Source organism: Buteo buteo, chromosome 8 (assembly GCF_964188355.1).
Source record: "Buteo buteo chromosome 8, bButBut1.hap1.1, whole genome shotgun sequence".
NCBI classification, from domain to species: Eukaryota; Metazoa; Chordata; class Aves; order Accipitriformes; family Accipitridae; genus Buteo; species Buteo buteo.
Window position 1 is genome coordinate 36,147,025 of NC_134178.1, and position 60,948 is coordinate 36,207,972.

At 38.2% G+C, this 60,948-nt stretch overlaps 2 protein-coding genes across 3 annotated transcripts; one reads left to right on the plus strand and one right to left on the minus strand.

Moving 5' to 3' along the window:
* The first annotated feature begins 5,896 nt into the window (after positions 1-5,896).
* On the plus strand, positions 5,897-29,613 carry HJURP (Holliday junction recognition protein). The gene is made up of 13 exons (XM_075034749.1): positions 5,897-6,055; positions 7,351-7,417; positions 8,765-8,829; positions 10,013-10,040; positions 14,570-14,625; positions 16,440-16,479; positions 19,850-19,911; positions 21,607-21,723; positions 22,369-22,429; positions 23,380-24,974; positions 25,531-25,594; positions 26,783-26,870; positions 28,940-29,613. Exons 1-13 carry the CDS (start codon positions 5,966-5,968, stop codon positions 29,064-29,066), a joined length of 2,460 nt encoding a protein of 819 aa, XP_074890850.1. The 5' UTR covers positions 5,897-5,965; the 3' UTR covers positions 29,067-29,613.
* A 3,840-nt stretch (positions 29,614-33,453) lies between these two features.
* On the minus strand, positions 33,454-44,640 carry TRAT1 (T cell receptor associated transmembrane adaptor 1). 2 transcript variants are annotated; one of them, XM_075034751.1, is made up of 7 exons: positions 44,477-44,604; positions 41,028-41,132; positions 39,546-39,656; positions 37,859-37,895; positions 36,477-36,538; positions 35,125-35,183; positions 33,454-33,896 (listed from the first exon to the last, which is right to left on the minus strand). In XM_075034751.1, the coding sequence occupies exons 3-7, from the start codon at positions 39,646-39,648 to the stop codon at positions 33,630-33,632; spliced, it is 528 nt and encodes a 175-aa protein (XP_074890852.1). In that variant the 5' UTR covers positions 39,649-39,656; positions 41,028-41,132; positions 44,477-44,604; the 3' UTR covers positions 33,454-33,629. The 2 variants fall into 2 exon arrangements, with proteins under 2 accessions (XP_074890852.1, XP_074890851.1); XM_075034750.1 differs by lacking the exon at positions 41,028-41,132 and having other exon boundaries at positions 44,477-44,640.
* Between the last annotated feature and the right edge of the window lie 16,308 nt (positions 44,641-60,948).

Here is a 60,948-nt window from a genome sequence, read left to right on the forward strand (position 1 = left end):
CACAGCCCCAACCTACTCATACTCACTGGGCAGTGGGGGGGAGCATACTGGGAAAAAGAGAAAGCCTCATGCTTGCAAGCACTGTTCAGCAATAGCCACATAATTAATGTGTTACCAACACTGGTTTAGCCACAAACCTAAAATATAGCACCACAGGGCTGCTATGAAGGAAGGTAGCTCTAGCCTGGGCAGACCCAGTACACCAGGAAAGAAATGAAAATAGCAAAGTTCCATTCTGGCAGAGGACTGGTTAGACTGGAACTGATTAAATCACTCCCCCACAAAATTAAATATGCTCTTGAACAACTTAGGGCAGTAAACAACCTTCAGAGAACGAGCGACCCAGCAAGGACAGCCTTAGAGCCTGCTCCAATTCCCTTCCAGCAGGCCTGCACACAATGTTCAGAAGTAGGGAGCTAAATAGTGTTACTCAGCCCAGTACTGTGCTTGGGAGCTCAGCAAATAATTTGGCTTGACGGGCAAGATTTTTGATAGCTTCCTGATGGCCAACTGTGGGGTTTTTTTTGGTTTTGTTTTCTTTTAAGTTTTATACAAGCAGAGTTATGGAGTGGTTGTATGTGTTCAATTATGGTAAGGTTTGGAAAAAGCTGTCTGTTTTAATAGAGACACTCATGCAGGGACTGCCTTATGTGAAGGAACTAATTTGTGACTTTGGATAGAGTCATGAGTAAGGAGGAGTAAAATACAGTTTTTCTGTTCTACCTCTAGGAGAGCAGGGAAGGCAGGGCTCCTCGCAGAGGCGATGGTACACAGTGCCTGCTGCAGCACCTGGCCTGTGCTAACTAATTTACTGTGGTGTTTTTCCGGGATGCTCGATGCTCCCTTTTCCACAAGCAGACAGCTCTTCTGCATGCTTACAGCTACTTCCCCCTCCACACTTCTCAGTGGTTTTTCACAGCCTCTGAATCTCCAATTATATTCACTGACTTGACACAAGCTGAGTTGTGCAAGGGTTTCTGGAAAAGAGCAGTTATTTTATGCTTTCATACTCCCTTGTACAAAGAATGAGAGCAGCATGCAATCCGGAAGAAATATACTGAAGAGAGATGAGTTTGTCATTTCAATAGTCAATGTGCTGTTTTGGCTGTGTCTGAAGATCAACATTTACAGAGAATAGATGTGTAAATCACTTTTTATATGGTTCTTCAGAGGTTGCTTTCAGAAAATAATTTACTATTCCAGATGCCTACATACTCAAAGATATTGACTGACTGGAGAGAGTTCAGAGCCAAATAGTAAAAAATGATCACTTAGTGCAGATGTTTTGATTTATAAAAAAGTGATAAAAACATTAAAGGGATAAAATACAGCTTGAGGCTAGGCTAACTGATGAGCTAGAGAGGACACAGTACTCTGCAAATATAAATAAACACCATGAATAAAACAATTACATATGGCAGCGTACCTCGGGGTAAGCAACGGCACATACAACTCAGTTCCACAAATTATTCTTCTATAAGCCAAACTAATCAAGGAGAAGTTGAAGTTAAATCTTCTGTCAAACATTTCTGCTTAGACCTACTCAATAGAATTGCAGAAGACGTGGAGCTTGGACAGAACAGAGGACAAGCTTCAAGCATATAGAGGCACTAAAGAAGTTTTCTTGAAATGTCTGTGTTTCTGCAGTATATTAATTAACAATATTCTCTTTTATAGCAAAAAAAAATGGCATAATGTTCATTGTTAACAACGCCATGCAACACTACAGGCTTGGGGAAGAGTGGCTGGAAAGCTGCCTGGTGGAAAAGGACCAGGGAGATGTTGGTCGACAGTTGGTTGAACATGAGCCAGCAGTGTGCCCAGGTGGCCAAGAAGGTCAACAGCATCCTGGCCTGTATCAGAAATAGTGTGGCCAGCAGGACTAGGGAGGTGATTGTCCCCCTGTACTCGGCACTGGTGAGGCTGCACTTCGAGTCCTGTGTTCAGTTTTGGGCCCCTCACTGCAGGAAAGACATGGAGGTGCTGGAGCGTGTCCAAAGAGCAGCAACGAAGCTGGTGAAGAGTCTAGAGAACAAGTTTTACAAGGAGCGGCTGAGGGAACTGGGGTTGTTTAGGCTGGAGAAAAGGAGGCTGAGGGGAGACCTTATCACTCTCTACAACTACCTGAAAGGAGGCTGTAGCAAGGTGGGTGTTGGTCTCTTCTCCCAAGTAACAAGCAACAGGACAAGAGAAAATGGCCTCAAGTTACACCTGGGGAGGTTTAGATTGGATATTAGGAAAAATTTCACCAAAAGGGTTATCAGGCATCAGAACAAGCTGCCCAGGGAAGTGGTTGAGTCACCATCCCTGGAGATCTTTAAAAAACATGTAGATGTGGTGCCTGGGACATGGTTTAGTGGTGGACTTGGCAGCATTAGGTTAATGGTTGGACTCGATGATCTTAAAGTTCCTTTCCAACCTAAATGATTCTATGATTCTATGTTTACTTAATCATAAGATTAAAAAAATGCTGGCTGTCTTCCTACTACAGGAAATTTCCTGCTGACATCAGTATGCCCTTTCGCAGCGGCAGAGCAAGAGTGAGAACCTAAGGGCAAAGCCTCAGAAGTCTGGCTGTGTACTGACCGTGGGACCAGGACATTTTCATCTCTCCACTGATGCTGTCCAAGACCCTCGCCTTCTCAGGGCACATAGCACAATTACACTTTCACAATACAGCCACCCCCACTCAAATGAGGACTGCAAACCACTCCTCCCAGTACTCAGCTTATTCGTGACTTTGGAAATAGTTTTAATGATTTATTAAGTACCTTTATTGGAGTAGAACCTAAGACAAGGATTTTGTTACACTAGGTACTGCAGAAACACAAGACAAATGGGTAGTCCCTGTTAATTTACAATCTCAATAATAAAGCAAGGAACGGCAAGCAGCAGACACAAAAAGAAGTACAGAGGAGCACTAAGAAAAGACAGGCCATTCCCTGGTCACACAAGACAGATGACAGCTGCTGTTTCCTATAGGGACCTTAACATCCAGGTTTTAACATTATGGCTTTTCCTGGTTTCCTTTCTTTTGCTTGTTTACAGTTTGATGCACTACCTTGTTTTGCAGTCTGCATAAATGCATCCTCTGGGCAAAAGCATTAGCTAACATTTGTTGACTTTGTGATTCCTGAGGTCATGGAGTTTGAAATTTTTGGTTATACCTTCTCAAATATACCAGTTACTACTGATATAGGATAGTTTTCATGCACAACTGCTGAATGCCACTCTCATTTTCTCACAGGGCTGGTAGAAGAAATCCTTTGCGACTGAATGCTCCTGCCACTCTAGTGAAGTGTAGCATGAATTCAAAACAGCCAAAAGTAACTACTGAACAGAGTGGCTGAAAGACTGATCTTCTATCAACAAGGCTGAAATAACAGGAACATACACTTATTTTCCTAGGTTAGTGATCACCTCAAATATAAAATAAGTCTCGGGCTATTTCTATTATTTCTAGTATAAAATTACATATCAAGAAATTAGAAGACATTAAGGTTGCAAAGTGAGTGACTCCTAAACCAGGGAATGTCAGAGGAAAGTAATCAATCTCATCCTAAATGTGCACTGTATTTCAATCTTTAATTATCAAAGCACTGCAAGGGGACCACAAAACCCCCCAATGAAGGCCATGATGACCAAACCAGACTTTATGATGCTTTTTCTTCCACCAGCAACATTATGATGCATTTTTTTTTTTCCCATGGGAAAAGCACTCTGTTGAAAGAACTGAATAGTTAGTTATCTAGTACTTCCTTTTACCCTTCTTTAAGTGTGGAGCTTCAGGTCTTTTTTACTACACTTCATCTAAAGCTTGCCCTGAACAAATATAGACTTGCCTACTAATAAACTTCCTACTAATATACTGACCTATTCCAATATTTGACCACATTGGAAATATCACAGAATTTACTTTTCCAGTATTGAGGGGAGTAAAAGTAGTAGTAGTATTCCTCTTTTGGCCATGGGAAAGGAAAGATTACGGAGACTTGGTTCAAACTAGTGAGTGCCCACCAATTTTGTCAACTCAGTCTGCGATACATAGAATCTGATTTATTCAGGGTATTTACACTTTTTTTTTTAATCTCAGGAACTTTATATACACTTTTATATATTCAAAGCATAGCTTCCATCAAAGTGAATAGCAAGAGAAAGTGCTGAGAGCTTCTGCAAATACACTCCCAAGTGGGTATCAAGAAAATAAAGAATATGCAGTTAGGTGATCATCAGTGAGATTCTGGGTTTTTAGATGGTTTGTCCTGCGTTCATCCCAGTGGGAGGAGAGAGACAAATGTAGGAGTGGGATCTAGTTTGTCAGCTTTGAATTACCACACTCATCCTTTCTCTTCCTGCTAACCGAAATTAGCACTTTGCTACTCTTGTAAATGGCTTGGTCACCACACGTATGTGATTTAACCGCAGAGCACAGGGTTTCATGCAGTGGTGGCAGAAAAATCATACCTTGAAGAAGGCTAAAGCGTTAATGCAGAACCAGAAAAAGGGTAAGGCGTGCCAGAAACAGGGTAAGGCCTTAATGCAGAACTTGTCGGTTGTGGAAACTTCACAACCACATAATAGTGAGAATGCTTAAAAATGGATGAAAAGATGTTATTTTTCTTTAGTTCTGCCATTTAAAACCTAAGATTTCTTACAACTGAAATAATAAACAGTAAGTAGGTAAATACAAATCAGCTTTAGACAAGAAGCCATTATGAAAAATGCATCTGTCTTTACATTGGCAAAATGGCAGATGTTTCTGTAATGGCAGATTCATCGAAACTTGATGTGCTGATAGCATTTTGGTTTGTGGGTTTTTTTTTACTCTTTATTTATAGAAAAGGAAAGGTTTCTTGAAGAATGTTGGGAGAGGAATGGGATGATATCCAAAGTATCAGTGCCGGTGGGCAGGTAACTCTTCCTGTGGTGCCAGTTCCAGCCCTCCTCCTCAGTGGCCTCAGGGCTGCAACCCTACAGGACCAGCTGGAGAATGACTGGAAGGGGCAGGACTCATGGCAGCCATTTAGCATCAAATTCTCCAGTCCTTACTCCTCTGGCCGTCTCTGCCGAGTCCAACACACAATGGTTACATTCTGCAAAGCTTTCCTTAGAGCTGCCCGGCCTGCACCGCTCCCTGGCGCGGGGTGGCAAGGCCTGTGGCCCCCAAGGAGCCCTGGGCCCTGGGAGCCCTGGCAAAGGCTACCATCTATTTTACACGAAGTGGCACATACTCTTTTTTTAAACACTGGGTTTTTTTGCCGAGGCCAGGGCAGCACCTTGCAGGCCAAGCGGATCCTCCCCGGCCTCAGAACCCGCGGCTGCCTTCGCAGCGGCTAACCGCGGGGTCCCCGGGCCGCCACGTTCCCTCCGGCAGCCCTCCCGCGCAGGGGGCTCCCCTCAGAGCGCCCGACCCCCACACCACCCACGGCCGGAAAGCGGCCGCGGCCGCCCCAAGGCGCGACGCCGTTGACAGCCGCAGCCGGCGGGAGGAGCCTGAGGCCACCACCGGCCCCCGCACGCACATTGCTCAGCCAACTGGGTCGGTGGCTGACCCCGCGGCCAATGGGAGCTCACGGTGGGCCGCTGTTGCTAGGTAGAACAGCGACTTTGCGCCGCGTCCAACCCCCGACCCGCTGCGAGCCCCCTACCCAATGGGAGGACTTTGAGGCGGGTTGACTGTGAGGAATGGGTGGGCGCTCGGCAGCTCTGGCAGCCACTCGGAATGACAAAGGCTCCCCTCCCGCCCCCGCTTACTCTCATAGGCTGCGGCGCCTGAACTGACGTGAGCGGGGCCCAATCAAGCGGGGCGGAGGCGGCGAGGGGGGGCGGGTGGCGCGCAGTTTGAATTGACGTGGGGCGGGGCTGACCTCTCTGGCGGCGGTGGCGGCGACCGGGGCCCGGGTCGGGGCCGGGGCCGGGCCGTGCGCCGTGCCCCGGCTTCGCGGAGGAGAGCGGCCCGCGCGCCATGGCCGCGGCCGCGGGCTCGGACCTGGAGGAACGGCTGCGGCTGAGCAACATCCGCTTCGTGGCCTCCATCAACCGCATCTTGGAGCGGGTGAGGGCCGCGCTCGCGCGCCGCCCCGGCCAACGGCCGGGGCTCTCGTCGCCGTCCTGAGGCGGGCGAGGGGGCGGCGGGGACGGGGAAGTTCTGTCACCCGCGCGGCCGTGCCCCGCCGGGTCTCCAGGCTGCCGCCGCCCTGCCTCCCGCCTGCCTGTCCGCCTGCCTGTCCGCCTGAGGAGCGCGGTCCGCTGACGGCTCCTCTCGCCGAAATGGCGTGTGGGGCGGCTTGCCCGGGCCCGGCCGCCCTTGTGCGCCCCTCTGACCGCCTCTGGAGGGCTGGCGGGCAGCACGGCCCTCTGCCCACCCCGCCTCAGGCAGCGGCAGGGCTCGCCGCTCCCCTCCGGCCTGGCCACCTCTAAGTCCTGGCGTGTCGGTACTGACAGGTTCAGTTTTCTTTCTGTGCGCTAATTTGCAGTAACTGACATCCAGCTCTCTTCGGCAATTAACTACTTGTGGTGTCGCAAGCTCCTGTTTTTCCTGGCTGCCAAGAGCAGCAGTCACCCAGCGCCTCACGCAGCTTTGCACACTTTGTGCCGAGCCATGTGCTCCCGTGCCTTGGCGTGAGTAAGACAGGGAAGAGCCGCCTCCTTGAATACATCTATCAGACTTAGGTGCGGGATTGCCGGTATTGAATAAGTGACTTAATCATAAGTCCGAGTCATCTTTATAGTGCCTGTAACCCAAATTAGCTAGCATTAGATGAGGTATTTTCAATGAAACTACAGAAAGAAGTGGGAGACTCCCTTCACGAATCCTCCTTGCTTTAGTGCTGGTTTGTGTTAAAGATGTGGCAACCATACACCTCCATCCAGAGATGCATGCGTTTATTCAGGGATGTCAGCTTTGCTGCTCAGGGAAATGTTTTGTGCTGATGTCTAGGTGCTGGCATAAGGCTAACTTTGATTCTAGAATATTTTTCTCATCTAACTTTGAATTGGATATTATCATATGTCATGAACTGTAGGTCTATGCAAAGTGGCTACTTCTGGTTACTACAGAGGAAGTTTAGAAGAAACTCTTTAACAAAGTACCTTAACCACTTTTGAAAACTCTCTGAAACCCCATTTTGTCAGTGACTGGCTTATGCCTGGAAATTGAATGACTTGTGTACATGCTTAAAATATATGTGTTTCCTCTAGGAATTCATATTTCCAGATTGCTGACTTATAACTTCAGCCAATAAAAACATATGGATAATTTCACTTTTTGGTAAAAACAATACTTAAAATGCATGTTAAAAACATTGCTTTAATCATTTATTCTAATCTTTAATGGTCCTTTTTATTTAGTATAATCATCCTTTCGAAGATGATTTACTTATTTCCATGGAAACTCTCACTTACGATACGCCTGATGGTAAGAACTTCTTAAAGCTTCAATATTTACACGCTCTATACTTAGACTTAGTAAAGCAAGCAACTGTTGGCAGTTATATAACATTTAATTGCAACAGATATTGAATTTTGTCCACTTAGGTATGGCATTTCATATATAAACTTTGATATATGCATATAATGCCTGGAGAATTTGTTTATATGCGCCACTAGTCCATTGCATGCTCTGTTTTAGACAACGGAAAAGAGTCATTAGCAAAGTTCAGGATAACAATGGTTAATATTTGGATGACTTGTAAGAAGAAGAATCAAAATAGAGAAGACTGAGGGGAAACAAAGCAATGGAGGTATTAGCAGGAAGTTGATATGCATGAATGGATTGTGTCGTTTCATCTCTGCTTAGTATTCTGAAGGCTGCTCTGATAAATTTCTGTGATGTCAAATGTCAGGGTGGACTGGGCAGATAGTCTCTAACTTTTCATTGAATGTTCACGTGGTTAGTGTAAATCTATACTACGTTGTGCCATGTCATATTTTTCCAATGTTTCATTATAGCTGTCGATCCATTACAAAGTTGTTAATGCTTATGGAGACCTTACTGTGAGAAAAACCCCATTGTTCTAAAATGCATTGCTCAGGGGTTTAGTGGGACTTGTGACTTAGTATCTTGGTGGCTTTACTGGCAAATGAAATGTTCTGCCTGTTTTTATTTTCAGTGAAGTGAGGATTATGATATGTAAATTGCCATATCAACTCCTGTAAAGTAGAACTTACTGGGCATACACATGGACATACACACTACCACACTGTCAAGCCCAATGTAAACATTGCACCAAGTATTACTTTTTAAAGGCTTTTACAGACTGGGAAGCTTGCATTTTATATATATATTGTCCATCAAGAGAGAGGAAACATGCGTACAGCACTGTAATACACAGTCTTGGATTTGTAAAAGCTTGGTTATGCTTTTGGTTTAGTAACCTCTGTTCAATATGGAATGAATATGGATCTCAGTCCTGTAAAGCCTTAATTATGGCTTTAACCTCAGATACCATGTAGTCTGCATGCATTAAATTAAATTTAAAAAGTAAAATAATTTGCTCCCCCCCCTTTGTAGCATTTGGGGCTGTAATGCTCTTTGAATTTTAGCTCAGTGTTGTTAGACTCAGCATGCATTTGGGTTTGGTTTTTTTTTTTTGCCTGACTTCTCAATTGACTTGAAATTACAATATTCTCTTGGTTTGTTTTCCTGTACTTGTTACTATGTAATATGTTCTTTCTAAATGTTTATGTTTGTTAGAGTGATACTTGGTATAGATAATGTTATAAGAAAAGCTATGTTTATATTGATATCTTTTGTTATTTGTAGGACCAAAACAATGGGAGGAAGTATCAACCAAGAAGCTTAAAATATGGAAGAAGGAAGTACTTGAGGTATCTAATAATATAGTCCTACTATGCAGTCAAAATATAGCAATATGTTATATATATAAAAAAATAAAATATAGGAATACATTCTAATCTTGCTGTGCCATATAATATTTTCAAGAGGTATTAATCAATGAAGTCAACATCTGCTTTAAAATAGGGTTTTAGCATAGATTGGCTAAGACTGTCGGACTAAAATAGATGGCCATCTACCAGTGGTTAGTACCACTGGTAAACCTGGAAAAAAATTTTTTTAAATGTTGTCTGATGGGGACACACACTTCTGGATCTCATCAGAATATTGTCATTGAAGTTAACATGCATTGAATCAATTAATCTTGGTTCAGGTAATCAGCTTTTCAATTTCAAAGGGCTTACTGGTTTCATCTTTAGATTTTTGTTCTGTAAAATAATGCTAGAGTAATTAAAGTATCTTTGCAGTCTCGTCACTTGCTGCCTTATGTTGGGCTAAAGCTGTTACTGTTGTGGGCATATGACCTGTTTGTTTGGGTTTTTTATTCGGAGTATTTACATTAAACAAGCAGTCATTTCTTTTTTTCTATTTCCTAAACTCCTCCATAAGAACTCAACAGTGAATTTCATCAAAATCTCAGTGTTTCTCACATAATTAAAAGTCACCTTGCTGCTACATTCTTAATACCTGTCTAAAAAGCGAAGTTGTGTAATGTGCCTTGGTAGTTAACACAGAAGCTGTTCTGAACCACACAGAGTGAGGGGATGAGGAGTGAAATTCAGTCTTGGAGAACAGGAGTGGATTTAATGGAGGCAGAAAAGGGGCTGTATTTCCCTTTCCTTTTCCATTCCTGGTAATACCTTGTGCATCATCTACTACGCATTGCTGCACAACTTTACAGACTAAACCCATTAAGGACTATAAGAGGAATTCTCTGTCTTAGCCTCTTATGTGGGCCAAGGTAGCTATGGTTTATGTTCTTGTAGTAATTTTAACAGCAACAGTATGGCAAGAAGTGAACGATCAGGTAAGTTTTACCGTGTATTTGTGGCTTTTCTGGTCAGGCCATGGGAAACTTGAAGGAAATTGAATGGTTATTTAGGAAGTACCTAGTTGTGAGAGATACCAAAGTAAATAAAGGCATTGGTTAAAATAGCTTTACTATTCTAAGATTCTAATGGTGTTTTGTGGTTTTTTTCCTATTTCTAATTGCAGTGTAATAGAGGAAGTCAAAGGAATGCAGGTAAAGTGCTTTTAAAAAGTGCTGTAAATTATCTTATCCAAAGAGTCTTAACAGAAGATGTCCTGGTTTTATGTCAAACTCTCTAGGCTACTCACTGTTTTTTGGAGGGGGAACCACCCAAAACCCAACAATACTTATGTTCATAAGGATTCTGAAATGTAGTTTAAAATGTTTAAGATGAGTAAATACTTTATAATTGATGTTGCTATCATCACAAGTTGATTAAAATAATCTCCCCTTATCAATTAAACAGGCAGCTTTTTATTGTATTTGTTGGTTTTGTCAGATGTCCACTGAATCTAAAAATTCCAACCCTGACTTACATGGTTATACAAGTAGAGAAACTTGGAAGTTGCTAGCTTTTTGGAAACGGCTAGATAAGTAGGCATATTAAAAATGTGTGTTAAAAGAATCTCATGAAGTCGCATGATGAGCTATCAAAAATTTAGCAGATTATTCTGTATACTGAATGAATCAGGCTGCCTGCAGGAAAAAGTAGTGTATAGTTATTTCATTAGAGATCAAGTATCATGATGGAAGTCAAATCAAGACTGCACACTGAAGTGTAATTCTGATACTACTTAGGGAGATGTATGACATCTGAAGATTTTCCCATTGTTTTGAAAAAGATTGTATGTTCCAATAAAATACTTTTTTTTTTACTGGGATAAATGTTTGGGGGAAATTATGATGTGTAGCCCAGAGAAGGTAGGCTTTATTTTTTTAAGGTTTTGAAGTGGGTTTTTTGGTGTTGCTTATTTTATGACAGTCATCTGAGAAACTTTTATGCTGAACATGTGAGGACAAAACAGAACCTAGTGTCTCTCTTCCTCTACAATCCTATCAAAAAATTTGTCCCTACAGGGTTCAGGTATAGACTTTGAATCAGGCTATGAAATTAAGATGTGGGGCTTGGGAAATAAGGGTCTGATACAAAAAGATTTAGATGGTCCAGACCTTTGCCTCTGATTTTTAGAAAATATATGCTGATGGGTCTGAATAGTACAAAAAATGACTGGCTACAATCTGCAGTAAAACTTGGAAAGACAGAGCATCTAGCAGTTAGTTTTTTAAAAGATACAGTATTTGATGGCTTTTAGAAGTAATTATTTTTTACTTTGTGTTTTGACCTAAGATCTGAATGCCTTAGAAGTTCTTATTGAAAGAATTTACTTGGAGTTTCTTTAATGCTACAAAGGCTTGATCTAATTAATTTTAAATTTAGTGTACTGCATTACAGATAAGGTAGAAAAGCAGAAAAATTTATATCTTACCTATTTTTTCCAATCTTTAATATAATTTGAGCAAAGTCTTTATTATTTACTTATGTTTTAAGTTATCCTGGGGAAGAAATATTTAACTAAACATTGAAGGTGGGGGAACAGCACTAGTGTTAACAGCTTTTGTTATAAGGAAAAACCTGCTTTTACAGATTTGTATTTATATGTGTTTATTTATATATGCTATAGAAGATAGAATCTTGTGGATTTTGTTCACATTAAGAAAATCATATCTTGCACTGACTTTTTTATTTGAAATGCAGAAGTACATGGAGTAAGCATTTGAACTGGTTGGTTGTGGTTGGTGTTACCCTTAAAAAAAGGGGGGGAGGGCAACCAAAAAAAAAACCCACCCCAAAAAACCCAAACCCAAGAACAACAAAATAAACCCTTCTTCTGGCTATGGATTATTAAAGCTAATGTGTAAATTTTACCTATTCTTGCTCTATACTCTTAGGTGGGTCTGATATGTGTTTTCAATTAGGATACATAAAGTTCTGTGCTAGTAAATGTGAACATTTAAAATATCTTTGTAAGACCCAAATACTTATTAATGAACCCCTTCCCTTGGAATATAACTTGTGTTATTTTTTCCAACTTGCAATTCTGAATTTTGCTAGAATATATTTTTACTGTTTGGATAGAATGTCCAGTAGTCCCATGAAGTTTTACTAGGTAAAATGACAATCCTTTGAGTGTTTTGGGTTTTTTCTACATATGGCAGTTCTGAGTATGGGAAGACAAAGTGTGTTAAATACTGCTCTTGTTGGAGTTTGAAATTTATGTCATATACTAGATGCTTAGAATTTTTTTCTTTCCTTGAGAATTTTTTTTTGAAACAAAACACCCTCTGTGTTGTTTCGTAGATCTTGTTCAGTAAGGGATTTCAATGGGACATTACTGTGTTATTCTGATTTCCTGTCTTCCCAATCTAGAAATGTTTGGGAAATGCTTTTTTTCAGCTTCTAAAAAAATGCATTGTTAATTTATTCTAAAGGAAGCATTACTGTAGAGTTTTGCAAAATAGTGAAGATAAATTTCCCAAGAAGGTTACAAGCTGAAGCCTGAGCCTTCTAGTTATATAATAAACCTCATTAACTTTGTATGAGAAGAGTGATTTTTATAGCCGAGTTTCCTACTGGTTGGGAAACTGTGCTTAGAACAGTTATCAATGGTCTGTGTCCAAACTGAAGGGAAACATGAGGGATTTTTTCCAGGAATTGTCCTGAGCAAATTACTAGTTTATACTTTCTTTAAGTAAATAGTAGAAGAGGGGTTACCCTTAATTAATTTGCAGATGATACCAAGATGATACCACTGTGAAAGATGGTCTGACAAATTGGGGCTAAAACTTAAAGTGAGCCTTGTGTAATTTCATGCAGAGGCGTTCAAAGTAATAGACTTATGTAAGAATAATCAAATGCAGGAAGAGGCAATTTTGAAGGCTGGTTGAGCCAACTGAGAATATAACTCTGTTGTGAAAGTAGCGCACACTGTGCTAAAAGATATGCACAAGTGCCTAGTATGTAAAGCACAAAAAACCATGGTTTTGCCACTGTTCAACAGTGATAAAACTTGTGGTGGAGTACTTTGTTTTGTATTTGATAGTAGCTTGTCTAGCTGGAGTGAGTCAGAAAAAGAAAAAAGATTACTATATCAACTGGTGGTAGGACTTAAATGGAGGCGGAGGGACCACCAAACAAAAGAGAACCTCTAGGTTAAATACTAGAAAAGCTTTCCAAATGTAAACATAAGGAAGTCCTGAAATACGTTTCTTAGAGACTATGGAGTTGCTCTTAAGAATGGGTTAGACTTCTAGAGGTAAGTTAGGTATTGTTGTTCCTGCTTTAAAATGGAAGAGGGAATAGATGACATCTTTAGGTTCCTTTCCGTATGCTTTAAGCCTTTAGAAAACTGGAAATCTTTAGATTGTATGCTTGGCACTATTAAATAAGATGAAGTGTTTATAGAAGTATATAATACTTATGTACCTGAGTTGTGTATAAGTTTTCTTACCACTTAGCCTAAAAAAGTAAATTGCTTCTGATATTTGATGTCAATTTATATGGAAACAGAAATGCAGAAAAAAGCAAGGGCAACGAATTCTGCATTAAACAAACTTGTTTAATGACAGTCTTGAATAGGGTAAACATATTTGCTAAAGCACATGCATTGTTTTTATTATATAGGTCTAAGTCTATCACATACGTTCAATCTTGAGAAGTCCCACTACAGCTTTAGTACCAGCAGAGTCATGTGTTTGGAGATATAGATCTTCGCTTTGGGGAAAGATTAAATTTCTGTAATTTATGCAGTAGTAACAATAGATTTAGGGAATAATTTTTATATGATCATCATAATCATGTGTACTGTATACAGACTTGAGAGGTTGTAGCTTGTTATAGGTACCTTTTTTAAATCTATCAAGGCAATGGTTAGAAATGTAATTTTTTTTCAGCAATATCAAAATAGTTTTCACTGAGTAATTTTAATAGCAACAATATCTGGTTTAGAGGTTGCTTGCGAAATAAGCTTATGTGGAAGTCACAGTGATTTGAAGATAGCCACTTTTCTGTGGGTCTAATATGTTTTGGGGTTTATTTAAATCCATTTGAGTTGCAATAGCTAATGAAGAATATTTTCAATGAAAATATACATTGAAATGTAAAATTAGATGGTTCTTACACTCTTTTTCTTCTGCATCTTATGAAATAAATGGGGGGGGGGACACAACCCACAAAGATTGTGGGTGGGTCTGTGCAAGCAGACAGGCATAGCAGTTTTGGAAGGCCCCCTTGTCAAAAATCATTAAAAAAATGCAGTAGAGGTTTGGGGCTCTACCCTCAGGCTTCTGGAGTAGTTAGTATTTTTCTTATCGTTTTCGACATATACCAAGAAAAATGCACACAAAATTTGCAGTTGTCTTCTTTTCTACAAGTGATACCACCTAATAAAGGGGCAAATTTTATTTTCTGTGGTACTTCACGGGTTAAGAAGAAAACATGTAATATGGTAGATGTACAGTCTGATCAGAATTAGTCTGCTGTATTTGACTAGAATGTTGTGTCACTTATCTATTCTTTCATTCAGTCCTATGTATGTTCTCTGTTTGTTAAATGTTTGTGTTAAATGTTTTCCAAAATAAGTAAGAGTATATACAAATGAAGAATTAATGAGTTCGGGTACAACATTGATCTGTGACCTATCAAATTGAAATAGAATTATTTTTTTCCTACCATGCATGCTAAGAAATGTCAAAGCAAGAGACTAGTGATTTTGAAGATGGACATTCAACAGTACATCAGGTATGGGCACCACATTGCATCTACTTTTATAAAGCCTCTTTGGGAAAACGTATTTATGAGTCAAAAGCTAAGAAATTAATCATGAGCAGGTGGTCCTGTACGATAGCTATAAATTTAGATTTTAAAGACCTACTAATTGCTGAATCAAATCACTTTATTCTCCTTAAATAAGTACTTCTGAAAAAGATTGAGGCCTTAAACTATTTTGCTGCATTCTTTCCCTGCAGTTCTTCAAACTTTAGTTATCTTATTATTTTCCCTCATGTAGTTCACCACATGTAGTTGCATTATTTTAGGAAAAATGTGCATTTACTTACCAGGTGCATGTTCGTGTAAAACTAAAATCTTCATGTTCTGGTTAATGTTGATCATCTAGTATACTTCCCCTGATTGTTTCCTCCCCCAATAGGTTCTGTGCTTTGAGATGGTGATGAATTCAAGTTCTGGACTTCTATATGTAGTGGTCTGATACATTTTGTGATGGTGGATTGATTCACGCAATTTTAAAAAAATTTTTACTATGTCCCTATTCATGTTGTTTATGACATGGGATTTACACATGTTTCATATAGTTACATATCCTCCCTCCCATTGTGATATTTGGGGTATTGAATAACAACCACAACATCAGCCATGGATTTCAGCTGAATACTCCTCTTTTTAAGTTTATTTAAAGGTATAGAGAGCAGTTGGATATAGGCTCTAAAACCTCAAGTGTCTTTTTTAGTTAGGCAATATGTGTGTCTAACATTTTTTCATTATTATTTGTAAAATCTGTTCTTGTCTAGAATAACTTCTTTTGACTCCTTATCTTTTTAAGGAGAAAATATTCTGTACTTAGAGTGATATAGGCCATCTCACTGGTCATTCCTAATTATTTGTTCTACATAGATGGTAGTTTAGTTAGAATTGTCTCATTTTATTCATGTCATTTTAACCCACTAATTTTATGATTGAACTGGACAGAATAGATTTAGACCTTTTTAAAAAGAAATTCTGAAGAACGTATGTCAGATGCAGATTGTGAACATATAGAAAAGGCTCCTTATCCATATAAATGAGCTTTTTATGCAACTATCAAGACCTCTACAAAATAGAGCAAAAAGCCTATTTGAAATATTATATATAGATTGTTTGAAGTAGGCAGTTAAGAATGGTTAAAAGTGGGCAGTTAAGAAACTTTCCTTCTACCTTGGAACACAGAGAAAATCCCCAGTACATACTGATGAAGATATGGTGATTAGAATTCATAGAATCATTTAGGTTGGAAAAGACCTTCAAGATCGAGTCCAACCATCATCCATGCCCACTAAACCATGTTCTGGAGTACCTTGTCTACGTGCTTTTTTAATACCTCCAGGGATGGTGACTCAACCACTTCCCTGGGCAGCCTATTCCAATGTCTGGCAACCCTCTCAGTGAAGAAATTTTTCCTAATATCCAACCTAAATCTCCATTGCTGCAACTTGAGGCCAATTCATCTGTCAACTGTTTTTTGTTCTTGTTGTATAATAGCTTCTCCATGCATTATGTGTCTGAATATAGAAAGGCTGGGAAGAAAATAGTTTTCCCCATTGAGTAATGAGATGTGAATCAAGACAAACTTGTGCACAGATTTGTTAATAAAGATGATGCCATTTGGACATAGTTTATGGAATATGACTGGGTTTGTTTCACCACTGCCTACTCTCCCACCTGACTCACGCCCCCCGCCCCCCCAAAAAAATTGAGCAAGTAGTGAGAGCAGAAAATTCTAGACTAATTAATAAAGCTTATGCTACCAGGTCTTAAAATTCCTTTCATCTGTTTTTAAGGAATCTCCTGAGAACTCTCGCGTGGATACATCTGACATAGGTGGGTTTTTTAATTTACTTTTTAGCTACCTTTTTTTAACTTCTTAAAAAAGATTGCAAGTAACTTTTTCATATTTTTCTACTATAGTAAAAATAATTTTAATATGTCTTCTATACCCTTACAGAAAGTAGAGAATAGCAATAACAAGAGACTGAGGTATTGGTAGCAGTATGAAATCAATCCACATTCCTCTTTAAAATAACAGTCCTGAGTCCCTGATACATTGGAAAGTCAATGTGAAATATGTTCAATTGCCTTTACTTAATGAAGAAAGGAACAGCGAAACCAAAACTTTGGCAGAAGTGGCAATAGAAGTTTTATTAATAATTGCAAGATATACATTAATTTCTAGTGGTCTGGTAAACACAGATGTTGCATTCAGCTGCAACAATGTCTTCAGTAGTGTTTGTTGACAGTTTCAGCATTGGCCTGTCTGCAAAGTTTTGGGTGGTTTTGACCCTGTATTCCCAAATAATTATTTGATTGTATTAATTAGTGGTAACAATCTTTGAATTACTGTCTTTTAAATATTTAAAACTTGTATTATTCAATATCTTTAGGTTCTTGTGCATATAAAACCTCACTGTTTTGTATAAACATAAACTATGGCTAGGTGGTAACCTGCATTTAATGATTAAAAGAGCAGTTGCAGCAAAATATGGTTAGCTGGTGTTTAAATACTCTGGTATAAATTAGGTGTTTCATATGCATAGCTCTCTCCAAGGCAGATGATTACTTCTCTGTTGAGAGAAAATAGTAATCTGCAATTTGTCCTCCTATCATTTGAGAGGATAATTTCAAATATCTATTTGAATGATAAAATAATTCTGCAAATTTAGAAAACGTGACTGTTTTTCCTCAACATGTGCAATGAAATATAGGAAAAAAAAATTCTGAGGCATTTGTAGTTTAGCTTCTGTAAGTGTCCTTTATGTCTTCGCACTCATGGGATAAATGAGTGATGTAGTTCAGACTCTGGTATCTTCACAGCAGCGTAGAATAATATGATTATCCAGTCCTCCTCCTTCTCTTGTGAATTTTCTAAGAGGGGACTGGAGAGGATTTATTGCAGCCTCGGTGAATACAGTAAGATGTAGAAATTAGCTTCTTAGAGCTGTGGGTTTGGATTCCTCACTTAAAATGGAATTCACCTAGGTGTTTTGGTTTTTTGTTTCTTGGGTTTCTTTTTAAATATATAAAAGGTTAGCAATAGGGCATGCTAACTATTAAGAAAAAAGTGTATCTTTAGCTGCTTTAGCTCAAACTTTAGCTTTGGCAGGTTTTTTCTATCTGTAGTATTCATACAGAATGCTTCACACTTCTCAGTGAAGACAGTGTTTCTTCCAGGTATTATACAGTATTTTTGTTCTAATAGTATGCAAAGCAAATCAACAGCAGGTACAAATAAAGTGAAATAGCTCTCACCTGTACCTGCAAGTATTGGTCTGCCCTTAATAGGGAAAATTATTAGGCCAACTCTGTGGTTTCACAGGAAGTAGCATGGCAAAGTATAGTGATATATGAACAATTTCTTATATCTATTAGGAGAGTATCACAGAAAAATGTATGCATTTGTAAAGGGGAAAGTTCAATCCAAATTGTGTATTTATCTAAGTGTATTTAAGTTTAGAAGATCACATCAAAGTCAAAACTTAAAATTTACAGTAACCCTCTTACTAACGCATTCATCTTTTAAATAAGGTATACCTGTTAGGTAATGATAGTGTATTGAGTGCATCTCCTATGAAATAACCTCCTGTATTATAGGTGAAATTTTCCAGAGAGAAAGGTCAGAGTTTTCATTTTTCCTCTCTCTTCTGCACTTGAGGAACAAAGGTGTTCCCAAATTTCCCTTTTGGCCCTTAAAAACACTTCAAGGTTCCCTGGAGAAGATCCTTCATTTTGTTCTGTTCTGTGCTGTGCCATGATCCTCTGCTAATAATTAGTGTTCCAGTGATTTGAAGTATGACTGACAATACATTGAAGACATCCTGAAATCACACTTTTGTGAGGTTTCACACCTGGAAGAGTATTCAATTTGTATACAGATCAATTCATTCTATGGTACAAGCTATATTCTAATAATTTGTAATGGATGTGGTGGAGTTGTTACCTTTATCTCAAGAACCTCCCATTTTTGTAGCAGTCTAGTCTGGTCGTCTCAGTGACCACATAGGGAGCAGTCTGACAGTTATGGGCCTGCTTCTGCTAGAGGAAGAAGACTGTACGGCAGAAAGAGAGTATCAGCTGTTACAACAGAAACTGGAGGCCAAAACTTTTGCAGATTAAAACAACATTCTTATTGCTTCCTCTGCTATTGATGCTTAGTATCTGATTTCCTGTAGATAAAGTGACCACAACTTTGTCTTGCTTTAGTCATCTGGGAAGGAACTTTGATAATCTGACAGGTATGGGTTTCAGTTCTAATAAAATAATTCTAGTGGGGTCTTTCATATGTATCTTTATCTTCGTTCTATGGCAGCAGCTGTCCACAGAGCTTTAGGTGATGATTGCACTGACAGGGAAAAAAGGAAGAGGGGACTAGCTGGAAAAGATTTTCATTCTGGTTTTAGTAATTTAATAATAGTAGGAAGAGGCAGTGATGTGGTAGGTATCATAACCATGATTTTTTCACTCATTCTTTTCCTTTTCAGGGTTATTCTCTTTCCCTCCCTGTGCTGAACACAATTGTGGGACAAATGTAGAACAGCCAGGGGAATTCAGAATTCAGGGCTTGCAATGCAGTCACATGTTTTATGACGGTGAAAGACTGAGGCTTTAGCTAACGATGAATTGGAAGGTCTGGCTACAACTAGAAAAAAATGTTTTGTTGCATTTTATTCCCAAAAATACCCATAGAATATCTAAAAATTGAGTTGAAAGATTTTGGATTTTCTTTTTAATATTCTCAGGTCTGTGTTATTTCTCACCTTGGCAGTTCTAAGGCAGTCTTGACAGTAAGAAACTAAGAAAAGAAAGCATGGTAGAAGGTCCTTACTATCTTTGTTGGGATATTTAGGAATGTAGTGGGAAATAAGTGGGAATGATACATTAATGAGTAATGAATCTTGCAGAGCAGTGCTTTGAAAATATTTTACTCTCTGAAGTGGTTAGCATAAATCTTGAACTGGTTACAAACAAGTTATTTTCACTCTTCTTTGTTCCACTCAAGTCATGTATGAACCTATAAACCATGCTTTTCAATTGGACTTGACATGGAAATGTAATACAGAGAAAAGTTTTAGTGTAGAAAGCTGTTTTCTAAAATGAAACCAGTTTAGTCAATAAGTTATACTGTGTGTTTAAAAACATTTCCATTTTGGTTTTGAGTTCAACTAGATTTTATTTAGTGTTTATCTTCAAATTGTAGATGAAGAAAGTGATGCTGATATAGTTTCAGTAAGAAGAAAATTTGAAGACATTCACTTCCAGGTAAAAATTTCTAGTGTCAAATGTAATGGAATAATTTTGTGTTCAATAGAAATTATTTAACTATTTGAATAGTTTACACATGCCTGATGAGTTGATGCAGTCAGCAGAAGACTCTAGTCTGCATCTTAATGCACTTTTTTAGTAAGTGTAGCAAATGACAGGTTCAATAAATAATGTCATGAAGACCAATGTGAAGTAATATTATGTCTTGGCATTATTAGTATACAGAGAAAGCAATACAACATATTGCACAGAACAGGCAACCCTGAGAAAAGCTACTATAGGTATGGAAAAAGAATAACCAGATGAATCACAAAGTGAAAATACTTTATAAAAATGTGATTGTTCACCTGAGAGTCTAGCATAAAACAGGTAACATGATTTTTAAAAAAATAAAGTAAATCTGAAATAATGGCTACCATAACAAAAGCAGTCTGGAATCTTCTGCTGCTGTTTCCCAAATTAGACTATAGTCTATCAGGACTACCCAGAAGAAAAGTACAACACACTCTTTGTGTATGCAGCCATTCTAATCCTGTGTTCTGCTTGCCTAAATACAGTTACCAAAAATTTATTTTGCTTTCCTTACTTGTTTAGCTGTTGTGGTTCAACCCCAGCCAGCAACTAAGCACCACTCAGCTGCTCAGTCGCTGCCCCCTCTTTCAGTGGGATGGGGGAGAGAATCAGGGGGAAAAAAAAGTAAAACTTGTGGGTTGAGATAAGAACAGTTTAATAGAACAAAGGAATAAACTAATAATGATAATGATAACACTAATAAAATGACAACAGTAATAATAAAAGGATTGGAATATACAAATAATGCACAATGCAATTGCTCACCACTCGCTGACCGATGCCCAATTAGGGCCTGAGCAGTGATCCAGCCCCCAGGCCAACTCCCCCCAGTTTATATACTGGGCATGATGTCACATGGTCTGGAATACCCCATTGGCCACTTTGGGTCAGCTGCCCTGGCTGTGTCCCCTCCAAACTGCTTGTGCCCCTCCAGCCTTCTTGCTGACTGGGCATGAGAAGCTGAAAAATCCTTGATTTGGTCTAAACACTACTTAGCAACAACTGGAAACATCAGTGTGTTACCAACATTCTTCTCATACTGAACCCAAAACATAACACTATACCAGCTACTAGAAAGACAATTAACTCTATCCCAGCCAAAACCAGGACATTAGCGTAGTGCTAGGCATTGTCATGTCTCTGACAACAGCTAATACAAACTGCTTCAGAAAGCAAGAGTTTCACTAATGAAAACTGTTTGCCATTTATCATCAAATGCTTTTAGATTTTACATAGAAGTGCATTACAGAGTAGACCTTAATTTGTGTATGAAATCACAAGATGTTAATAATACATGTAAAGATTTGCAACTGTAATTACCAGTGCTTTGTAACCTAATGTTAGGATTTTTTTCTGTTTTTATCAGTGGGTCTTCTGAGGTAATGTGTGTTTTTTCCCTGCATCAGTAAACTAGCTAGTTATCTCTTTTTATATGTCTTCACATACAGTTCCTTCTCAGGATATTTTTCTTTTGGACATAAAAGGTATACATTAAAAATAAGTTTATGCTGGTTGGATATCCTTGTCTGAATAATACTAATTTGAAACAAATATAAGTAATATGTTTGGGTTTGTCAGTGTCAATAACTTCTATGTGTTTTAATTCATTCCTTCCCCCAGTGCCCCACCCCTGGCAAGAATCCATACGTAGATGATGGGAAAATTCAAGAGAAAGAAAAAGTTCAAGTGGATGTGATAGTACAAGATTATGCTAGAAAAATTCCCAAGTGGATTAAGGTAACATTTCTCCTGTTCTCTCATAAGTTATTAGCTAATTAGAATAAACTAATAATTCCCTAACTGTGCAGCACAATGAATTCTAATACAACTTCTCAGTTGTTCCATCATTATTCCTCTCCTACTTGCTGTCTATGTAAATATCACAGTATCTCAGGTCTGACAGCAATGATTTGTAAGAAACAGAGCAGACAATATCCAAATATTATTTTTTTTTCCACTTTTATACTTTGTCTTTGAACAGTGATGTGCAAACTGATCTTCACTTCAGTAAGTTTTTTGAAAAGCCTAAGTTTGAAGTTTGTAGAGGGGGAAAAAAGAGGAATTTTAGCTTTATTTTGGGTTTGGGGGTGAGGGAATTGGGGGTGCTGGATACATGGTACAGCTTGTTTCCTACTGGAGTTGCCAGAGATATATAGATTACCCAGATGTGTATATATACATGTATAAATTCTCAATTTGGGAAAGGGATTAAAATATGATACATAATGTAGAAGAGGACCATAACTCTGTATAGGACCTAGTATAGTAAGGAGAGAGTAGGAGGAGTCACAAATAAGGTTTTGATGTTACCCTTAACATGCAAAAAATTCAGGATGTTATATTGCCTTAGTGTCATCTTTTTTTTCTTTCTTTGTTTTTCAGATAGCACCTCAAGGTTTATTGGAAGGTCTTCATTTAGCTTCGCCACTGCGAGAACTGATTGGTACAACTAAATCTTTTGGGTGTTGGTCAAATATGTTAGTTACAAAGTGTGTTCTTATTAAAACTTATTAGAAATAAATATTTAATTTATTGAAAACAGAGGCACTATTTATCCAATAGGAAAGTTCAACAGGCTGGATTCTTGAAGAGAAGTTAGACGTGATTTTGCTTATGGCAAAATGTATTTAAAAAATAGAAAATAACTTGTATACATAAAACCAGCTTTTCTCAAATAGCCGCTGGAAAAAAATGCACAGTTAAAAAATTCAGCAGCATTAAGCTCAATTAAATGAAAGCATAATTTTTTGGTTCTGCTTATGTTAAATTCAAGGAATTTAACGAATGGCTTTGTGCCTGCTGGTAACTGGTACTCAAAGTGGTACTTCGCTCCTAAACTTTCTTCAGAAGCTCTCCAGACTTGATGCAAACTGAAGATAGAATTTGGATGTAAATATTTCAAGCCTAACAACTACAAAAAGCATTATCTTCATCATGCGTTACGGCAAGCAAAACTGCACTGGTACTAGCCAAGTCCAAAGCTTGCAAGTAATATGGAAATAGAGTAACAAAAGTTGTAGAATAAGGCTGTTCCTCCTGGTCAGAAATCACAAAGAGCAAAGCAGTCTGCCTCTACAATGAAAATAATTTGTATCTATATATTAAGCTATTTTAAAATAGTGGAGTTTTTCCAACACATTTAATTTCTGTCTTCTATGGTCTGTTAATTCAATATGGTTAGGAAAAGCCTTTTAATTTTTTCCTAATGGATTGTATGTTAATCATCCATTTAGCCTTGCAAAAAAGCTTAATGAAATATGCTATTATGGTAAGACTATCTGTACTGCATGTAATTATTTCTAAGTCATGTAATACATTACTGGAAGTGCCCTAATAGGTTTGGGGTTTTTTTTCTTCTGCTTTTGTTTTGTGATTCATTTTTTTTTTGAACAGGCAACAAAGCAGCTGTTTGCAGAAAGAAAGTAGAGTTGTCAAATGAATGTTCTTCACCCAGACCTCTACAGTTACAATTTTCTGGTGTTCCCATTTCAACAAATACAGTAACCATACCCAGGCATCAACCTTCTCTAGAAATGAATAAAACTTACTGTAGTAGTATCTTGGAAGAATACCAGTCTGCAGATGAGGAATGTTCCTGGAGCAATGTCACTCTTGCAGACTTGTATCCAGCAATGGTAGAGATACTTACAAGGCTCATGACAAAGCAGTGTCGGAGAAAAGAGTCGAAATACGTGTTTGGACACTTAAGGCACAAAAGATGGTGTTCTAGAAGACCAAAGCTCAATGTCACTGTAGACAAAATAAGAGGATTCAGACCTCTTAAACTGAAGCAAGTACTACCCAACACATGCAGCAGTAGAAGTGAAGATATCCAGAATCAAACTGCTGGAAATGAGAACAGAGATCTTTGTCATGACAAGTGTTCCATTACTAATTTATCCTGTCTGGTACATTATTCTTACACCAATACAAATGAAATCAATATGGACCACTGTGACTCAAGTTTAGATCATCATTTGGTATCTGGAAAAGGCCAAAAAGTCTCCAAACAGACTGTTTTTCCTAATGTTATGGCTAGAATGGGAGAGACATTTCTAGATGAAGATGAGTTACAAGCTACTGTCTCACTGAAGAATTCAAAATGCAAAGAAAGTGAAAAATTAGCTTACAAATGTTCCTCGGAATACAGTTTTATAACACCTACTGCCAGTTCAGGATCAACAGTGCTTCAACTGGTAAAGGACAGTAAAACTCAAAAACTTGACTTTCCTTGTAGTGACACCTCAGAGTTGTGTTCATCTACTTGCAGTTCCTGTGGCAATATTAACACTTTTACACCTGTCACAAACTGTTCTCTTGCAAGAGCATCAAATACTTTGCTCGTAAATCCTGAAAAAGTAATTCCTGAAAGTCTGACTTCTTTCCAGCACAAACACTCCTTTTCCTCATTGTCTATGAAGCAGAGTCCTTCAAAGATGCCCCAGAAATATGAAGATGCATTTGAAAAACTCTACTACAAACTGTGTTCCAAAGAAATCCAAAAGCCTTTGACATTGACGAGACCTCTTTCAAATTCACAGAGTGTTGAAGAGAAAGGAGGATTAGTGAAGAGTAATTTAAGTGATTCTGTGAGGTCTGATTCACAGTATGATGGAAAATTTGACAGAATCTATGAGCAATTGTGTAGCGAGGCTGTTCCAAAACTTCTTGGGTTTCAGAGAGCTTCAAATTTAAGGAAATATGAAGGAATACAGATGTCTGAAACTGTAAATGCTCTTGTTAACTCACCTGTTCGAACTTTATCTGCAATTCCCAGAGTTAAAAGACCAGGAAATTTTCAAAAAGATCTTCTTTGTTCACCAGTAAAGCGACTGAAAAATATACCAGAACATTATTTTCTTTCCACAAAATGTCAACAGATTTCTCACAGAAAAAACATCAATCTTCAGACAGTTGGCATGCATGTTTTGAGCACATACAATGGCAGTAACCACAGCTCTTCTGACAGTCACAACTATCAGAGTCAGGTACTTAAGGACCTTGTAAAAAAAATGATTGTGCACTCTTTGTTGACATTTGGAGAAGGGCTTAAAAAACAGATTAAAGTTGGAAGCTGTTTAAACTAGTGACAGCATGCTTCTGGTGCTATTTGGTCAGTAGGATTGTTTCACAGGTTTGGGGTTTTGGGGATTTTTATTTGCTAAAATACAAGTTTTATCAGGTCTCCTGGATCATGTGAGGAAGCTTACTATATAGAATAACCTTGAAAATGTCTATAAAATGCTCAATAAAAGATTTTGTTACATTTTAATAGACTGTGTCACTGGTTAAAATAATCTCAAACAGTGACCCTGTTAATTAAGATGTTGGCCTTCTGAAATGATGTTTTATTCATTTTATAGATGGACGAGTTGAGGCAAACAAATTAAGCTTTACTGGGTTCCACTGGAGTCATTAGACTTGTTGATTTAAATATTAAATCAGACACTTATTTCCAGTTTCCCAGATGTTTCTGCTTAGGCAAACTGTGAAATAATACGTGAGTTTTTCCTTCAATGTAATCTGTTGATGCTTTATTTTCAGGACTCTGGATTTCATGCTGCTTCAGACAAAACTTTTCTTGATATTCCTGGTGCTTCCCTGCAAAGTTAGTTTCAGAGACTTTATGAATTATTACTTTAGCAAGCACTTCTTCAAAGGGTAAATGTACAGATGTCAATAGACCACTGTTTAGGTGACAGTTCTTCTTCCTCAGTAATAATTGGGTATGTTTAAGTGTTCCTTAAAGTAAGCAATCTATACAGAAAAGGGTTTCCTGAATCACATGTTAACAGCTATTTAATAAGCTTTTCTTTAGCTCAGCTAGGACTTTTCCTACTAAAGTGTTGCTTATTTTCTCTCTTCTTTTTTTATTTTATTTAAAGTTTGCTGTTGCTTTTACTTTCTATATCTAATGTTCAGCAGGAAATGCATAGTTTGTTAATCCTACACTTGAATAACCAAATGCTTTTGTTTGGATTCTTGAGCTTTACAAAAACTTGCAACTGAGTTGTTTGTGCGGCTACTGTCACTTGCTTAGGTGAATTAGATTATTAATCTGGATAAAAGACTTTTTCCAGTTCAGGACAGTAGAATTTTATTATTTAAAAAACCCTAAAACTACATTAGTTTAAGATTTTAGGTGCTAATCTTTTAGTTTCCTTCTAAAAATCTGATTTTGGTTAAAGTATTTATATAACATAACCTGAACTCTTTTTCCTGTTAAATAAAATCACCAATGTTTATTTTCCCTATTTTATTTTTATGAACCTTGTCATCAAGATAACTAACAAACATGTAAAGGAAAATACTGAAGAAGGTGACTTGAAATATTGTCATCTGGTATACAAGAAGAAAATGGCAGAAGAAATGCATTTGTTTGCATGGTTCTTGCCTTGTTCCATTTTCATTACTGATTAATTGTAAAGAATTTGTTTTGAGGTGGACTTATCCCATCTGTCTTATTTTGCCTTCCTCAGATTTTAACTACTTTATGTATGACACTTTTTCTGGTATCAACAGTTTCTTCTACCTTTTTCTAATGGTGATAAATCCTAAGCCTTTTGAAGAAACCTAGCTAATAAGTAAATATATTCAGTGTATAAAATGTATTTGAAAATAAGTTTTGCTGGAACCTTTTGTATTAGAATATTTTCATATGGAAATTTGCTCATTGAAGTATGCTAGTGAAGTATTACCAATGTCTTAATAGGCTAGTATTTTAACAACATACTGTAGTGTCCATGCTACTCAGTGTTGTTCCTACCCTTTTCATACTACTGTTTTTCATCACCAGAACCTGGGCTTGCAGATGCCCACTCTGGCCGACCTAGGACAATGAAGAATTACAGCTGTCCTGGAAATGCACAGAAGTGTCACCAAGGGTATGTGCCTTTTGAGAAAAGAAATTTCAAAATAAATTCTTGCTGCTCTACATCTATATGGTATGGAGGTTGCCACTTACATACATGCTTCTAGAATGAAAATTGGCGTGGGTGCTTGGGAGAGCCCAAGTTAATCAAACTTGCAGACCTGGACACTGGGAGGTAAGTGTCTGTGGACAAAACTAGCCAGACTCCAGCATGGATGGCTAGTGAATACAAGTTAGTAAGATGGCCTGACTGAATAGTCCTTATTTTGTCTTCATTATAGAGGTATTTATTACTTTACATGTAACTATAGAACTGTTTTGATTCTGGCTGTGTGTTTGAGCTAATGAATCCTCTCAGATCCTTATGCTGTGGAGAGTGCAGTATGATGCCATTTAAAAGGACTTTCAAAAGTTTGCTTCTGTGCAGTTGGGCATAGTTACCTGCATTTTGGTTCTGTGTAAACACGTGGCTCTATTTGGAAGATATCTGAGATCCTCTCTGCTGTTATCACTATTGGCAGTGTATTTAGATCTCTGGAAGGAGAACACTCCTTCCAGCTCCCTGGATACTGGCATACTACATCTGCTTTTCTTAGAAAATATGTGACTTAAAGGATTCTCAAATTTCAAATCTTTTGGATTTTTAATTCCAAACTAATTTAATAGGCAGCAGGATTAAAGCATTAGACGTTCTCTAAACAGTTTCTTATTTTATTTTCCGAAATATTTTTGACGTGTTTTTTTGCCGAGAAGTCTGATTTGGCACCACAAGGAGTGCTGCCTTCCCAAACTCAGTTAAGAAATATTTTTGCTATGCTTGAGATGATCATACAGCTGATATCAAAATTTTCTGACAACATTTGAATTAAAACTTCAAAGGAAGCCTGAATGCATTTTTAGACTACTTGTATGGAGAACTTAACAGGAAAAGAGGCTGCATGATTTAAAGAAAAAAGTTTCAGTTTTAAAACTTAGAGGCTTGTATTACAATCTTTCTCAATGTTGTTATACATTTGTATTTGGATTAATTATGATATAATGGAAGATTGGAGGCAAGCTGATGAGTATACAAAGATGTTTCTGTGGTGTTAAGTATGCCCACTTACCTGAGTAAATTTCTGCTCAGTTATTGAATTCCCTCTTTTTTTTTTCTCACCTCTTTTTCCTGACTCTGTACAAAATAGTCCTCCCTATGAGATTAGTAATTGTTCCGAAGGAAAAGATTTTCCTTAATGCATGTAAGTAGAGAATTTTGAAAGAGAGTAGGAAATCAGGATTTCACTGAGTGCTTTCTTGCCAAGCCATCTGGAATAAAATCTATTTCTTTGTTCCTTAATTACGCAAATGCATGTTTGTAGCCAAACTGGGCTGTCAACTGGCAAGCTTCCTTATGCCTGTGGTGTGACATTCTTAGCCTTATATGGTTCCCAGGAGTGAAGCTCTTTTATGGCTTCAGAGCCCTCAGAAGTTTTATGCCTAAGCCGTGTGGCAAAATTCTGTATATTGTAATGAATGGTTATAGAAAGAAAAGGAATATTGTCTTCCTGTCTGGAACTTGATTGCCTTTATCTAGAAGATGATTATGAAACAGATATTTCAGAAGAGGAAATATTCATAACTAATAAAGTTTTCTTCAGACCTGTGTGAATGTTGTCCTCTGGCTATACTGTTATACTTAATTGTCAGATGTAAACCAAAATAGTTTAAAATAGATGTTAAAAAAAATTATGCCATTTCTTAAGTAATATGCAAGGAAATAATTGTTTTTGCACTTGTATCTTTCATTTTTAGCTATTTGTGATTGCATTCAAAGATTACATCTTGAAGTTTAATAGATATTTATATAATTTAGGTTAATGTAGTAGCATCACTGAGACATTAAAATGACAAAGGATGAAAAGTTCCCTCTCCAGCTGAAAGCACATAGAAATGCAGACAAGGAGTCCTGCTGCTATTCACAGTCAAGAAGTTAGATATCTTCCTTTGGCAATTTGTTTGAATTTTGTTCTGTTCATGGGAGTTTTGGCAAGCATAGTATTTTTGTGTAACTTACATTGTTATCTAAACAATTCTTTTCTATAGGGTATCCAGAAAACTAAGCTACACTGATGGGAAAGACCAAAATTCTAGCAATCCCTTGGACAACCTCCTGGTCAAAACTCACCAAGGAGCATTCATGGACTGCTATGGAGAAAACATTGTTTTATAAAGTTTGGGTTTGTTTTGGTTTTCTTTCTTCTTCCAAGAATCAAGGATGTATTATATATATGTAATATACAATTAGTCCTGATTTATACTTCCCTGTAATATAAATCTTCAGGAACTGGTTCATCCCTTCTGACAGGGCACTTCTTACTCCTTCGACTTCATCAGGTATTGTGGGGAATTGGGCTTCCTTTCTATGGCCAAGTTTAAATTATGTATTTAGTAGTGTTTATAATAACAGAATGTGATCTGTATTATCTTTTAATCTGCTAATAAGCTTTGATTCTTAACGTATTAGTAAGATAAGTAACAAGCTCTTTCTGCTGAATTCCTGCCTATTCATGCTTTATAGATGTATCAGTACTAAATAAATGAAAAAATCTAAACTGGGCTGGATGATCCAAATGCAGTATTATATGCTATGACTTGTAATATGCCTACTATGTAATTTTAACGTTAAACTAAGTTGCTCACCTAAGTTGATTGTTCAATAAAATTTTATAATTTTTAGTGGATTTGATAGTTATATTCTGTGCTGTGAGAAAATTCTACTTGACACAACATATATTCTAAATAAAAACATGTTCTGAACAAATACCTGCTTTCAACATTTTATTTCAGGTATGTGAATTCTCAGGAGCGGTTTGTATACCTACAGCAAATACATGAGAATGATGTGGCAGGGTCCCACAGGTTTTCATTACTGTGCTCTTTCTTGGCAAGGAGATTGGTTTAGTGGTAAGTGTCAGGTCAAGTACATTCTGTTTTATTGGCACTGCCCCTTGTCAGCTTTCCGAGTTCCAGAAAAGGAGAAAATAGATTTCCTTTGGTTTTTCTTCATTTCTGGGTACACAGGATGTTTTTTTTATGTTATTTTAGCTCTTAAAACCAAGATCTTGTTATCTTGTGTTGTTTTTGAATAGAACAAGAAGCCAGCTTCAGTGATGTTTGCTCTGCGATAAGACAAGAACTTCTGAAATGTACACACACATTCTATCCCTCAGCATTTGTATATTACGTTCCTTCAACAACAGCAACAAAAAGATTGTCTTTTAGAAATGCTTTTGTGGCTCACTTTTTTTTCCTGTTCCAGACATGGATGAACTACCTTTCCCTTGGATTTGTTGAGGTAATTATTTCCTGGTGTTTCTTGATACACCAGTACTGAGAGATTATATAACTACGTTAATGTTTTCTGTTCTAAAGTAACTTGAAGGTAAACTGGAATGGGGTTTTGGACATGTTCTGACTCTAGATACGACTTCTACACAGCAACCTGAATGCAGGCTTACCCAGGTAGGAAGGTAAGGTTTTTTAAAACAACATAGCAATGGTTCATTGTCTCCATGAAAATTACTTCAAAAGAAATTTAAGAGTTAGTTCTTAAAAAATCTTGAGGTGTTGGAAGATAAGCTCATCCCAGTGCCAACTTTTTGGTGCTAGCAGTAGCAAAAAATGGGAGAAGTTACACAATTATTTTTAGAGTTTGATCCTCCAACATCCACTTGAGTCAGCAGGTTCTTAAAAGTGTGATATAACCAATAGTCTGTGTTTTTTCCTAACAATACTGTTTAGATGAATGCATCTGCAGCAATTGTCAGATGCTGTAATGACTACTGAAGTATACCTGTCCTGGACTTACAAAGATTTTGTGGTGTTATTTGATCTCTCTTCTGTTTTGAGCTCCACTCTTCTTCCCTTCCGAATAGTTATGCTTCTTCCACCATATTTCCTCTTGTTTACTCTTTCTTCACTGTTCCATTGAACTGATACTTGAATGCTAAGCTTACTGTTAATAAAAACATCTTCACGTTGCTCCCTATTCTTCAAAATTTTTGTAAAGAACACTGAAAAAAAAGGCTAGTGAGACAATATAAACCTAGTCCTAGCATTTTCTTTTCTTATTTTGTTGTAATTAATTAATTGAAACTTTCTTTATACATGAAGAATTTAACTAATATATGGCAGTTTATGCAGGTCTTTCTCCAATGGCTTGAAGATGGAACAATATCGAACATGCTCTTTCGTGTAAGAATTCAGTAGTCACTTAAAAACTATCCCAAAAAGTAATTTAAAAAGAAAGGGGGGGGGGGGGGGGGGGTTGTCATTCGGTTGCTTATTTAAGCAGACAGAGGGTAAAGAGCCAGAGGAATAAAGTAAAATGTGGACTGTGGCAGCATTAGAAGTGCCTTGGAAACAGTTGATAGGCCATTGAAGATGATCCTGAAGTGGAGTCTATGAATAATTTAATGGAAGCAGTGGTTAAATGTGGAAAGCAAGTGTATACCAAAGGAGACTATTTACAAAAGTGCCCTGCTCTTTTAGTAAGCTATGTTGCAAGGGAAAGCAGCTGCTGAAAATTGGTGTAAATAAATAGGTGGACTAAACAATGAAGACTTAAGAATACAAAGGAAACTAGTTGTACCTAAATCCCATGAAGCGGACTTAATGTTATATGTACACTCAATGAGAGAAGCGTGTACTTCATTTCCATTAAATTAATGATCAGGCTAAAATGGCAGGTTGAATTTAGGTAACTCAGAAATTCTTTGACTTTGGAATTCTTAGAGGAAAGGCATAATCAAGAGTGCAAATGCTGTGAGAAAATTGGGAAATAGCAACTTTTGTACTAAGTGTACACAAATTGTATTAAAAGAAAATACAGCATCCCTTGTTTCATGTGTATGTTGGAAAATAGTAACAAATAGACTTGGGCCTGTGCTTATTTGCTTGAGGGATTGTTTAAGAAAGCTTTCTCTTTTCATGATCTCAGAGGGCTGAGTATTGCATCTGATTGGTGCCAGCTAAATTCAAATATTTTATATAAATACTTTGTATATTAATGCTATTAAAACAATTTTGATATGTGAGTCTAAGCAGGAGCATGTTGATATGTATTTTATTACTTATTTTGTTCCTACTGTGGAACAAAGTATAATTCCAATCTAATCAAGTTACTATTTTATGTGCTGATACCTTGGTCTTTGGCTTTGGGCCATTGGCTCTGGATTTGCCTTACTTCTTTCCCCCTTAGGATTTTGGCCAAGGTTGTTGTTTAATATGTTTCTCCATTAAAGCGGTTTTATTGATTCTTCAATACTATTTTTGCTTATCCAATGGTAGTTGCTCTAAGACCATGATAACACCATCATTTTAATTCCAAGTCTGCCTTGTTTCTGGGATGTAACAACCAAACATATATTGACTTGATTTCTGCACATAAATAAAAGTGCTAGCACAAGACAGGCCGTGACACTGGGTGGCTTTGGCTGCAGGGGTTGGCCCCTTCCTTTTGGTCTAGCGTAGAAGTTAAGGCAAGTTAAAGAGGTTCGTTAACTATGAGCTAGACTAAGTGTGAACCAGACTGTCAAAGAACTGTTTCTTTTACACTGATTTTTTTTTTTCTCCATAAATTTGCCCAATCTCTGAAACATTTGCAGGGCTCTGTATGTGCTTGAGAGTTTCAAGCTCCTTGATGCTGTGCTCTGTGCGGATTTTAAATGCTCTAATATCCTTTTTTTGAGAAGGCAAAAATGTTCAACACCTAGAGGTAGGCATATTACATCAACATGCCTTACTGTTTCCTGCTACTACTACTTAATGAGTCCCAGAATATAAAAATAAATCCCCAATCTATAAAAGCTTACCATCTGATGAGTTTAAAGTCTTAAGACGAATGTGCACACAGTATGTGAATTATTTGGGGAAATAAAAAGCTCTTTCTACTTCTGTAAAATAGTTGGTAACAATGGCAATGTAAAACCCAATAGGAATTTAAACATCACATAGAATATTAGAAGGAAAAAGTTCTCCCTAGGAGATTTATTGTTACAGATTGTTTGCTAATATCTTTGTTGTCTTTTGAATATGGCTGGATACAATATTACGTTACCAGAAGAGTTGAGATTTGAGATGTGTTCTAGTATTGCTCACAGAAGGAAACAAGATATATAAGGATATTGTTAAATCTTGCAAGATGTACAATTACTACTTTAAACAAGCTGTCAAATTATTTTCCAATTAGCTTTAGATATATTTGTTATTAGCGTAGACCAGTCACAGTAGGAAAGTACACGATGTTGAACAGCAAATCAGTTTTTAATTGGGAAAACAAGTAAATCATTAAATGTGCAAGTATGAAACATGATTTCCTTCCAAAAGTATTGTTAAAACCTATACAGCGGAATTGTTATATTCTGCTAGAGCTCTATAGACAACAGAGTGGGTCTTTGGGGACTGTTTGAAAGTTGATGGTTGTTTTAAACAAAGGATTATTTTTTACTGGAATCAATACCATAAGAATGCTGAGATACCAGCTTCTATGATTCCCTTTCAAAATGTCTTCAGAAGAGCAGGTCCTTCAAAGTGGCAGTCTGGATCGATACTTATTTCTTGCTTAGTCTGTAAATATGCTTGGAAGACACTTTGGAACGCTTAACTTACCCATTTTATACCATTGTTTTGGTATGTCAGTTTGCCAGGATATTATCTCTAATCATTCACTGTTCCTCCTGAATGAAAGAGCAGATCTGGCTTTATGATTACATATTTGGTTCGTGAAGCTGCTTCAAATGTTCTCTCCTCTTGTAGTATGAATCAAACCCATTAATCTGATGGGATCATCGTGAATAGCTTCTATGTTTGCTGTGTTTTCAGCAGCCAGCTGCTCACTGTTGAGGTAAATGCTAACTTTGGAAGCCATCGTGGTGGGCTTAGATGATCTTTCTTCTTCATCCTTCTCTAATGACGGGCCTGCCTTTCTTCTTGGTTTTCTACATTTTCCCTTGACACTGTGATCAAGCGAGGCATAACACATCTGATTGGCAGACTCCACCTAGAAGGAAATTCACTTTATTTAACATTCGGTGGTTATGCTTGCTTAAAATTGTCTAAGACTTTGAGTATGTCTACACTGGTAGACATAATACACATAATAATGGCTGAAGTTTACCCAAACTAGCTGTAAACTAACTCATTAAAAGCACAAATTATTAAGCTGTGGCAGCACAGAAATCAGACCAACATAACCTAATGGTAAATGACTCATGTTGTTAGGATAGTGACAGTAAGGAAAAATTCATCAGGGTATTATTGGAAAGTTTCTCTGTGGGAATGAGGGTAGCTTATATAATCAGTCCAAGTTCCTTGGGATGCAAGATTTTATTTGATCTGGTTTTCTTCCCACTTTTTTTTTTTAATTACAATCCAGTTATTAGCAACAACATTTTTCACAGACTTTGTGCAGAAAAACAAAGATGGGTAATGCTTGTCTGTATATATGATCTCATTTCCAGTGCAAAATATATGCTTTGTGTGTCTTTCCCCTGATTCTCTCTGTGTTTTTCAAGCCAAATTGTCAAGCACTTTTGACACTGGAATTTTCATAGATTATTCTGTTTCTGTGAAGTTAATGAAAACAAATGTCTAGATAAAAAAAAAGGATATTTTTACCCTCTGGAAGTATCCTGAGAGGCAGGTTGGAAATTGGTCCTTATGAAATACCTGGAAATTGACTCAGGAAATTGATGCTAGGAATGCTTCAATTACAGACAAATTTCAGTTGAAGCTAGCATGCTTTCAGGTGTCCAGGTGTCTCAAAAAAAATACAAATCAATAGAAAAACAGTCATCTTTAATTTGTTAAGGCATATAGATTTTGTGCTGAGCAGGAGAGAGCCAGTCAAACTCATGATTATTATGTGATGTAGCTTGTGTTTTCACTTGGTTGATGTCCAAAATAAAGAAAAATAATTCTTTACATAAGCCATAGCAGTAGATGTGGGCTTAATTCAGTCTGATCTGCATGCCTGTGACTGAGCTGTATCATGCCATATGGATGGAAATGAGCTGTCTATAATTCTGCTCCCTCATTAATGACCCAGATTGAATGAAGGGTCAAGTCTGCGCTTAAATTCCCTGATGAACTGAGACACTAACGCATGGTAATTTTTGTGATAAGCAGTGTGAAGATTTTTGTTATATATTGTCATGGGATAAACACAAGAACTCTGAGACAGACCACATTACCCTAATTCAGAAATCCAGAATTAAAATAAAAGATACCTGTAGTTGGTTAACTGGCCTTTGAGGCTGGGACTTCATCTGCTCGTAACAACATTCCTCTATAATTTATCAAAGTAGAAAAATGTTTTGGTTATTAAAACATGCTACTGAGTCTTAAAAGATCAGATCAACAGATCCTCCCTGTTACAGAACTAACTCTCCCCAGTTTACTTTGGTAGAAGTTTATTTTGTTTTGAAATCATACACAGATCTCTCCCTCTATTTATAGACGGGCAAATAGCTAAGAAATTCAGACACACGGTGAAAATGAAAATAATTTTCTGTTCATATGGATGGGAAGTTTCTCATTATTCACTAAGTGGGCATCATTTTAGACTGCTAGGAAGACATCTTGCAATTAGGGGGTAACCACATACTAATGTATTTTTCAGCATAGGCAATCTTTTCATTGGCTGAGAAGGAGGCTGTGAGTTGCAGCAGCTGATGATTAAATTCTATTCCTGTCTCTACTTTCAGTTTTCTGTAAATCTGGTGCAGGTTATTTTCTCATGCCATACCTCATTTTAGCCATCAGTAAAACAGATTACTTCCTTACAATTTTCGGACTTTTGTAGTGACAATGCATTTGAGTGTTGGCTTAGTTAAATTTATGCAAACCCTGTATGAAAAAGCTGGGTTTGGTATTTTGTCCCTACAGTTCAAGTACTTTAGTTTAGTTTTGCTTAACCCCAAATAGGGCTAGCAAAAAAAGTTGTGTTCATGTTACTTAAACACTGCTTTAACACCATAAGGGCTTCAAGAGGCATACCCTCAGCATATCTAGCTCAAGCTGCAGTTATATGATGTTACTGCCTTTAATGTGGTATCTCTCTGCCAAGGATGATTAACTTCAGCCCAGTAAAGTGAAGAAAAGCTATGTCTGCCCACCATTCAGCTGCTGGGCTTGTTTCAGCATATTTGTCAACATCGGTGATGATCTGTGGATAGCCACAGCAGAGAACTGATGTTTGTTTCTGCCAGCTTCTGTGGGAGCATTGACTTTGGGCAGTGAGTCATATGCGTCTTAGATTGGTTTAATATGCATGGATCAAGCTGATATTTCAACTGGTGCAGCTTTACATGTAGAAAAGCTGTTGGTTTTGAGATATTTGGCTGAACAGCACCATTTAGACTGTAAAAAACCAAATTCATTATGAGATCTGGTCTTACAAATAGTAGTGCAGTATGATGGTTTGCAGTTCTATCCCAAGTAGGTATTAATACAGCAATTGAGAATGGGTAGATTCTCAAGTTTGCTATTTGAGAAACACAGAAAGTGTTGGTCAGTCAGCTTTTAATCATACATTTATTATAGCCTCTGAACACACACATGTTCTTAAAGTGAAGCTTACCTAAAATATCTTGATTGAGATTGCCATAAACTGGGTCATCTTCTGTGTAATAGTCGTCATAGCTAGAAGGGGAATGGAAAAATACGTTTAATTCACAGAATTTGCTTTATTTAGGACTCCACTAAGCTACTCCAAGCATTTTACACACATATAGCAATAGCAGATTGTATGTGAACTAAAAAACAAGACCAAAAATATCAGGAGGGGCAGAAATGGCAACATCTGTGTTTTGAAGAAAGATTTGTTATCTAGCCAAGAATTGAACTCTTCTTTCCTGTAACTTAGTAAGTATAAAGATAATCTTAAGACTACTAAGCTACTGTTTGATGTAGTTATAGAAATATTAATGATCACAGAAAGGAACGCAATTTATGTCCTCCGAGACCACTTTGTGATACAAACTGAAGGACTAAATGGGTCTTTGGGGCAGCATTCTTAAAGTCTACTCTTGATTCAACTAAAATGTTTATGTTGACACAACTAGAGAAGACCAAAGCAAAGTTCAGCTTTGGATTTTTAATGGTATTCTGTGTTTCATTACCTGGTGTTGCTTGAAAATGTTTTTAAGCATGTTTGTAAAATGGGAATTAGTGGGAAGCACTGCATAACCTTGTTCCTATTGCACCCCTATACTGTGCCTCATCAAGGGAATGAAGTAATGCAATCTAACACTACTTTTTCGGTGGTATTTTTCAACTGAACAGGCAGTAATAAACAGAGACTTCCCAACTTCAAGTAAATTTATAATTGAGGATTGGTTTGGGGGAACAGGTGAAGGCTTTTGTATTTTTGTTTCAAGGGCCTTTTATAATTGGGTTGAGATGAGACTCTTTCCATCTCTGTTTTCTAAAGTTTGGGTGGTTTTTTTATATGGAATAAGAGAAACAGGCTTGTAACAGATCTTGAGGTATCTATCCAGCAGCTGTAAACACTCTGGTTTATTGATTTTGAACATCATGTGTAAAAGAAGGGTATGAAACATAAATACATGTAAATTATTGCTCCACAGTGTTAAATATCAGACTATAATTTATCACTGTTTTCTGAGAGTTCTTTTAAATTATTATAGATGTATTGAGTTTGAGTGATAGTGAATAGTGTTTTAGCTCAATAACTTGCACTTCCTTCAGTACATAAAATTATCATATTAGCATGCAATTATTTCATTGTTGATAAAATGACTGGAGTACATCTTCCCCACATGACTTTTTTTTCTCCTGTTTTCTTTGGAAAACTTCTCCACAACCATCATGCTCTCTGACATTTCCAGGCAGGCTGCATGAGATACTGGATTTTCCTCTATGCCATCCATCCAAATCCTTCTGTCATTATTTATTGCTTATTCCACCCTTGCCAGAAAGAGACTTTTTTATTCAACTTACCTTGGATTGTTGTCTTCATAGTCTTTATACATTTTAGCTGGAAAATTTGTTAAAAAAATAAAGTTAAGAGAAAATGAAATGTGCTATTTTAGAACACTTCAGATAATTATCTCCACTGACATGCTTTTGATTTCACTGTAGAGAGTAGAATTGAAAGCTCTTGGCTCTGAGGACCTTCAGTTGTCTCCCTGCTTTTCTCAATTACTTTGACTAATACAAGAAATATTTGTGTTATGACCCTGTGCTGTGGCTGCAAAGTCTACGTTAGTTTACAAGTGCCCCAAAAATGTATTGTAACACATGCTATTAATTCCTTGTTTCCTCCTCCTCTTGCTTCTACTGCATCTTTTTCTCTGCCTAGGAGGTGCATCATGTGTTTATATTACAAGGTGAAGGGTATATTTATTTTACTAGTTCTATTGTTTGTATCTCTGAAAGAGAGATATCCTGTCATCCACACCGATGAAGAAACTGAAGCAAAGAGGCAATGGCTACAAAGAGATTTATTGCTAGAGCTTGATTAATAACTCAGGAATGCCCGACTTTCTATCCTATGCTCCAGGACTTCAGAATTTACTACAGTAAGCTTCAATTCCATGAGGAATGCAGCATCAGCCAATCTGACCGAAACCTTGCTCAAGGTTGGTTTTGTAAATGACTGATTTTTCATCATAGAAATACCTGCCTAGTAGCACTAGAAAACAAAATAAACCAAAAAGGTTCCCCTCCATCCTGTAACACTCTAGCAGCTCTTTACTATGCTGTAATAATCTAATTCTTTTATACTTGGTGAGTTCAGTTTATAAGCATAGGCCTTCTGTTTATGTAGATTAGGTATGTATGTGTGTTTAACGTGGTTGAATCCACCAGTGTTTACCTGCCCAGCCCTACGTGTAGAGCACAGGTGCAGTTTTCCCTGTGTAAAGGCAGTTTTTCCCTGAATGGGAGTGGTAACAATTGTACAACTTAATAGCTATAGAATTGTATGCATAAGAGAGGTGGCACTGGCAGAAGCAATTCTGTTAAAAAAAAGTCATAGTTAATTTTAACCAAAACCAGGGTATGACCATAGTAGGCCTCTAACATAAATTAAATCAGTTCCTTACTGTGAGTGGCACATTGGTTTAAGAGCTACATTAGGATCCCATGGTGAAAAGCAATTAGAACTTTTTTCCAAAATAAACTGGTTAAGCATAAAATGTATATGAAATCTGAAATTCAAATAAGCATTCAGGAATTTGGGGAAGAGAAAATTTTCTCAAATGCATTTTGTATCAGTGCAGCTACTTAAAATATTTTTAAATTCAAGTACAAATAACCAGTTTCATGAAAAGTACACTTAAAAAAAGGGAAATTACAGATGCTAAAAATATATTTTAAAAAAATTAGCTAGAACTAAATTCTTCACCTTGTACTTGTTCTGTTGGTTTGTCTTCAGAGAATGGATTTGGGGAGCTGTTTTTAGCAGCGGATTGGGCAGCTAGCAACCATTCTATAATCAAACATGACTCTCCTGAAAATTTTTAATAGTTACACCCTCTTTGCTAGAATCATTCTTGCCAAAAGATAACTTTTAGATTCAAAAGAATCAGTTTGGTGGCTTGAAATCTCCCAGCAGTGATGGCTTTCTCTACAGACGCTTTAAATACTCCAACTCCATTCCTTACAGAGAGACAACATTACATACCTTGCTTCTTTTTCATATAGTGTGAAATGTTCAGTATCAACGAAACAACCAGAGCCAAACTCAGAAAGGCCAAAACTCCCCAGACAGAAAAATGGCAGTCCATTTCTGTAACTGAAAGAAAATAATTTTATAGTTTGTGTTGTCTAACAGTTTTACTGTATTCTTTGTGGTTGGTTGATTTTTGCTTTCAGTAATTGAAGCTGCTATTTTGTTGTTTACTCTGTGACAGCCATTATTATACAAGCTAAATAATTAATATCAAAACCAGATGCTAAATAATAAAAAGCAACATCAATAAACTATTAGCAGAATTACTGTTTCATAGGAATTCCGCCAAAGGCTGGGCTATTGGTTTGCCTGTAAGATGCAGTAAAATCACGCATTGCCAAAGAAAAAAAATCATTTTAGTCAATAGCTTTGAAATTATTTTTGTCATTGTCTTTCGCTTGCTATCTGCAGTAAAATTTTGGCTGAATTCTAGAGTTCATGAATGTAGTTCTGAAAATGAATTCAGTCAAAACAACTTACTTCACTGGAAATGTCTCTGTGTAATAGCTAAGACCATCAGGTTTTAACAATCCCTGCAACAAATTTCAAAGGTTGGTTATGCGTTTTCTTGCCTCTCCTGTTAAAACCACTTGTACTCGTATCCTTGCTCTCCTTCCTGAGAAAGCAGAGGATGTCCTGGCAAAGGATGAGCAGTAGCTAGGAACCGGTGAACCCCTCAGAACTACTGCAGAGAAAATCCTGAACAGCTCCTGAAGAATCACTTGGTAAAAGGTGGGTCAACTTAATTGAACACAGCCTCCTTTTGCGCTGAACTTGCCTCTCCTTGGAGTGCTATGAGAAACACAGGAATGAATCTCCCTGCACCGAATGTATTTTGTCATTTAATTAACTCTTCAATTAAGTACAGGAATACACATTCCCATGTTGCCGGCGCAGGGCAACGCGTTTGCTCCTGCTGAGAAGACAGAGCTTTGTTCCTTGGCTGACCAGCTCCGGCTCACCTAATTATGCTGGTGTCGCAAAAGCTCTTTTAGTTTTGTTTTATTCCAAGCCACAGCTGTTTTTCTGATGATGAAATGAGAGAATATAATTCTTGGTAGTAAAAAATCACAAATCACATGGCCTTCTACGATACAGGTTTCCTTCCTGATGAGAACTCTCTTTTAAAAGGAACAAAACAGAGCAAATAAGCTGTAACTTTCTGACAGACTGGTAACTGCTTTTTGCACATGGTACTTCCACTGGCCTTCCTTTTAAACTAAACATCCAATTTCCATTCTTTTCTTTTCTCCTACTTCAATTCTCCCAAAGGAGTTTGAGGGTCCTCCATCAGTGCAATACTACTTTTCATGTTGAGAGGCACTTTTTTGCAATGAGATACAGACATTCATGAGGAGAGACAACACCCCCAAGAAACAGCTATATGTTATTCCAATTTTTCAGAGAAGGCATTAAAAGAAAGGGAGATCCTACCTTGAGAAGATGTTATCAGGCCATATCAAGAACCACCAGTGTTTGGAACCTGGTTACTCTACAATTAGTCACTCAACTTTTGTATCCTACGCAACCTGTCCAAAACTACAAGAAGTGTATGTCAAAGGCAAGAACTTTTAAGTCTCAATGTAGTGCCTAAATAATAAGAGTCATCCTTCCTTATTCTCCTGTCCTTTTATCTTTTCTGAAGGAATTGTTTTCCATTTTTCCTATGTTCATTTCGTATTTCTTTTCCTACAAACTCTTTTTCCCACCCCCACCCCCCAGGGAGCAAAAGCAGTACTGTGGCATAAGAGAAGGGAAATACATGTAACTCTGATAGAAACTACAACTCTGTGATTCATTAGAATAAAAAGAGTGAGTAGATATCTAAAGCACAGTTCCAAGCTAAATATGTACCCTGTTCTTGATACTGAATGCTGTCATTTATCTTTCTGATTCAGGAATCTTATTTTTTCCCTGGTGTTTCCAGAGTAGGAGGAGAACTCTTAATTTCAATTTGAGTATTTTCAGCCCTTAACTGAAGTGGAGGAGGAATCCAAATTTTTGATTACAAGTATTATTTTCATGTTTCAGCTTCTGATTTAAACTGGAATTAGTATCTGGAAAATAGCACAGTTGGAAGAAAGTTGTTACTGTTTTCAGTTTCAGGTTTAACTTCTACAGTGTTAGAGCAATGCCACTTCTCTAGGACCTAAAAAATATTCTAGCAAAACAAAAGGCATGAAACTTGGATTTCTAATAAAATGTACCAATGTTTTAAACCTCACAATCTATAGGTCTTAAACATGATTTAGAAAACTGCATGGGTGTGGGCAGATTACAAAAACAACATTTACATTTATTCCTAGCTGAACACTACTTAGTTTATTTTAAAATTTATTTTCCACAACTCTGACTTAAACATTTGCTTGTATTTCAGTATCATGTATACAAACATACATGTGATTTCAGTATCTCATTTTTTAGTGTTTTTGTCTTTGCAATACGAGCTATTTGTTTGTCAGACAACACTACTTCCATTTCAGAAACAACAACAGTTTTCATTTACCCCATAAAACCATAGTAAAGGCCTTGATTGGACACATAGGAGTGCTGCTCTGAGTGCTCTGTACTTTTCTAATGTTAGTTTCAAGTTAATCTTACTTTCCAAGTGCAAAACATGAAAGATTTTGATTTTGTATCTTAGCTTTACAGATCTACATCTCCCAGCTCTTTCCCAGGTGTTCTTGTACTACCCTTATAATTGTTGCCAATATGCTAGCTATTTACTTTTATAACTGCATTATTTAAATATTTACTACTTTGACAACAGCAGCAGTAGAAGGAAGGATGAATATATGTGTGAAGAACAATTTGCTTCCTCAGATAACTACACTTCTGTCCCTATATGTATAATAGCAGATGCAACCTATGACAGTTAACTGGTTGTGCTAAAGACAAAAAAAAGATAAGGTGGAGAGTGAAAAATAAACAGAAAGAGAATTCTATTAGACTAATTATAGCCTGTTCCAAAATAGTGTCTTTTATTCTATTCTGTAATTTTAATTCTCATTCAAATCATCTGCTGTCAAATGTAACAAAACCAGATTATTATTTTTTACATATTACATACTTATTCCAAAGAACCCATAGCACTGTGTTCAGGGGCATTCTCATCTCGATTGCCCTCAAATTGAATATTTTAAGAAATTTTGTTATAACTTTGGAAAAAAAAGTCCTAAGGAAAAATTAGGCCCCTGGGAATAGTACACTATGATTCTCATAGGATAAACTAAAATTCCATCAGGTTTTCTGTGATAGTCTATCTGTGATGGGAAAACCTGAGTGATAGTAGTTTGTTCATAAGAAATCATATTGAAGTTGTTCTTAAAATAATGTGCTTAAGAAAAGAGTTTATCATATAGCCAAAGGTTTCATGAGAAGGACAACAATTCTCATTTTATTGTTAGAAAAAGTTGGGATGTGTAAGTGGGGGAAGTACTATATTTAATCATTATAAATATGACAGTATTCTGAATACCTAATAACAGAATCTCTCTGGCATTAATGATACATTCCTATTCTGCTGTTCTTTCATTTCTATTTGGAGACAGGGTCAAACTTGGATTTGTATCCAAGGAGAACACCTACCTTAGGTAATTTACTCCATCTGGATGATGTTTTTACTTTTCTGATTTTAGGGATGGGGTTACTTGTCTCCTCTTAGTATATTTTACACTGCTATAAGCTAAAGGTACTATATTCACATAACAAAATATGGGCAAACAAAAGACTTTCTAAAGACATAGTTAATTGTGCTTTTTCTCCTTTTTAAATCTATTGACAACTTTCTCCACAAACAGAGACAAGACATAGAAATAAATAGACTTTTGGTCACTTGTTCTTAGGTTTTCTCTTTTCAGGGTTCATAATACTGTTATTGGAGGGGGGTGAGAGGGAAGAAGCAAAAAAAAGGAAAAACAAACAAACGAAAGCCCCCAAAACATTCCAGTCTTTCCTGGATGAATTTCTGTGATTCAATGTTACTGCAACTCAAAGGAGTAGACATAATCATGGACTTACCTTTGGGGAAAGGGGCCAGATTTAACAATTAAGGGCTAGAAATAGTTTATCCTCCTAACAGCGTAACAACAGGTAGCAGAAGTACTAAGTTTCATTCCTTCTTGTTCTAACGTATTTTGTTTAGAGAATCCATCACAAAGGATAATGGGAAGATACCATACTTCTACCAGTTTTTCCTACTGAAAAGGAACATGAGGTGGGGAATATAGATAGCTGTCAGGCTGGACATGCCATCTATGGTATTGACTCATCATTCATAGAAGCAGATTAATTACTTTGGTCGCTACCAGATTTATATGATGATCTGGAGCATGAAATGGTTTGTTTCCTGTTGTTTCTGTCTGCAAATTTGTCAAAGATGAGATAAAGTTAGCTTTTTTCCCCCTCCTCTCCAATTAAATGGTGAAATAAATAATATTCTGTACTAATGACCCTTGGAAAAAGAAACCCATTAAGAGACTGATGAATGTTAAATTAGCATTAAAGATGCTTCCACCTGTGTGAGTTTTAAGACAGGATTAATTCTCCGGGAAGGATTCTTTAAACTGCAATTAATTAGTGCACAACTAATTGCTTTGTAAAATAGCAACTTCATACTTCAGAAGGGAAGCAGCACATTGTAAAATAAGAAGCCTTCAGCACAGTAAATATTTTAAGCACAAAACTAATGCCAATGCTTAGTCTTCATTAACAAACCTGAATTAATGAAGGTTTAAGCTGTTGATGATGACTCGTCATCATTATTATTAATAATATGACTTCAGAACCCTGAGCAAGCTTCTTGGAAGACTGGTAATCTACCATAGTGTGTTTTTACTGCTCCTTTTTTTACAAATTTATAATACTGAAAAGATAAGCCTTACCTGGTTTTGTTGTTTCTAGGAATACTCCCCACGGCTTTATCCAACAGGAAATCAAGTTATGTTGGCAGACCTTGGATACTCTTTTGTTTTGGACCTGGCCGTATGAGTCTATCTGTAGAGTTGCTGTCAATCTTAAAGGTCTCCAGTCTTTTTTCTTTTTCATCTGCTTTCTTACAAACAGGAAATGTGGTTCAAGCTTTTACAACCTCACTAGCAAACTGATGGTCTCCTTCAGTGTTTGCCTCCAAGAGAGGAATAAAATATTTATGTGTGCACTCGCATTTATTATCCACCTGCCTTGCCACAGAAGAGCATGTGCAGGACTATTAGTTTCATTTTATGTGATACAAACCTACTTTTGTAATATTCATATGAGACCCATACTCTGAGACTTCCTGTTTGTGATGTTATGTTGAATTCAACAAAAGTATTTAGATCCATCTTAAACTAAATTACAGAACTATTTTACCTAGGAGTGCTATTTGACTCTTTATCTCTTGACGTTTCTAAACCAAGCCTGAAAGTCCATTGCTGAGAGAGCCTACAGTTTAGCTGAAACAAGATTCAGAGGCACAATGCAGAAATTATATTATTGCCAGCTCTGGAAAGTCAGGCTAGGATATTATAATATGCTTCCTCCATTCTTTAAAGTCTATGAATCTGGGCCCACAATCCAGAACAGTAGTGGAAAGAGAGGGTAAACTAGCATGTGGCATACTGTGTGTATTTGTCTTTAAAATTTAATGAAACATGCCTGTGTTTGGGTAGAGAAGCCATTTTATTCTCAGAATCAGAGTAGCTTCTTCCAGAGGAAGCTTGCACTCTGAGCACTGTCAAAGAAGCTTTTTGTTAACTTCTGAGGTTTGGGCTTGCCTTTTTTTTTTTTTTTTTTTTTTTTTTTTTTTCAGAGCACATGGTTTTATTTCAAATTATGCATACTGTAGAAGCAGGAACAGTTTCTTAAGAGAAAAAGAGAATCACATGACTACGTTTGTCTTTTTGGAATGCATACATTGAAATAGCCCTCATTGTACATTTATACACATACATGCTAAGGAGCAATGTAAAACATTGCTCTTCAAGAAAGGTTCTTATGTGAGAAAATGTCCTTTGCAGTATATGTTTATTTGGGATGTTATTACTTTGGAATATTATTTTTATATTAAATGCCTTAGATCAATACTTAAGAAATAAGTTACTGGATTAGAATCTTATTTGAGCATGAAGGAGCAGGTTAGTCTTGATTAATATAACATGCCCTTCCATTTGAGTCCAAAGGTGATATAGACTCTTAACTACTCAGAGCTTTATCATAATGAAATGAGTTGGTGAGGAGAAATTAATATAAAAATACTAAAAATGTGGGTATTCTTACACTTTATACTGTTTTTAAGGTTGTAATTATCGTGATGAAAAATTGCATGAAAAAACGACACTATTTTAAAGTGGACATAACTTTGGCATTTGCTAGCAACTGAATTTAGACACCCCACTCATAAATATAGGTAGAATCAAAATTTCTTGTTAAACCAAAAAGCATGGGTCCATCACATTTCACTGAAAACCAGGATATAGAACTAGACCTCCTTTCAGTAAGTGATGCGTTCTATGATCTGTAGTTTAACCTGTGGCTTTAAGCAGGGAAGTAATCCAGTTTTGTGGAGACTGCAATTCATGTTTGAAAGTAAAGGGTTTGTCACGAGCCTAGGGACCAGCCTTGACCGGTTATAACAACTGGATTTAGCAGTTCCATGTTGTAGGATCAAGTGAACAGAAAGAGTCCCGGGGCCATCTGATGAGAGTATGCATCTCAAGAGGGGGCCTCTTGTTAGGAAAAAAGATCCTGAGCTGAGAGAGAAGCTGCAGAGAGTGGGAGATATGCATTGTAAAAATGGAGACAGTTGCTTAGTTTCTCAGCTAAGAGCACGAGGAGTAAATCTGAGATCTGTAGAGGATTCAGAATGAAATGCTTATCAGCCTGAACAAGAAGCTTACAAGGAATAAACTCCTTTGGAGATAATTAGGGGCATAATGGAAAGGTGAACACCGAGAATGCAGCAGGGGATTTCTGGGTTTGTAGTCCTGGTGGTGTATTAATAAACCTGTTCTCCAAGAGCAAATCATTGTTGTACAGTATCAGCTTTGACTGGCTGCAGAAGCAAAGTCTATTAGATTGGACATGAGCTTGGTATGCTATTTTGGGCAGCCTGCAACAGACTGAAAGCTCTGTTAGATAGCAAGAAATTATTTGCTGCAAGTAGTCTGCTTAAAGTGCTGTTATTCGGGATAATAAAGACAAGGACAAATCGTGCCTAGTTTTAAAAAGACAGGACATAAGGTAATGCTACTCCATCCGCATTTATTGTGTACAAAGACATTTCCTCTTTTGAAAGTTCCCAAGCTATAAACTGCTGGCTGCATATTCTGGGAAAGTATCTCTGACTGCTTAGCTACTTATGTGATCTTTGGTAAACATATGCTGCTGGTGTCCAAGATAAGAATCTATGTCAAGAGGACATCTGACTTGGCTGGGAATAGCTCTTGCTATTTAAGTTCTTGGAGAAGGTAAATGGAGTACTATTAAACACTGATGTGCGCAGATGTATATGAAGGACTAAGTCTGTGCTCAAATGGAGTCAAGCAGTACTGTTTGGCAGAAGACTTGGATGATCAAGTGAAGCTGACTGAGAGATCACTTGACAAAGTGAAAAAAGAGCTTCTACAGTAGTATTTTGTTAGTTGTTTTAGGGAAAGACAAGCAGAAGCATCCTAAAGTAGGCATGAAAGGCAACTCTACGTTGGGAGGGGAAGCCGTACTTAGAAACGGAGAGGTAGACCTTGAATTTCTTTCTTCGGGCTTAGCTGAGTCTTCATAACCTTGATATTAGTGTTGGAAAAAAAAAAAGTTTTGTCTTGAAAATACATGGTGCTCTCTACAGAACGGAATAGTTAGAAAGCCTGGAAGTGCCTGTGTTAAGTACTCATGCTCTAGAAGACAGTAACTCACGCTTACCATGAAGTTACTTCAACCTGTATGTTTACGCATCAGTGGTATATATGAAATTGGAAGGTTTACACTCATTTTTTTAAGGAAGCAGATATGTGTTAGCAGCCAAACATGATATTTATATCTAATTTCTGTGATTAGATAGCAGACTGTTGCCACTGAGCATGGAGCTAAGGCAGTGGCTGACCAAGGAAAAGTAGTAATATTGCTAAGACCCCAACAGAGGAGGTCAGCAAGTTTCCAGAAGCAAGACCATTGCTAGAATTTTTAGATTTAAAGTGCTCTTCTGGTTCTGGATGAACCATGGCAGGATGGAACATTTTACTGTTGCTTCTTAAAAACGTAACAACAACATAGCAGTTCCCAGCAGTCCCTGCCAAGCCTGGGATTTGCTGTATGTGACTGGAAACCTCAAGGGAAAAGAATTTTCAGCCTTATTGACCTGAAAGTCACTTCAGAGTGTGTACCTTCCCTTTCCTCCACCCTAAGAAATTGAAAAGCCCTCTTGAGTCCTTCCTTTTTGTATTCAAAGAAGAAAGTCTTTGCTATGCCACTAAAAGAAGGCGTCTGGGGACTGCGTTAACTGTTTCTTAGAAAATTAGTATTAAAACTAAATATTACATTTTTCCAGAGTAGTTGGAGAACATGCAAATTTAACAGGCAGATAGCACAAGTCTCTAATGCATTTGACTTGATAAATCTGCATCTCTTATTTACTTAAGAAATCTTTTAGTTCAGTACATTTTTGCCACGTATATACATTACCAGCAAGTCGTACTTTTCTAAGACTGCAGAATGCATGTTTTTCTAGCTTCCTGAAGGTGAAATAAATTGTAGAGCTGACAATAGAATGAGGCCTCAAATGCCTACTTTCTCTACCACTACTCACATTACAACCTTTCTTTGAAAAATTATGTCATTTTCAGTGCTAAGTGGTGTAGTGGAAACCCCCTTGCAAAGAATGAAAGAGACACTGTTTGTAGTAAAAGTCTTGAAAAGTGTAGGTATTCCTGCAAGATGTAAGTGATGTTTCTGTTTGAAGTGGGAATATATTTTTAATAATGAATCTTCTAGGATTTGCTGGGGAAAGTAACTTCAGCAGAAATGCTTTGAGGGGAGCTTATGCTGAAGTAGAGTCTGCTCTGCTTCTGATCTCACAAACATATTGGAGAAGTAGAACTGTTCTTTTAAGCTTAGCATATGGCTCTTTGCTTAGATTGCAGGTGCAGACCTGGTGCTCCTTGTGTAGTGAACATAAATCAGCAACAATGCTACGGAAGAGAGGTTGGCCTAAAACAGCTGCCAGAAAGAGTGAGGCCTTTCAAACCAGCCTCAAACGCTGCAGAGAGCTCTTCTGACTCTTACAGTGAATTTTGTACTTAATGATAAAATTAAAAAAACAATCAGTGTCATTTGTGCGTTGTAGACAAAGTCATGAATTTCATTGTTTTACGTAAACCAGTTTAAGTGCAATGCTATCTCATTAACTGCCCCTGAAATTAGGGCTGCTATTACAAGCAGTACAATAGGTTTCCTGTGGGGAAACCACAGGGTTTTTTTCTGAATGCTGCAAAACCTTGTTATCAAGGAGTGTAAAGAGAAAACTTCTTATCTTGGTAATTCTGCACTGTCAAAATTTCCATTGAAAGCTAACACTGCACACTTGTGCAGCTTTGGGTGGGGTTTTTTGTCTTGAGCGCTGTGAGATAGCTGAGCAGTCTCTGCATGACTAGCAGAGAGAAAACAAACAGATGGCACTTCATCCAAAACCTGCAGAAGTGTGGCCTTTCCATTAACTTCAGTGGATTTTATTTTCTGTTCAGATGCTGTATCCTGAGAGAGATGTAATCTCTAGTGATATTTCTTTCAATAGCCAGAAGAAGAATTAATTTCCTATTAAAGTTGCTGTAATCCATTTAGCTGGTTTTAGGATTTTTGTAATTCCCCCTTGACGCAATTATACAAAGAGTGTGGGCAAGTATTTTCCCCTGCGCAGCCAAAGAGCTGATCCTGCAACTGTTCCTCACGTGAGATACCTTGGTGAAGCCAGCGGGCCCCGCTCTGTGCTTGGTAGTAAGCTTGTAACTCTACCAACTTTGACCAAAGCGCAAGAAGACTTTGCGAGCAAGATAGTGCCCCTAAAATACGGAGTTTGTGCTTTTAAAAGTTGCTTGGGACTACCCCGAGCATGTCCCTGTGGCTCAGTTGAAGCTAGTGTGGAAAATCCAAACTCATGTGTATGTGGCCTGGAGCCTTGGGCAGCATCTCGCCAAAGTCCCTTCCTACAGCGCTAAGGCTGAGCCAATAAACCTGACTCCTCAACTGTGCTCATTGCTAAAGTCGTTAAGCTGATTACAGTTCTGCAGTGCGTCCTTTAACCGGCTTAGCCTTCATAGTGGACTTTCTCATCCATTGCTTCTGGCTTAAGTGTTTGGCTAAGAGAATGTCAGAAGCTTGTGCTCTGTTGCAACGAGTTTAAACTTGCTCTGCTTTGAGTGAAGTATTCCCAGATACAATTTTGAATGAAAATAACCCTTGCTTTGAGCAAAACAACACCTGCGCTCTATCATTGCAGCTAATGAATTGTCATAACCCAGGCTGAAGAAAATTAACTCTATCCCAGCCATAACGAGCACATCGCCTAATGTGACACAGTTGCCAGAGGGCAGCAGGAAAACCACAGCCCTGGGAGTCAAGGGATGTGTTCATGCATGTGTCTGCAAAGTCAGAAACAGTGGTGAGGAAATAAAAAAATGCATGAGCCTGCCTCAACTTAATCTGTGATTGTGTATATTTACCAACAAGCCAAGACACGTCTGCAGTGCAGCTGAATGACCGCTTACATCTAATTAGCGTGCATGTAGGTTAAGATGAAGATTTGAAATACTGACTGTGAAGCTAACCCTTGAAAAGTGGTCAGTGATGCATTGGAGTACTGAATTTGAACTGAATCGCTCAACTCCTGAACCTTTCAGCTTAACAGTGTTGTGGTTGCATCTCTATTTAAAGAAATATCTGGTAAGCAGATAAAAGTGCTTGTCTCGCCACATTCATGGCTGTTAAAACATTGTTTTCTTACTGCTTCCTGTTCAGCAGCACATTTGGGCACAGCAAAGTGTGTGCTAGTTTCCTTGTAGTATAAACTGTTGGTGGCTTGTTAGCATTTGCAGAAAGTAAGAGCACAGGTGCACGGAAAATGGCTGTCTTGTCCCACAAAATGTTGTAAGGCTATAAAGCGATTGTTCTACGTTGACATGCGTATTTTGGCATTTCTCAGAGGCCAAAGTAAGTATTAAATAAGTTTAAGGTGTTTTCTTTGGACATGAGAGTCTTGGATTAAAGTTTCTGCATGGAGAAGGCAGGATGTGGACTGAACTTCTGTCTCCGTGGGATAGCTGAAAAATGCTGTCATGGACCTTGTTAGGTGTTGTGGGTGGCCTTACTTCGTCACGCACAAATGCTGCACCCTCAATGGGAGAAAGAAAGTTTCCCCAACAGAAGTGTCATGACACGTTTCACTAAGCTCCCTGGCTAACAAGCCCACGTTCTCTTGGAAATATGGCATTGCTGAAAAACTGATCAGCTCTAAGCAAGCTCTGTTGTTGCTGCTTCAAATTGATAAAATAGCAGAATAATCCCATGACTTTGAGTTTTGCTTTTTTTCTAATGTAGGCTGTTATGGCCTTTCTATTCATGTCCTGTGCTTAATAACTCTTATTTTGAGTCAGACTACTTAAGAAAGGTGTTTTTCTCTTTTATGAAAATTTGCTACTTAGGAGTATTTTTGGTCTTTTTTTGTGTGTGTACAGCTCCCACTTCCATAGTTGATGCTTAGGAAAGAGTCACTCTATGTGCTATTACTTGTACCAATAAATTCTTGCTATGTTGCTTAGTCAGTACTTCATTTGTAGCACTGTCCAGGGATGCAGAAGTATTTGTATGAGTGTCTTTTCTCCTTTTATAATCTAAAGAAAAAAATTACATAGTATTTAAAGATGATAGGCAATTGCTTGATTTGGTTGCTATTTAGAAGTTTCTGTTCAGATGCTGATTTAACTGACGAATAAAAACACACATCCCTCTACATCACCATGGATGTACGTGTGCGTGTAGGTTCAGCTCTCCGTCTCAGATATGACCAGGGGGAGCAAAGACATTGTGACTGGGATGGGAGTTGAATGACACCAAAGCAGCCAGCAGTGCTACCCCTCCGTGCAAGCACTGCAGAAATAGGTGGCATTTCTGTCTTTTAAAGACTGACTGTCGTTTTAAAAGAAAGTGTGCTATAGCTACATAGCTTGTAGAATACTCCTTAGGCCATGCTCTGCAGCTGCTGAAAATAAAAGTTTTTCTAAATGGAGTTCAGAAACTCGACAGCTTTCCTTTCAAGCGGAGGAGGCAGGTAGAGCAAGCTGTTTTCCAACCTTACCTACAGCTCCCTAACAGAGAGGTTGCATATTATGAAGTAGTATAGGGGGGTAGAGAGGTATAGGGAGGTGGATTATATGCTGTACCCACATCTCAGTGGGGGGAAGAAAAAAAAGTACCAGCACCCCTGAAGCTTGAAAAGGAAGTGAGGCAAGCAAGGGAATGGTGTTAGTGTTACTATTTGATTTTTGTGCACTGAGCTTTATTTTCTTCTCAGTACCTAACTAAATGCATGCTTAAAACTGTTCATCTCTGCTGTGAGCCAAGCATCCTGGATAAAGCATAGGCTTTATACCTCGCTCTACCCTTTACTTGAAGTGAAACTTTATTTTAGGAGTTAAAGCACCATGCTAAAATGGAGAGAAGAGTGTAAATTATTTTCTGTTGTTCTTGGAAACAATTCTCTGTTTTAGCTGAACAGTTACAACCTGGGTATTACATCTACTTGGGCAGAAAAAAATTGTGGTAAAGGCTGGCCATTCTGGTTTGTGGCTTTCTCCTGCTGAATGCTTTTATTCTGTGTTTGAAATGTACACGTCATAGCTTTACATCGTGGGACAGTTCACAGAGGGTCATTTAACCACACAGAGATGGCAGGTTCTGATGTGCCTTATACCAATTTTCCTGGAGTTGTGCTACAATTCAGTAGCAGTAACAAAACTGTGGAATGCAAAGAAAAGCTGGAATTTTCTTCATATGTATATAAGACTGCTTTTCTTTTAACCATTATTAACTTCCAGTATACATCAAAAGTTTGCACAGATAACACTGTTGAACAAACTGCAATGTTGACATGCAAAACTTGGAGTTTCTTTCTCCATAGCTAGAGGCTAAGGACGTTCTTTTAAAGAAACTGTTGATAGGGGTTGTTTTTTTTTTAGTTGAGAGAAAAAAGCTCTGACTGAGGCCATTTCTAGCTCACAAAGGTTTCTATTTCACTGGTTAAACATGTGTAACTGGATGCATGATTCATACGCTAATGTTGTGACTTGATGCTAATTTTTTTCCCTGCTATCATATAATGGAATTCTGTATTTTAATGTGCCCATCCACTCAGCTTAGGCAATGCTGAAATCCAGACGCAAGCTATAGAGAAATGAATCTGTACTGAAGTGCTTTTTAAGGCTTGATATGAAAGACTTCTTACAGGCCTGTCTATCCTTGAAACATATCAGAACACTTTACAAAGTGAAATCAATAAATGCCGTGCATTACACACAGCATGATCATACACCCAAAATTGAATTGCAGTCAGTTCTGATATAGAATGCACCTCTTACCCAGCAGCAGCTCTGTGAGATTGTTTAAAGCCATGGTGGAAGCATGCCATCAAATGAGAAATGCAGGCTGGCTTCTCCTGAAGTAGTAACACACAATTTCCTCCATACACTGGAGTAATTTTTTCTCTTTGTGCAAATAGATCTATGGTACATATGCAGAGTCTTGGCTCTGAATTTCCCCTGAGCATTACTATATTTGCATGTTCAGGCCACCAATGACTTGCTGAAAGCACTAATTCACCTCTAATTTAACACAGGAGATATCTGGAGATTGAATTTAAAGCTAAATGTGTCCAGGTTTTCAGGAAGGGCATTATACTACTATTTCTAAAATTCCTGGAGTGAGGGACTTTCTACCTTACCTAGCAGGCTTGTGTTTTATAACGTGACTTACGTATCAACTCAGTAATATTTCCCTGTGGTTGTAAAGAACCTGACAAAGTAACTACAAAATACTATTTGGACTTCTCACTTCGATGCCAGTGTTTTTAAAGATGTCGTATTGAAGATTTAGATGGTTAAATTTTAAGTCTGGAGAAGAAAAGGAGGGGAGCAGAGCGCTATTATAAGGAAAGTCAGTAACGTGTGGCTAGCAGTACTTACAGTACTATTCTTTTATGTCTCTGCTTTCCCGACGTGACGACTGCTGCTTTGACCATCCTGGGCCTGAAGTGGGTGAGGGACTCCTGCCCTGGACTGCACGGTGAATAGATTGCTATGGGCAAGCTACATTTTGAGGACTGTCCTTCCTGACACGTCCTGCCTCCCTAGCTGCAGCACAGGGCTGGAGTGCCTCTGCTGCACTGATTCACGAGATAAAGCTCTCATGACATTGAAGCGTGTGATGGGAGACAATTGGGCAAGGTTGTCTTGCCCCATGTAAGAGACCTGACAGCACTAACAGGAGAAAGAACAGAGGCTTGTCTGCATGCAGGAGCCTTTAGCCGCATGTCACCGATGTCTCCTATTCGGAGGCGGAGGGGAGGGCATGCAAATCTTTAAAACTTAGAAAAAGCTGGCCAAGTAGTGAGATGTCACCTATGCAATTAGCACTTCTTACAATGAACTAGTTTCTTCAACCGTCAGAGAGTTCCTGTGTTACTGTACTGCAGGGTTATTTTGTACAGAGCAGCCGTATCCCTCCCTCCCCTCACCAGCACACTGAGGCTGCCAGTTAATTGGCAGCTGCCTCGCTGTAGCTCGGAGATGAAGATGTTTGTTATCCTGGAGTGGGATCAATAACTGTGCTGCTTTACATCCGATGTCTGTAATTTCTGGCAAGCATTAGGACTTTTCTGCTGTCTTAACCCAAACTACAATTTAATTAGAGGATTTTAAAGTGGTCAATACATCCTGTGTGAAGACTTTCTTATGATGATAAGCTGAGCAGCCAGAACTTCAGATCCCTCCAGCAGACATCTGTGCAATTTGGAAAGCTTTGGAGCTCCTTCCTTTCAGGCCAGGTCTGTTCTCTTTTGTTACCATCTTTCTGCCTTTAAGCACAGAACAAGTCCCGTGCCCTCAGCAGGAGCCAGAGTCTTTTTCCCAGCGCCAGTGAATTGTCGCATCCTCCTTTGTTTCCATTTCCTCCTCCCACCTCTGTTCAAAGGGTGGCTTGTCTTCAGAGAACAGAGCACGGAGTGAAAACAGACCAATATATATTTATGGTAAACGTCAGGTCAAGATACATAATTCAGTTTACCGCAGCAGGGCAGCATTTCTGAGACAGGTTGTTGAGGTATAGAAAGGGATTTTCTGGGCTATCAGACACATGGCTTCTGTTGGGAGAAAAGTACTGGGGTTCGTGTTGCTTCATTAGGATGACAAACAAAAAAGCAGAGTGCACTGAGTGCCAAAGCCATATTTAGCTTCGTACCATATTCAGCACCTTCTTAAGGTGAACGTACTAGCTCCGAAAGAAATTGTGAAAATGCAGACCGAGGCAGTGAGTTCCTATGTCCCTGCGCATGCTTTTCAGCAGCACATTTTGAAGTTGTATTCCTTTACTCTCAGGAAATTCCTCAGGTTATGGATGCTTGAGTTTAACAATGAACCTGTTACACCAAAGGTTGAATGGGACCATAGGTCTTGCACGAAAGGGCAACCGGGTAACACTGCAGGGAAAAGAGAGGCAAGATTTAAGATGAGGAAGAGGTAAGGAATAAAGAGAGAGATGTGTGAGAAAGACACAGAGCAGAACTCAAATCATTTCAGTAAAGGACAGATAACAAAGGTTCCCATGATGCAGGCCATGCTGCTTTAAAGTAGCCAGAGGCACTGAGCCTTGGATGGTGGTGCTAACCATCCTTGAAATCTTTGGGAGGCCTGCTGCAAAAGCAAAACGCAGTCCTTGCTTACAGACTGTGCGGGTTGGTAGTAGGTAATGGACATATAAACCTTACCCTTTTATGTGGAAAAATATCTGTGGAAGCATTGAATCTTGTCACTTGAGAAAGAGGACTCCTGTTCCAGCTACTCGCTTCTCCCCTTCACCTGCTCTGGGGAAATACTCCACCTCCTGCCGAGGGCACAGAGCAGGCTCTGTGCACAAGGGCAAAAGACTAACAGACGACAAAAAAACAGAGAACCTCTTCTAGGTTTACAAAGGGAGCAGCTGTGGAGGAGCTAATTCTTGAGGAATCTTAGTTCTCTCCACATGGTTCATTGTGGGTAACTATCACTGCCAGAGATGAACAGACTCAATCTCAGGCCTCTGAAGAATAACCCCCTGACCAGGTTTGTTATGGAATTAAGGCAGCAGTAAATGTAACAGGTACCTCCTTAGGTATTGCGGGGGGGATTCTAGGGGTGGTTTTTCATTTGTTTGTTTTCCCTCTGGTGGGAAAGCTGATTGACAAGCACTGCAGTGTATTGCTACCTCAGCGGTGTCGGTGCCGCTGTTTGTGGTTTGTGGTCTTACCATTATTGTCATGGGCTGGATGCATTTTGTGGTATAGGTTAATTCCTTTTTAATAAATCCAGGTCACTTCATACGACACATTGTCTTTATAGCAACTGCTAGTGCCAGACTCGGTAGGAAGCCATGAAAAAAAAAGAATGCCAGTTGCGGAAGGCTATAGACTTAAAAGGCAACTAGGAAAGGACAAAGAGTCCTGCACGGTACTGCATCATTTATAGCACTTTTATGTAAGCATGCCAACTTCCTTGATTTATGTGTGTGTATATTTGGACTTATTTTCCTCCTATTATCCCAGAAATTGATTCTGTTTCATCATGCCTCTGAGGCTATTTAAAGACTGCGTGATAGTCCGTCACCTGCCTGGGTTACAGGGAGTACACTGGAACAAATGCCCAGATGCTCCATTTCCAGAGGACAAGGGCATTTGTGCCTGCCTCTGGAGATGAGGACAGCTGGTTTTGCTACTGGCTGGACCACAGATGCCTCAGTTCTGGAGAGCAGAAAAGGGGCTGGTGTTCATGAGGGTTTCCCTGGATGTGTCCTCCCTCATTCTGCACTTGAAAATTTTATCTGAATGTGATGGTTTGGCGTATTTGAGATTCTGGTAGCCTAATAGGAGTGAGTGGTGTTACAGAAGCGTGCAGAGTGGGTTTGATGTGTCTCCGATGTGTCAAATTGATATGGTGGCTCTAAACACTGTGTACCCACAAGCACTCTGTTTGGGCTTTGTCAGACGTGGTGTCACTCTGCCACTCAGCCCACTCCTGCCAGGACAACCGTGGACAGAAGCATGGTAAGATGCCATCAGCAGCACTTACAAAGGAAGGATCACATTAGTATTTACTGAGTGGTAGCCTTCCAGAGAGGCATAGAACTCCTACATGTTCTCTGACTCCTTTAGTTATTTACCATGACAGATTAATCTAAAGTTCCTGGTTGAACCCATTGAGTGCTAATATGATTATTGTCCAGCCACTTTAGAGGGAAGAAGGTCTGGCAATTTAAGGAGATGAAGAGAGGCATGTGGAAAAAGCACTTAGAGATTTCACCCCTGGGCATGAAAGCACTGTTTCTCAGAAGTAACCTGCAATAGAATATAAAGAGCACCATCTACTGATGCAGAAGAAAATGAACCATTTGTATAGAAAGCCTTTTTTTTAATTTTCCTTCTTAGTCAAGATGTTGGTGGCTTTCTGAATACAGGCCTTAATCTGTATTTTGGTTGTCAGTAGCAAGATGTTTTAACTACTGACTCCCCTTGCTAATGGTGCTGATAGAGAAGACGGTGTGTTTTATCCACACATGGTCTGTTCTGTCCCTCAGCAATCCCAGCAAAGAAGGGGCCTAGTTAGCACCCTCAATATGCATAGATATGCCTGCCGAATATATCAGCTGCCTGCCCAATCCTTACTGTCATGGCAGTTTCTTTCAGTATTGTCTTAGAAAAGCATGTCAAGATTCCACAGACTGTCATGGTCTCTTTCCAGTGCCAGCTCCCCTCAGCCTCCCGGCTGAAAGCTGAGTGATTTGTGACAACCTCACCCGACAGCTTTATGTGCTCCATGCTGGGAACACTCCACAAACTTCAGGGACTTCGTACTGACGTCGTTTGTTGTACGTGGGAGTGTGCCATGAGGGTCCTCTTGCTGTCAGCTCCTAGGCAGCTCGCACTGTGTTCACCTTAGAAATCTGGCATCGTCTTAAAATGAGGAAAGTCTTTCTAGAGTATTCATCGCCTCTCTAGATCTCGGTCAGCCTGACCTGCCCCCCTCTGCTATGGAGGACTATCTGTATTTTCAATCTGGTGTCCTCATCACTGACTGGTTTTCTATCATCAGGGCCTCTTGTTCGGTGTCAGAATGGGCATGAAGTTGAATCATTCAGAATCCCTAAATTAGTGAATTTAAGTTTGCCTTAAGTGAGCTCTGACAGAAAGATGAGACCTTCACAGATACCTGGGTCTCTCATGTTGTAATCACTCTATCCTGTTACTGCCTGATGATATATGAAGAAGGACCATGGCCTTTCTTCTTGTTTTACAGAAAGAAGCACAAGGCTGCTTCTTTTGTAGTACACCAGCACCACTTAGTGCTGAGATGTTCCAGCGGTCACTAACAGAAAAATAAGTTTATACATGATGGTATTGAATTCCTAAGGGGAGCCCAGGTTCATAAGGCTTTGTGTTATAGGTAAGTTTGTGGGAGCACCTATTTTTTGTTCTATCTTTGCTCTCTCTTCCCTCCCCGGACTCACTTTATAGAGCTTGCAGCATCTTTTCCTACTGTAGTAGTACCTCTGTCAAGTACGCACTTTATGCACTGGAATCTAGGGTACAACTCATTTCTTGGGCCACCCCTTGCCAGTCAATTCCAAAACTACAGATCCAGCAACTGTTGCTGTTATAAATTTAAAGATCCTGGGCGTTCTCCATCTCTAAATTTCTGTGACCTCTAATGGATACAGACAGATTGAATAAAGTCAGAACATAAACAAGGAAGAGAGAATCTTAGACTGGTTATTCTGGTTGGTGCAAAAACCCAAAAGTGAAATTCTGGATAGTGAAGCACTACCAGCTTGTGGTTTTTTTCAGTTCCATTACTCAGCTAGTTTAGTAAGAGGGATTTTCTACTTACAAACCTTGTTTTACAGAAACAGAACAATCTGCTGGGTTCAGTTTGATGCAGATGATTAGAGAGAGGAACTAGGGTTTGTTTGTTTTCCTGCTTATATCTATTATGTCTAAACTGGAGAAAAAAATCAGATCTAGAACCACAATAATATCAAGCATCTCCTTTCCTAGGAGGAAGAGGGACAAGCAAAGCTATTCTGAACCATTCAACTATTCTGAACATGTTCTTCCTGATGTCAGGGCAATGTAAGACTTGAATGAAACTACTGCTGCCTTACCTTGCTCCGACTCATAAACAAACATGAGCAAAAGGAAATGTGTGAGATTTTCATGCATCATAAGCTTATACCAGCTGATATTTCTGGCACCTTACGTATTTAAATATGACCATTTGAATACAAGCTCAAGATGTTTCGTAGCTAATTATTTCCTTCATAGTCGCAGATAGCATTTGTGGTCACTTTTTGATGAAGTGCAGACCAGCTAACGCTTGCTTGCAAACAGTAGTCCTTAAAGCAAGACTGGAAGAGTGCGCGCAGGCCATCCAAACAGAACTCTCCTACTTAATAATAGGGAGTGGAAACGGTTGTTTGTGGTTCTAAACGTTTGGACAATGTCCAGATGTTTTGATTGCAATTTTCTGAGTGCAAATGATCTTCATTGTCTTCTCCAAAATGCTGCTTGCCCTGGTACCTGTACGTAGTAGAAAACAGCAGAATACAGAGGTGGCAGCTGCAGAAAGATGGCAAGATCTCTGGGGTCAGGGCATAGGGGAAGTGGAGACACCTCTCATTTAACGTGCAGAGCAGTCATGCATCAGCAAGGGACTAGGGCCTAAATACTTTCAGCTAGTATGAAGATCTATCAAGCTGATGAAAGCACTGCCTCTTTTTATTTCAGTGTGAAGGGAAGGATGTTCAAAAAAAATGCTTAATATCTTATTATGGAACAGCCTTTATGCTTATATAATTCTATCTTTAGATCTGTTTTTGACTATCATCATACCCTTTGTTTTTCATCCAAGAGTGGGGAAGTGTGGAGATACAACTGTGTAAAGTTTCTAAGTTTGTCAGAGTTATCTGACAAATATCTGCGAAAGCCTGCCAGACAAAGGCATCATTTGTTTGCTCTATGCTCTATTTAGGCCATTTTCTTATTTCATTGTAAGACTTTTCTGCAACTTCCTTTTCACTTAGCAAGTGAATTGAAACGAGACTTTGTTGCTTCTTTTTTCTATACTGAATAATTTGGTTGGCATAACCGTTTTGTCCGGTAAAGAAAATCAATTGGAGAATTGGTGATAGATCCCATAGCTAGAAAAGTTCAACATTTCACAACAAAATGTATTTAGGACTAGAAACTGTCTCTAGATTGGATAGAAGACCTTGTGTTCTCTATTGGTTTTTGCAATGAGTAATGGAGCTATTTTACAGTTGCATGCTGAGTGGCAGGAAATAATGTTATCATTTAATTTTAAAAACTGTTGCATTATCCTAAAATGTGGGTAGGTTAAAAAAAACAAAAAAAAAACCAAAAAACCAAAACCAAATGTGTTTGGGGACTTTTGCTTTGTGTTTGATCTTTGTATCTCTTCCTTCAGGTCTGTAGCTCAGGCAGGTCTTGCAGCAGAGATTATGCTTTAGGCACAGCAGTGTGAAATAGTCTATTTCATGACGCTTTTCTTTTGGTAGAATTTGGGGGTTTGTTCTTGAACTGCAAGGAAAGATTTAACCTGGAAGTTATAACTTTCTAACAAAGTAAAGCTAATCAGAAATACAAAAGCATTCTAGCTGTGTATTTGTCATTTGCTCCATGCCAATGAGTCCACAAGACTTGAAATTTTGTCTTGAAACTTGAGTTTTCTCTAGAAAATACTTTTCTTGTGTTAAAATTCTAGTCCTGGGAAGTCTGGGGAACAAGTAGGATAGTGAGACTTTATGAGTTGTCTTGGTTTTGATGTTGGTTGGTTGCTTAGTAGTAATTCTAATACTTTTATGGAAATTTTCATTTGTATCTGAGGCCAGAAAAAGCCATCTAGGTAAAATTAGCCCTGTCTCAAAGAACTCCTGGTTGCTGCCACACATGAAGAATCAGTGGAAGAGTGATTCTTTAGTTGGATCCCTGCGCTGCCTGTGCAGGCACGAAGGTGGGAGGGGGAACGGTGGGGGCCCTGGCAGGCGAAGCAGAGACGAAATCTCTGCATCCGAA

Bases quoted from the DNA above. Each gene is read 5' to 3' on its own strand.
- HJURP (XM_075034749.1), top strand. From the start codon at position 5,966: ATGGCCGCGGCCGCGGGCTCGGACCTGGAGGAACGGCTGCGGCTGAGC. The intron at 7,418-8,764 runs GTAAGAACTTCT...TGTTATTTGTAG, and splicing joins CACTTACGATACGCCTGATG to GACCAAAACAATGGGAGGAA. The intron at 21,724-22,368 runs GTAACATTTCTC...TTTGTTTTTCAG, and splicing joins AAATTCCCAAGTGGATTAAG to ATAGCACCTCAAGGTTTATT.
- TRAT1 (XM_075034750.1), bottom strand. From the start codon at position 44,639: ATGAAAAAGAAAAAAGACTGGAGACCTTTAAGATTGACAGCAACTCTA. The intron at 39,657-44,476 runs GTAAGGCTTATC...ATTTTCTTTCAG, and splicing joins CCTAGAAACAACAAAACCAG to TTACAGAAATGGACTGCCAT. The intron at 33,897-35,124 runs GTATCTTTTATT...ATTTCCTTCTAG, and splicing joins GGCCAGTTAACCAACTACAG to GTGGAGTCTGCCAATCAGAT.